Below are 72,089 nucleotides of genomic sequence, written 5' to 3' on the forward strand. Positions count from 1 at the left end.
CTTGGATTCTCCAGCATCTGCAGTTCCCATTATCTCTGATACAATGATCTGACTTGTCTTGTGTGCTTCAAAATGGACCTCCATAATGAACAGCATGTTCATTTCCAAGTATTCCTGGTTTTTTTTTTCCTCCCATCACTGGACCTTTGTATGCTCGTTCGCTTGATGCCCTGTTCAAAATCCTCACACAACATTGCTCTTAGATCTCACCTCCACTCCCTGTTATCAGATCACCTGCAATGACTTGGTTCATAGACTCACATGGCACTAAAACAGACCCTTCGGTCTAACTCATGCATGCTGACCAAGTTTTCCTAAACTGAACTAGTCCCATTAGATTGCTATCGATCAATATCCCTTTTGATATTTTTTATCCTTCTAGCCTATCCAAATGTCTTTCAAATGTTGTAATTGTACGCACGTCTACCAGATACTGGAATGAGCTTTGAGAGGAACTGAGAACATTTTGTAGTTCCAGTGTTGATCACTAATACTGGTGGCATCTCTGAATTGCCAGCTAATCAGATCAGGTGTTTGCGCTGGAACCCCAGACTGAGGCAGGGCAGTGCAGATTCCAGCAGTGAACACCTCCAGTGTTGAATGGCTGCTGGGCAACCAGCATTGATGAGGCTGAGTTCCCTGCTAACACTTCAGTAGAGAGCCCAAAGCCCCACTCCAAGACTTTGAATTTGAATTTACACTAAAATCTTTGAGCACAAGAGCAAGTGTGCTGAAATGGTGCATAGTTGATACAACTCAGTTTTGAAACAGATATGAAACCTAACAGATCCTACTATAAATTATTTTCTGATATTGTCATTTTCCATTTTAGTTCAATAGAGACAGCCATTCATCATCTTGCCGAATGTGCTACTTTTAAAGCAAAATATGTAGATGTACATAATTCTAAACGGGCTACTGCACAAATTTAAACTGCATCTACTTAGAAGGAAATGCAAGAGTACTAGTTTAAAGTTTGACCAAGTTAAATTAACAGTACAAACTAATAAAGATGACAGATGAGGAATTTAGTTACGAAAAGGATAACTAATCTGAGCAATTCTCTGGCTAGCAGCAGTAATCAAAATGAAGGCACTGATGCTATAAGCTCTTGGCTACATATGTAAGATGTAGGCCTATCAGCCCATCAAATTTACTCCAGAATTCAAAAGGGTCTTGGCTGATCTGATAATCCTCAGCCCTTTTTCTATAAATCTTGATTCCCTGATTAAGTAAAAATCGGACTCGCTCATTCTTGCTTATTAATGACCTAGCCTCAACAGTCTTTCCTTTGCAGTAAAGAAAGCTACATATTGACTACCCTCTAAGAGAAGAAATTCTTCCTTGTTTTGTCCAAATGGCTGACCCTCACTGTGAGAGTATGCTCTCCAATCCTTGACTCTCCCACAAGGGGAAGTAATCTCTTCTCAGTGACCCTGTCAAGTCCCCCAAGAATCTTCTATGTGTCAAAAAAAATTGCCCCTCATTCTTCTAAATTCCAATGGCACAATCCCACCCACTCCTGATAAGAAAACCCCTACAAACCCCCGGATCAACGAGTGAATCTTCTGATGAACTGCCTCCAATGCCAAGATCTCTTTCTTTGGATGAGAACAGAGCTGTTCAAAATACTTGTATGTGATTTCACCGGTGCTTTGTATAATTTTAGCAAGACTTCCCTATTTTTCCACTTTGTTCTCTTTGAAATAATGGACAATTATCCATTTGTCTTTCCTGTTACCAATTAAACTAAAATGTTAGATTGTTGTATTCATTCACAAGAACACTCACTCCCCTCTGTCCTACAGCTTTCTGCAATCTTTTTCTCATTTTAAGTAATATTCAACTCCTCCGTCATTCTTGCCAACGTGTACAACCTCTCATTTACATATTATGTTCCATTTCCCAGCTTCTGCTTCCTCAGGCTTTCCCAGAATCTAAGATTATCTGGAAGATCACTACTCATTCATTCACTATCTGTGTTGATACTTGCTTTAGTATCCTCAGAGGCAACCCATCAGCTTCGGGACACTTATTGGACTTTAGCCCCATTAGCTCTCCGAGTACTTTTTTTCCAGTGATAATTCTTTTATTTATTTCCTCCCAGCTATTTTTTTCTTTGAATATTTAGTTATTTTTGAATCTTTGGATCTTTCACTATAAAGACTGATGTGAAATATTTATTCAACTTCTCTGCTATTTCCTAGTTTCTCATTATTGTTTCCCCAGCCTCATTCTTTAAAGGACCTGCGTTCACTTTGACCTTTCTCTTCCTTTCCTACATACTTAAAGAAACCCTGACCCTCAGTTTTTATATTATTTGCCAGTTTAACCTCATAGTTATATTCTACCTATTAAATAATTAGATTGGTCATCTTTTATCGACTTATAATGATTAGGAATGGAATACATTTAACATCAATCTTTGCCAAATTGTATGTTTATTTTCTTCCAAATTTATGCTATTCTTAAATTCCTTGTTTTAACCACGGTTGACTTATTGCATCCTAAAATCCTCCTTACCGAGGTATATCTATATTGTGAGCCATGAAATGCTTTCTTAAACCTCTGTTATTATTCATTAACTGTCTTTTCTGCTAAACTCCTTCCCAAATTGATTCCAGCCAAATGTTGCCTTCATTCCTTTTGTAATGACCTTTTATTTAATAACAACTGTTTATATGAGTGAGGGTCAAAATACAATATATGCTGTCCTCCCATTTGAGATCATTGAGATGATTTTCTGGATCACACAAGAAACATGCAAGAAGAGTGAGAAATTTTGTGGAAGATAACATTTTGCTTTCTCAACAGCATGTCGGGCTACTGCCTTTCATAAACTTCAGTTTGTATTTTATGTGCATGCATTCATTAATGTGAAAGTGTAAAGCTACTGCCTTCAAGATAAATCCAATGAAACATGAAATTTTCATGGCACTTGGTTCGTGTTCATATGCACCAGTTTTATGCAGTTGTGTCTTATATCAGTGATCATCTTATAGTGAACTCTGTGATACAGGAGAGGGTATCAGGAGAATAACAGATTGTTTGGAGGCTCATGATAAGCAAGTGTAAGTCAGGGTTGGAAAAGGAATATGAATTTGTGTCACAGATTTAGGATTGGAAGAGGGAAGTGCCTAGGAAGCCGACATAGTTTATTTCATTTGTGTTCTTGTATATCTACTTGTCTTACAGCAATAACGGGATGACTGTAGTTTGAAATCCAAACCATTCATTGTTTGGAATGTTACCATATCTCAGAAATTACAGGTTTTCTGACACACATTGTGTTGTTGGACCCCAGATCCTTTTCAGAATTTCGGAATAGTTCACTTTGTTCTCTGCTTCAACTTGAAAGTGAAGCAAGCAAGAAAGTGTACAAGGATCAGTAAACTAGTCAAACAAATCAACATTTGATTTGACTTATTGTCACATGTATTATATTACAGTGAAAAGTATTGTTTTGTGTGCTACCCAGACAAATTATTCCTTTTACATAGTACATGCAGGTAATAGAACAGAATAGAGAATATAGTGTTACAGGTGCAGAGAAAGATCAACTAATATCTGAGAGGCCTGTTCATAAGTCTGACAACAGTGGGAAAGAAGCTGTTCCTGACTCTCTTGGTACGTGTTTTCAAACCAGAGAAGGTGTTGTAGAAAAAGTAGAAACTAGCATTTGTGGTCTTGAGCTAGAGTCTCTGCATTTATGCAGGAGACTCTTGTTTAGCCCATCAGTTACTGCTGTATTGCCAGCTAACAATAGTTTTCACAACTAACACTTTTCTGGCAATTATAGCTGTATGAGAAATTGGAAAGACCAAGAGAGACAGTATTAGGTACAATGTTAGAAAAGCACGCTACAGTTAAAATTCTGCCCATTATGCTTCCAATGATACTACAAAGGCACAGATAAAGTAATTTAATCATGCATGCATTAACAACATGGTGCGTTGAGGTTCTCCAAACCATATGTTTCTGTTTAAATTGTCAGCATTGTTCAAACAACACAGCAGGTCCTTACAAAACTGTAGTGTAGGAATTAGTTATATGGTATTATCGATCAGACTGATATTCCTACGTATTGGGGCATGCCTCATATCAACTATAAATTAGAATGATTACATTTAAGAACAATGTAGTTAGAGGGTGCAACAAATACCTAACAATAAGATATACTTTATTTTAAATAGGAAATTGAAAGTCACGTTTGGTTGGTGAAAATAATTTGAACAGTGACTTACGGTGCACATTTTGGAAAAAGGCCCCTATTGTTTCACTGATCTCCTTTATCTCACCCCCAAGTCAGTTGAAAATTCTAATGCAAACAGACTAACTTTAGAAATAACTGCCTGCAGCAATGTTGTGTTGTGGATAGCATTTTATAAACTGTCTGTATGTGTGACTTCTGCCTCTCGCCAAGTGCCATCAATGCTATGAGCCAGTCCGTGTGGCCAGCAGCTTTTGTAGTCACAGAAATGCCTGAATTTACTTGTTAGTGCTGTTGGGATTACAAACAAATTCATAAAGAAGATAGCTTGAAGACTGGAGTGAGTTGAAGCTAGACATTTTGGACTCAGAAGGATTGTGCGTACAACAGTGGGTTGGCCCAGGATATCTGGTCAGGTTTTCGAGGTTGGGAGGGAAATCATAAAGGATTGAGTACCATCTTGTACGGTAGGACACCTGCAGTGTACATAAGGCATTCCCAAAACAAGGCAGCACCTCTTGCTTCCCACATTTTTAAATTTCAGATGGTGAAATCATGATCTTTGCACACTCATGTGACTTAGTGCCGAGGCATGTTATGGCATCTGAGGCAGAATAAACCCTTAACTGTCCACTAACTTTGGAGTTAATGGAGTCAAAAGGCCTAAATGAGGGGAACCTGATTGCTGTTTTACCCACACTATTGCAAGGAACCCTGCAAGGGTGGGGGGAAAGACTGTGCACTAGCTAAGCCATTATGTTTTCCATGATGCCTTGCCTCGCTAAAAGCACAGTGACAAGGGTCGTACAATTCACTGCTATGTGGTTTAAACCAGGGCAGCAGCCAGATTACTATAATTTTCCCAAGAGTGCCATGGTAGGAAATCAGGGAGGGAAAACCAAACTACTTTGTTTTTCAGAGATGTTGGTTAAAGGTCCGATCAGAGATAATGCAATTCCCAATACTTGACTTGCAAATATTCAACGTTTGAGTTCATATTTATTTGCTAACATGATGAAGACTGAACACTTTTTAACCAGTTTGACAGAAGGCTGTTGGGAAGACACATTAATAACAGATAACATTTGAATGTTTGGTAATGGTGGTTTTCAATCCTGAATTTGTATGTATTGTCATGAATTGATGCTACACTAATATTGTCAGACACATTTATTAATATGTATGCAATTGGAAAACTGTGAAATTACTTCACTAATTATTTCCTGATGGCAAATTATTAAATGTTAAACTTGAATGCATTCAATTCATGCCATATATGCAAAACATTGAAATTCTAAAGGCAAAGCACTGCTGGTGTCAGATGATGCAAAACTTTTTTTGCTTCTAATTATTATTGACCTACACTTATAACAAATACACAGCACAAAGTTGCTCCAGTTTGAATAATGTGACCCTTGGTGTTAATTAATTGTGTAACATTATCATTTAACGGTACTAATTACTGCTAATCAGTTCCTCAGAAATAAAGAGGAGGCACATTCTAAAGCCTCAAGGGAGGAAAGATTCCCCAGCCACAAGCTAACAAAAGGCTTTGGAGTTGTTTCGAAAGGTGATTTTGAGCCCTCAGCAGTGATGGCATTTCCAAATCTCTCGGTTTGTGAGGCTTCGAACATAAAAGTTTGACATTTATAAAGACAACAAAGTCTATTTGTGGTATTTTACATTCAGAGCATTTATCTACTTAATGGTACATTTGGAAAGCAGGATTTTGTCATAATTTATTGTAACTAGATGCCTCTTTATACAGAACCAGAAAAAAAATTTCATTCTGTAAAACAGCTATCTTAATAACTTTGCAATTAAATAGTTGTGGATTTTCTGTACAGTATTGTTAACTGTGTTCTAATAATAAATATAGATAGAATATCTACAATGCAGAAGCAGGCCATTCAGCACATTGAATCACACTGGTCCTCGGAAGAGCATCCCAGCCAGAGCCAAACCCTCTACCCCTGCATCTCCCACGGCTAGTCCACCTAACCTGTACATCTTTTGGCTGGTGGGAGGAAACTAGTTGCCCAAGGATGGAAATGAACTTGGGTCCCTGATGCTTTGAGGTAACAGTGCTAACCATTGAGTCAGTGTCACCTCCATATTTATGATGGTAAATGTGTTTTTGTTTTTAATTCTGTCATTTTTATATATTAATTTTCTGTCTGTGCATCTTAGAATCATAGAATCCCTACAGTGCGGAATCAGGTCCTTTGGCCCAACAAGTCCACACTGAACCTCAAAGCATCCCACCCAGACCCATTCCCTATAACCCACCTAATCTACACATCCCTGAACACTACGGGCAATTTAGCATGGCCAATCCACCTAGCCTGCACATTTTTGGACTGTGAGAGGAAGATGGAGCACCCAGAGAAAATCCATGCAGACATGGGGAGAATGTGCAACCTCCACACAGGCAGTCACCCAAAGCTGGAGTCGAACTCAGGTCCTTGGTGCTGTGAGGCAGCAGCGCTAACCACTGTGCCGCCCCAATTTTGAGTTGCTTTCCATTACAGAATGCCACCAAGTGTGCAATTTGATTGAACATTATGAAAGGAAGCTAAGAAAATAAAACCTGTATTTGAGGGAATGTAGAGTTATGTGAGTTAGACATGCATCAGTTTTCCAGTCAGACTAATTAAGTTGACTTTCTGTCTGTCAGACTTTGTTTCAAAGCTCTAAATTGTTGATCTAAAGTCAAAAGCGCAGCCAAAATCACAGCTCAGGGCAAAATTTCCTGACAAATGAAAAAATCCTAGTCTTCACAGCAAATTTTAAAGTTGATTGCAATGGGGCATTAGAAAAAATGCACAATAAAATTAACTAAATTTGGCACATACTACATGTTAACCAAACACTGCAATTCTTCGGAGTAAATGTTTCTTTCGTGTGTTATGTTCCAACATGTGAGGATCTATAAAGTCAACTCTGCTTGCAATTTGTATCAGCTTGGCCTGCTGTGTTCATCCAGCTCCACACCTTGTTATCTCTACTTGAGTTTTTTTTGTTTTGTTCAGTCTCCAGATTTATTAGTGTAGCATAATTACATAAAATGTGGTGTTATGATGATCATTTGTTAATATGTAGAAGATATTCTCCTGCATTTTCTTGTGCTTTAAGCCAATAATGTCATCTTAAGATACTGGTCTGGAATATCTCTGGTTCTGTGGTCTTGTACAGAAACTGAGTCTGCTTGTTCCTTATTGTTATGTAAGAGTTGAAGAGCCTTATGTACTGCAACACACTTTCATTTATATTTGAACATAGTAGATTGTCAAATACACAAATGTAGTGCCTTAGACCTGGCTCTTTGTGTATTCATTCTAGACTGTCGTTATGTGATCAATTACATCATGAGGTACTTTAATGTCATAATGCCACACACACTGCGCCCTCCACCATCAAGTTTCTTCCTATTTGCTCCACGTTATTCGAGTAGCATTACCTTACTTACAGAAATCATTATTACTAATGCCATCGTCATTACCAATATAACTTTTATCATCATGAAAGCTATCTCAGCAAAGCACCACTCCCCCCCACAAAAAAAAGGTGTAAATCTCTTAGTCAAGATGATCTTATCTGGAAATCTGAACTAGTTCACTTGACTGCAGCATGAGGGTGATGGTGTTGTACTGTCTGGAATAGTCGTACCACTCTCTACACCATCTGATGCAGTCTGGGTATGTTTGTTCCACATCCTGTAATATTCATAATTAGCTTCACTTCTTCACTTGAGTAAGACCAGCGACTTCCTATCCCTAGTGAATGCTCCTTCTGGTATTTTGACAATATAAGACATTGGTTGATCAGTTTGATAACCATTGCTTCTGACATACTGACCCTTCCCCACACTTCCTGCCCTGCCTTTAAGACTGACAGAGTTTTTACCAAGTGTACAGAGTTGTACAACTTCAGCTGCTATTCATTGTAGCTTTTCCCTACAATCTGACCTTCGCTTAGTGCATTTTTTAAAAGTTCCATTATAAGACTGATACACATTTTTAACCTTCTCCCATTTAGAAATCTGCTGATGCCACCTATTATTTAATTGTTCTACTCTGTAATGGAGTAGAAAATCCTAGCCTGAATTCTTACACTTGTACATCAGTGACTTTACAGTCTTTACTTCTTTCTCTGCCTTTGTGTTCAACTGAGGATGCAATGGAGACTTTGTCACTTGGTTGACCAGCCTCCTAAATGAACACCCTGAAGTTCTTGCTCGCATGTACAATGTCTGATGCCAACTCTTCCAGGAGTTTTGTTCTTAATCACAAAGTTTCCTTTGTGTTTTTATTGCAACAATTCCTTTCACTGTTTTGATCACTGAATCTTGTGTGGTGCAATGATATCCTGTCATTTTGTCAAATCTTGTATAACAATTGACTAGGGCAACTAAATACATCTTCCCTCTAAAGTCAAACAACCTTTTCTATGTCCTTTCCAGGAATCTTGATGAAACCATTGGCTCTACAGACACTTGTGTTCTACATTTAGCACAGTAAAGTATGATCCTGCATGGTTTGTTTTCAAATGTTTGGCCGTTATGCTAATTGTTGGGCTCTGGGGTTGATTTGACTCAGATGCTTGGACAGTTAGTTTACAAAGCAGTGTAATGCTAACAGCATAAGTTCAATCCGCTGGTTGATACTACCATGAAGGACTCTCCTTCTCAACCTCTCTCCTCTTACCTGAGGTGCAACGGCCTCAACATAAATTGTCACCACTTATCTCTTTAAATAATTGACCATCCCTATGGTCTGTAAAACTATGGCAACTTGACTTGCCCTCTTGCCTTGCCATTTGTGACATTAAGGTGGAGTTGCATAGGATTTCTCTTTGCATCTATTTTGGTATGAGAATTTTACGGTTATACTCTAACAAATCATCCACAGTTGTCAAGTCTCTTCTTTTTTTCCTCATATTCAGCAGCCGATCTACTGGACAATATTACAACCACACTTGCTGACAGAATTGTCTGGCCTCTGTGTCCCCTTGTCGGATTTTAGAGTTGCACAAATGTGTCTAAGTTTGCTTTCATTGCTGGTAAAGTGTTGATTATTGCCATAGAATGAATCTTTGCTTCCTCTGCAAGAGTGCACAGGATATTATTCACATAAGTAGCTCCCTATTTCGCATCTTGGGTTCTAAACATTGCTCTTTGGAAAATCAGTGGAGCAGAGGAAGTTCCAAATGGTGAAGCAAAGCAACCAAAATGGTGTGATAAATAGTTGAAAATCTTCCTGTTTGGCCTAAAGGTTAGGTGCTATAACTTCCAGGAGATCGATCAGCTCAGTTGGCTGGACAGCTGGTTTACAATGCTCAGTAAGGCCAACAATGCAGGTTCAATTTCACACTTGCTGAAGCTACCATGTAGGAATCATCTTCTCAACCTCTCCCCTCACCTGATGTGTGGTGACCTTGAGATTAAGACTGCCACCAGCTGTCTCTCCCCAGTGAGAGAGCAACTTGATGGTTCAGTTGGACTATAGATGGAATCCAATGATGACATATATTTTTCTGAAAAAACTTGCTTGTTGCCACTTTTGCCATTCTGTCCTCAACAAGTGAAATTGGATGGATTTCACTGCTTATGCCTTTTTTTTTCAGCTGAGTGAGATCAGCACAAAACTCTAGTTCCCCATTTGTTTTTAGAATAGTTATTTCTCTTCAGCACAACTGTATCAGTCTGTCACTAACGATATGATCTTGCCTTCAATCATGCTGTCTCACAGAGATTTTACCTTACTTATCAAAGGTTGAGGATATGTTCTGACAGTATGTGTAGATGGGTGCACTAAATTTTTACAGAGTAATGTGATACTGCTCTTTTAATTTGCTTAAAGCTTTGAGTAGCTTTGAAAGCTCTTGCTAAAATTTCTTCCCATTTTCATTCTGACATATGTGCTCTGTCTAAGACAGTTGGATGAATAGATGCATTTCCGCTTAAGACATAAGACCATACAACATAGGTACAGAAAAATAGGCCATTCAGCCCATCCTGTCTGCTCTACCATTCAATCATGCTGATAGCTTTCTCAACTCCATTCTCATGCTTTCTTCCCATAACCCTTGATCCCCTTGACTGTCAAAAACCTATCTACCTCCATTTTAAATGTACTCAATGACCTGGCCTCCACAGCCTTCTGTGGCCGTGAATTCTATCGATTCACCACTGTCTGCCTGAAGAAGTTTCTCCTTATCTCTGTTCTAAAAGGTCTTGCCTTTACTCTGAGGCAATGCCCTCAGGCCCTAGTCTCTTCAACCAATGGAAATATCTTCCCAGCATCCACCCTGCCCAGGCCATTCAGTATTCTGTAAATTACAATTAGATCCCAGCTTCATCCTTATATACTCCATAAAGTATACACTCAAAGTCCTCAAATCTTCCTCATATACTAAGGTTTTCATTCCTGGGACCATTCTTGTGAATCTCCTCTGGACCCACTACAGGGCCTGTACATCTTTCCTGAGATATGGGGCCCAACACTCTGTACAATATCAATGAGGCATTCTGATTGCTCTGTATATATTTCAATGATACTCATCTTTTTGTGACTAATTTTCAATGTGGTTTACCCATGTACCTAAAGATCTACACCTCTTGGGCCTCAAAATTTTTATGTTAGAGGCCTGAGTTTCACAGTCTTCGACCATGAGAAGTTGTCTACCAGCATTGAAACAACTGCTCCAGTGTTGAGTTTAAATTCTGCTTTTAAATTCCCACACCTGAAAGTTCACACACTTTTGGCTCTCTTCAATATAATTCAGGTTAATTATGTTCACCTTTTAACGCTGTATTTTTAATCTCTTAACATTTCCTTGTTACATGACTTCGCTTCCTTTAGAAATTTTTCTTTTGCGGGATCTTTTTTGATTTTTGAGATGGTGAATTCTAAGGTATCCCGAATGGCCACACTTCCAGCCCTGAACTCCCATAGCTCGTCATTCATTCTGCGTGTGATTCTTCTTTGAGACATATTAGCATATCTGATATGGTGGATAACATTGATTCCCACCTTTTGGTGAATTTATGGACTTTCAGGAGGATATGATCCCATCGTGGGGTCTAACCACATGACAGTGTCAGAAGACTATGTTTGAAAATGTACCCCACGCAAGGCTAAGGCATTAGATAAGAACCCACAGTGCTGGAGGTAGTATATTGGCATGGACAGAGAATCGCCTTGTCAGCAGGAAACAGCAAGTGGGGATTAGGGGTTCTTTTGATCACAAGTCACCAACCTGATAGAGCGGTTCCACAGAGATCGGTTTTGGGACCACGAGTATTTACAAAATATACTAATGTCTTGGAGGAAGGGAGCAAATGTACTGCAGCCACATTTACAGAAGACACAAATAGATGGAGAAACTATCACTCCCACAAAACTAACAGTTTACAGTGAGTTATTGGTAGGTTTAAGTAAGTGGACAAAAAGATGGTAAATGGGGTTTAGTGTAGGGAAAATGCAAAGTTATTCATTTTGGAAGGGAGAACAGAGATTGTAATATTTATTTAAATGGGGGGGGGAAGCAACTGCAGAAAAATGTGACACAAAAGGACTTGGGAATACTTATAAAACACAGAAAACTAGCACAAGGGTTCAGCAGGCAAGCAGAAAGGCTAATAGAATGCTGGCCCTTTTAAGAAGTTTGGGGTATAAGATTAGGGAAGTCCTACTGCAACTTTACAAGGTACTGGTGAGACGATATCTGGAGTACTGAAGGCAGTTTTAGCTACCTTTATTTAAGGAAAGGTATTATTTCATTGGAGACAGTTGAGAAAAGGTCATATGGATGATCCCTGATTTGGAGGAATTATCGTATGTGCAAAGGCTAAACAGGTTGGGCTCAACTTACTGGAATTTAGAAGAATGGGAGGTCATCTCACAGAAACATACAAAATATTAAATGAGCTTGACAGAGTAAATTTTGAGAAGATGTTTCACTTCATTGGAGAGCCTAGGACAAGAGAACATAGTCTCAGAATAACGGGGCACCAATTTAAGACACGGATGAGAAGAAATTTCTTCTCAGGGTTAACTGTCTTTGGAACTCCTTGCCATAGAGCGCGATTGCAGCAGAGAGCTTGTGTGTATTTAAGGCTGAGAATGATGCCCTCACTGATCAAGAATGATCAAGAAAATCAGCTGGTCAAAGTAATTATTTCAGAGGGAAACGGGTGCAAACATTCAACATTCCAGATTTGGACTGTATTTACCTTAGAATCTGGCACCACGCTAACATAAACAATCAGCTGATGTGACTTCGGAATAGATTCTTTTACATGGTACTGCTGACAATAGAGTCCTCTGACATCATTGATTTAGAAAAGGAAAATACATTCTACTGATAACGTGCATTGTGAGACCCAAATACTTTTTCCCTATGTAAATTTCAAACAGTTTCATTTATTTGGATCCAACATTCCCTGACGTTTATTTCCTGTACATGCCTAATTGCTCTTCTAGAAATTGATTGTCACTGCATCTTTTCTTTAAAATTAGTGAAAGGGGCTACACAATAGGCTTTCCCCAAACATATGGCAGATCAGCAAGAAGATAAATATATGTAGCACAATCTGGACAATTTCAGATTTTCTTTGTGCAACCCTCCTTCGCAACATGAGACAGCTTTATATGGTAGCCTAAGCAAGTTCAGATATGAGACAAAACAGACCTTGTGAGGCACGCTTTGGAAGAGAATCAATACTCCTTTTTGGTTCCCTAGTGCATTGCCATCTGTCAATATTTTTCCTCAATAAATATTGAGATTCTTTAGCAATTTTATAGTTCATTTCACATCAACAGAACTATACAGCATGTAATAATTTCAGGTGAAAGCAATCCATTTATGTAGTTAAGGGAATTGGTGCCTATAGCTTTTTGTTCTCCCAGAAAGTAAAATTTGCAAACAAGGCTTGCTTTATAACATTGTAAATTGAATAATATCCTGTATTAGCTGATCAAATAATTGTCAGCACTTTTCCTGACTAACATTTGTACCGATAAGAGTATAAATCAGTATTGATCACTATTAAGATGCGAGTAAGTTGCTTGTCCTGCTTTCTTCTAGAAAAAAAGTCACTAATAAATGGGCTGGGGGAGGGTGGCAGGGAATGCCTGCCTATCAGGTATTAACTAAAGGGAATCAAGCATAAAGTCTTGGCTTGTGCTCCAGAGCCAATCGGAGGAAACGCTGCACTCATGCTTCTGCTTTTGGCTAACTGATTGGACATTAAACATAGACCCTGTCTGCTTTTTTTTAAACTTGGCTGTTAAAGATCTCCCCATCACCAGTTTCAAAAAAGTGGAGCATAGTCCCCTGATGTCCTAGCTAATATTTAACCCTTAACAAACCCCAAAACAGACTGGCTGATAGTTATCACCTTGCCATTTGTGTGTCCTTGTCCTGTACAAATTGGATATTCTGTTTTATACAACAACAGACTGTGCTGGCTACGCTGAAAGAGCAAATTTCTGTCTCTGTCTTCCTGATCTTTTGCAAAAGTGGAAACTATCTTAGGTTAGTTTACCATTCTTTCCTCAACAACAAACTGATGTCTGGCTCCCAGATTCTAAGCTTCAGGCTATTAATCCTGGTCACAAGTTAGACACACCTGATTATATTAATGCCTCACAGCAGATCCAGGCCTCCAGTCATCTTGGAACTCTGCCCATTGGACCCTTGCTCCACTCTCAACATGATTGGAGTTTCAGTCTGCAATTGCCATGGATGGCAAAACAAAAATATCAGACCTAAGCATCTTCCACTCATCAGAATGCTTGTTATAGAATTTCAAGACCTTCACAAAGCGACCCCAACAGTGACAGGTCTGAATACTAATGCCCTCGCAGCTCAGGAATGCATTGATAACCATATTGCTGCCCTAAGTGTCACGGTTAGACAGGGTGTTGAAGTAGGCATTTGGCATGACTTGCCTTCGTTAGTTAGAGCATTGAGTGCAGCAGTTGGAACATCATGTTTCAGCTGCATAAGACATGGTTATGGCCACATTTGGAGTACTGTGTACAATTCTGGTCACCCTGCTCTAGGAAGGATGTTATTAAACTGAAAATGGTGCAAAAAAACATTTACGAGGATCTTACCAAGACTGGAAGGTTTGAGTTATAAGGACAGATTGGATAGGCCGAGACTTTTTCCTCTGGAGTGTAGGAGACTGGGGGCTGACCTTTCTGGAGATTTTTAAAATCAGGAGAGACATGGATAAGGCGAATAGCGAAGGTCTTTTCTCCAGGAGCAGCATGTCCAAAACTAGAGGGCATAGGTTTAAGGTGTGAAAGAAAATATTTAAAAGGGGCCTGAGGGGTAACACTTTTTCACACATAGAGAATGGTGCATATGGAACAAGCTGCTGGAGGAAGTGGTAGAGACGAGTACATTTACAATCTTTGTAAGACATTTGGACAGGTACGTGGTTAGGGAAGGTTGAGAGGAATATGGGCCAAATGCAGGCAAATGGGACGTGTTCAATTTAGGAAAGCTAGCCGGCATGGATCTGTTGGACCAAAGAGCCTGTTTCCATGCTGTATTAATCTAAATGCAATATAACATGTAGATGAAGACCAACTAAAAGAGCCAGATGGAAGTATGCTTTTTACTGGTCGGCCTTTCCAGAAAAAAAACAATGTCTTCGATGGGGTGGGCTTCACCATCAGAAATAAACTTGTCTGGCACTTCAGTGACACACCCTGTGGGATAATTGAGTACCTCATGAATGCCTGGATCATTCAAATGAGCAATGAACATGCCACTGTCAATCAACACCTCAGTCCTATGATTGAGGCAACAGCCAAAGTCAAGGAGGAACATTATGTTTAACTTGAGCAAACCCTAGTCCACGCCCTAGGCTGATCCTCCTTGAAGATTTCAAAATCAGCATCAGCAAGGATATGAATTTCTGGAAGGATGTCATAGCCAAGGAGGACCAGGGAAAGAAAATTCCAACAGATTCTATCTCATGGTGAAATGTCTGGAAGAAGACCTTCTCATTGCTCATGCCTGTTTTCACCAGTGAGATAGCCAGGAGACCTCATGGTGACACATACGGTCCAAACAGTTGTACTTGTTGTTCCTATCACCTGGCATTGTGAAAGGTACTGACAACTCAGAATCCCTACAGTGTGAAAACAGGCCCTTTGGCCCAACAAGTCCACGCCGTCCCTCGGAGCATCCCACCCAGACCCATCCCCCATGACCCATCTAATCTACACATCCCTGAACACTATGGAAAATTTAGCATGGTTGATCCACCTAGCCTGCACATTTTTAGACTGTGGGAGGAAACCAGAGCACCCAGAGGGGACCCACGCAGACACTGGGAGAATGTGCAAACACCACTCAGACAACCGCCCAAGGGTGGAATCGAACCCAGGTCCCTGGCGCTGTGAGCCAGCAGTGCTAACCACTGAGCCACCGTGCCACCAACTATTGGACTAATCACACCTGATCTATTCTCCCACCTTTAGCAACCTGATCCTGAAACACTGGAGACACCTGAAACAGTGCTGCAAGAAAATTAATATCAAAGGATTTAAATTCCTCACCGAGGCAGCTCTTCCCAGTTGCTGCTAATTTCTCAATCTTCAACCATCAGGTGTATGGTTGGCTCTGAAGACCAACAGAACAAGCAACTGCAAAGTCAATGTTGCTCTCCGTACCTGGAAACATTGTGATTGGCTTAATGAAAGTTCAGACTTTAATAAAGTGTAAGCACAAAGCTTTGAGGCTGGAGAATGTGGGACAATATAAAAGCTGCAACTTAAGGAACTTCTTTTCATTCATTCACAGAATGTGGATGTAACAGGTTAGACCAGTGCACATTGCCCATCACTAATTACCTAGAGGGCAGTTAAAAATCAATTACATTACTGTGGATCTGGAGGTAGATGTAGGCCAGACCAGGTAAGGACAGCAGTTTCCTTCCATAAAAAACATGAATGAACCAGGTGACAATCAATAATTGCTTCATGGTCATCATTAAACAGACGTTTATTGAACTCAAATTTCACCATCTGCTATGGCAGAATTCAATCTCAGATCACCAGAACAATCCCTGGATCTCTGAATTAACCAACTAGCTACTATACCACCAGGCCATCACCTCTCCAAGTGGTGGATGGCAAGATCACAGGATAGTCAACAACCCATGGACACCAGCAACATTTATAGCATACTCAGAACAGTCAAGATTGTCTATGGCCCAAGCACACAAGGATCATCTGCTGAGAACCAAACATGGAGGTGGAATCATCCAACTCAAGAACTTGTCAGCCAAGGGTCTTTCTTTATTTTCAAACATTCTTAACACCGTTCGTCTAATTCTAATTTGGCTCAGCCTTAGCAGTACCTTGGTCTGGAACAAAGTTTAAAAAATAACAAAGCCATATGATAGACAGTACCTCTCCCAAAATTCTGAAAAGTGGCAGAAAAACAGCAACCCTGTAAAATTACATTTCCCTCCCAAAGAGAAAAGGAGTTGTATGCCAGCAGATCAAAGAACAAAAACAAAGAAAATTACAACACAGGAACAGGCCCTTCGGTCCTCCAAGCCTGTGCCGATCAAGATCCCCTGACTAACCTGTCATCTATTTTCCAAGGGTCTGTGTCCATTTGCTCCCTGCCCATCCATGTACCTGTCCAAATATATCTTAAAAGATGCTAACGTGTCTGCATCTACCAGCGCCGCTGGCAATGCGTTCCAGGCACCCACCACTCTCTGTGTAAAGAACTTTCCACGCATATTTCCCTTAAACCTTCCTCCTCTCACTTTGAACTCATGACCCCTAGTAATTGAGTCCCCCACTCTGGGGGAAAAAGCTTCTCGCTATCCACCCTGTCTATACCCCTCATGATTTTGTAGACCTCAATCAAGTCCCCCGTCAATCTCCGTCTTTCTAATGAAAATAATCCTAATCTACTCAACCTCTCTTCATAGCTAGCACCCTCCATACCAGGCAACATCCTGGTGAACTTCCTCTGCAACTCTCCAAAGCATCCACATCCTTTTGGTAATGTAGCGACCAGAACTCTACACAGTACTCCAAATGTGGCCGAACCAAAGTCCTATACAACTGCAACATGACCCGCCAACTCTTGTACTCAATGCCCCATCCAATGAAGGAAAGCATGCCATTTGACTTCTTGACCACCATATTGACCTGCGTTGTCACCTTCAGGGAACAATGGACCTGAACACCCAGACTTCTCTGTTCACCAATTTTCCCTAGGACTTTTCCATTTACTGTATAGTTCGCCCTTGAATTTGATCTTCCAAAATGCATCACCTTGCATTTGCCCAGATTGAACTCCATCTGCCATTTATCTGCCCAACTCTCCAGTCTATCTATATTCTGCTGTAATCTCTGACAGTCCCCTTCACTATCTGCTACTCCGCCAATCTTAGTTTCATCTGCAAACTTGCTGATCAGACCACCTACACCTTCCTCCAAATCATTTATGTATATCACAAACAACAGTGGTCCCAGCACAGATCCCTGTGGAACACCACTGGTCACAGGTCTCCAATTTGAGAAACTCCCTTCTACTACTACTCTCTGTCTCCTGTTGCCTAGCCAGTTTTTTATCCATCTAGCTAGTACACCCTGGACCCCATGTGACTTCACTTTCTCCATCAGTCTGCCATGGGGAACTTTATGAAACACCTTACTGAAGTCCATGTATATGACATCTACAGCCTTTCCCTCATCAAGCAACTTTGTCACGTCCTCAAAGAATTCTATTAAGTTGGTGAGACATGACCTTCCCTGCACAAAGCCATGTTGCCTATCACTGATAAGCCCATTTTCATCCAAATGGGAATAGATGGTATCCCTTAGTAACTTCTCCAGTAGCTTCCCTACCATTGACGTCAGGCTCACTGGTCGATAATTACCTGGATTATCCTTGCTACTCTTCTTCAACAAGGGGACAACATTAGCAAGTCTCCAGTCCTCTGGGGCCTCACCCGTGTCTAAGGATGCTGCAAAGATATCTGTTAAGGCCCCGGCTATTTCCTCTCTCGCTTCCCTCAACAACCTGGGATAGATCCCATCTGGACTTGGGGACTTGTCCACCTTAATGTCTTTTAGGATACTCAACACTTCCTCCTTCCTTATGTCAACTTGACCGAGAGTAAGCAAACATCTATCCCTAACCTCAACATCTGTCATGTCCCTCTCCTTGGTGAATACTGATGCAAAGTACTCATTATGAATGTCACCCGTTTTCTCTGACTCAGCGCATAACTTTCCTCCTTTGTCCTTAAGTGGGCCAATCCTGTCTCTAGTTACCCTCTTGTTCTTTATATGTGAATAAAAGGCTTTGGGATTTTCCTTAACCATGTTTGCCAGCAATATCTCATGTCCTCTCTTAGCCCTCTTAATGCCTCGTTTCAGATTCGTTCTACATTCCCGATATTCTTCCAAAGCTTCATCTGTCTTCAGCAGCCTAGACCTCACGTATGCTTACTTTTTCCTCTTGGCTAGTCTCACAATTTCACCTGTCATCCATGGTTCCTTAATCTTGCCATTTCTATTCCTCATTTTCACAGGAACATGCTTCTCCTGCACGTTAATCAAACTCTCCTTAAAAGCCTCCCACATATCAAATGTGGATTTACCTTCAAACAGTTTCTCCCAATCTACATTCCCCAGATCCTGCCAAATCTTGGTATAGTCGCCCTTCCCCCAGTTTAGAGCTCTTCCTTTAGGACTACTCCCATCCTTGTCCATGGGTGTTGTAAAACTTACGGAATTGTGGTCGCTATTTCCAAAGTAGTCGCCTACTGTAATATCAAACACCTGGCCGGGTTCATTCCCCAACACCAGGTACAGTATGGCCTCTTCCCCAAGTTGGACTACATACATACTGCTCTGAAAAACCCTCCTGGACACACCTTACAAATTCTGCTCCATCTTGACCCCTAACACTGAGCGAATCCCAGTCGATGTTGGAAAAATTAAAATTTCCCATCACGACCACCACCCTGTTTCTCCTACACCTTTCCATTATCTGTTTACATATTTGTACCTCTGTCTCACGCTCGCTGTTGAGAGGCCTGTAGTTCAGCCCCAGCCTTGTTACTGCACCCTTCCTATTTCTGAGTTCTACCCATATTGCCTCACTGCTCGAGTCCTCCATGGGGCCCTCCTTCAGTACGGCTGTGATATCGTCTTTGACCATTACCGCAACTCCTCCACCCCTTTTACCCTCCCTCTCTATCCCGCCTGAAGCATCGATATCCTGAGACTAGTTACCAATCATGTCCTTCCCTCAACCAAGTCTCAGTAATAGCAATAACGTCATACCTCCAGGTATTGATCCAAGCCCTAAGCTCATCTGCCGTATCTACTACACTTCTCACATTAAAAAAAATGCACCTCAGACCACCTGTCCCTTTGTGTTCATCATCTGCTCCCTGACTACTATTCCCTTTAGTCACACTGACTCCATTATCTAGTTCCCTACAGACTTTTGTTACTACTTCTTTTCTGTCCAGTATTTGGTCCCCATCCCCCTGCCACATTAGTTTAAACCCTCCCCCACAGCATTAGCAAAAGCACCCCCAAGGACATTGGTTCCAGTCTGGCTCAGGTGTAGACCATCCAATTTGTAATAGTCCCACCTTCCCCAGAACCGGTGATAATGTGATTATGATTATTTCAAGAAGGGAGACATATTCAATTGTGATTGAGAGAGTGGTCTTCCTGCTGTCTTCCACAGAAAAGTATACTGCAAGCTTGTTCCTCAGTTACTTCATCTACATGTGGCCAAAGAGTCTTCCCGAGATCTGTCTTCCTGTGTATTTTTACACTGAATACCGAATAACGGAAACTAATCCACTTCAGAACAGATTATATTAATCAGTTGTGTCAGTTCATAGCAACTATAGATTGACATACTAAGCAAGCTGGGAAAGGTAACCAATTCTGTAGGCATGATGGAATATGTAGCCAGTTACATGGGAATCTAGCTAAGGATGGAAGTTTGTAAAACTGAATGACTTTCACAGCTTGAATCAAAAGTATCAGCATGATGGCGAAATAAGTCAGAAGCATCATTAGGCTCGTAGAACATGAATCTGACATCTGCAGAATGTCTATCGATAGTGATATGTGATATAAGTGCTAAGGTAGTCAATGACATAAATTGCTATGCTGACTGTTTTGGTGAGAGATCTTGGCGCGCTTTTACCATGTGCTGCTCCCGGTGTATGCTTGTAAAATTAAAGTCTTTTTTTATTGCCAAACCCAAAATTCAAGCAGGGTTAGGGTAGCAGGTTTTTATTTACCACATCAGTACAAATACAAAATAGCTTCAACTTCGCAAATAAATCATATTTGACTGGAAAGCTGAAATATGCCAGAAATGGTGCCATAAATTAACAATGGTGTGAAGGTGTAAAGAATCCCAAGCAGTCCTGTAGACCAACTAAAAGCCTATTAACCATTATTTGTGTTTAATGTTCAGGAAGGGCTGTGTTCTTTGCCTAGTTGTCGAATTATTTTAATTACCAGTCGCTTGAACAGGGCTCCAGTACAGCTCCCTACTGTCCCTGCTTAACAATGACGCCAATCAGAGGAAGCAGCTAATTTTAGTTCACTGTTTCTATTAGTTTTAAGCAAACAGCAATCTCAAATCAAAACTGAAGAATAACAACATATTCATCATAGGTATGACTTGTGACTGAATTCTGGAGTAAATCAGTATGAACACCAGACCATTTCTTTCACGTATAGGATTTGAAAAGAAAAACACAGTCTCCCTGTTTTTCCCCTTCATTCTCTCACAATAACTTGGAATTACATGAACAGTGTCCACCATGAACAGTCAGTGGAATAGTATCAAGCATTGATTTAGGCTTCAAGAATAAGTCAATTACATCATTATGTATTTTTCATGCGGCAACGTATAACTTAAGAGGCATTCAAAAGGGCAATGGATAACCATTTGGATAACGATGGTGCGCAGGGATGTGGGGAAAAGGCAGGGGATTAGCACTGTAATAAAACCAGCACAGGCACAGTGGGCTGAATGGTCATCTCCTCCTCCAGGAAAATCTGTGATGTCTACTGAACTTGACACATTTCCAAAATCTAACTTTAAATCTCACATCTAATAAAGATTGATTTTGTAATGTAAAGTGGTTAGAGTTTCTTTACATCTTCATAATAATTAGTAGGCAAGCATCTTTAATTAAAGGCATTTTATAAAGTCAATTTCAAAATTCTAATTGTTAAACTGACCTTAATTAAAATTCAGCTTCCTGTGTAATTAAGATCTGTTTCAGATGCTTAAATACACTAATTATACTTAAATTAATGCAAATATGGTATTTCATAGTCATTAATATTCAATCATTTCTGTGTGGCTGTTTGTTAATTCAATTGCATTATGTTTTGCATCTCAATATAAATATTGTTTTAACTCAGTGAAAGATGTTAATGCTATTGATGGAAACATTTATCAACTTTAGCATTCCATGCTAATAACATGTTGTACCAAGTCAGTACTAGTGCCTTACTGTTTTCTGTACTGAGAAGAATGTTGGTACACTCATTCAAAACTGCATTCTTACCAATCCATTAACGATCCTTTTCACTGAATTTGTCCAGGTATTTATATTAATGACAAAATTAGACATGTACTGGCGACATAATCTTAACAATCATTAAGATTGCATCAAATTCATCCCATTTCCATTTAATTCAATAAGACAATAAACTGCTTACAGGAATGTGGCTGAGCCGAGTCAAATTAATTCTTATTTTCATCAGCTGGATTAACATATAGGATTTTATTTTTAGGAAAGGCAGTTTCAACTGAAAAAGGAAGACGTTTTGCTGAAACAAAGAAACACTGATTCAGATTAAAATAGCTTCAAATCCCATACAATTGGGATGGAGATGCAGAGTCTACGAATACCTCAACCTAGACTATAACCCTTGAGCAATGTGCAAAATTCTATTTTTATTGCTGACAAGGCATTGACATAAACACCTGAACATCCATCAATCAAAAACAGGATATTTAAATTTAAACGTCCCGGTCATAGTTGTTGGGCAGATTGTGTTAATAAGAACTACCTTTTGGAGTATACAATAGACTTTTGAACTTCAAATGGCACGTCGACAACCAGGTTTTGTGTATACTTGGGCTTGAGCTGATAACACTGGTTATGTTAAGGAAGAGCTGTTCCTTCTACCATTCTCTATCTCCCCATCACCATTTAAGCCTGCACCAGGTTTACTAAGTTTGATTGAATCTACATTCCTGTGGGCAAACTGAGAACTTTGCAGGAAGACTTCAATCTCCATTACAGCATTTAAAGAAGAAGCACTGCATAGCAACTGAAACTTTAAAAACCAACTCAGCTGAGAACTAATCTTTGGACCTCCAGCTAATTAATTATTACTTATTTACTTTTTCTTCTTGAATCCTAATTTGGCCAAAATCAACCTCCTTTGTTCTGTACCTTGTGTTTTCTTTTGTGTACTTGATCTGTATGCATGTTTGTGCATTATTTCAACATTTTAGAATAAATTTTTATGTGTGTGCTTAACTTTGGCTAGTTCAGCTCTTTCACTCTCAGCTTATAAATGAATAAGACACATTGAATTGATTAAGTTTCTTTTAAAATTTGAACTTCTGCTACAAACAAACAAGGGGTGTAAAACCAAAGGAGGCATCTCACCCATCCTCATGTGGTCATTAAAGTATCATTATGATATGTAAATTGATTTAAAATTGCATTTACATTTCAGGCACTTGATTTGACAGTTTCTCACTGTAAAGATATTGAGTGTTCAGCTTGTCCGTACAAGATGATTGAAGAAAACTCAAGATAGTATTGGCTTTAAATAAGTAAGCAAGCATTGAAAGATGAGCTGCTAGAATCAGTGCTGCAATCAAAATTGCTAAAATGTTTTGCTTGAGCTCTGGAGATAAAAGGACTGGATGATATGATAAGGGTGAGGCAGGACTTTGGTATCAGAGGCTACAATGTATCCAGGCACAGGCAAAATTACCTGAGATCATCTGATCCCATCCTTTGTATAGGATTCCTTGGTGCTTCAAACAGAGGTACAAACTCCCAAAAAAAGCAAGGGCTGAATTATGCAATTTGTTGGAATTTAGATCCAATGTAATCAAAAAAAAAATAGCCAGGGTCAGTGGTTGCTCAGGTAATTATAACTTTTTTTACGCTTTTATCTCCTTCCAAGTTAACTCGGGAACATAATCATCAGTAAAACAGCAGGTTGGTAATGGATCAAGCAGATCACTGATATATTGTTCAACAGAATAGTTGCCTTCATCACTTTTCTCTGGAAAATTACAACAGAACGATTGAACATGACAGTTACTCTAGGTCTTCTAAATTCCTCACAATGTTATTCAATGTACCTGTGACTATCTGAGCTTCTGCAGTGAAGGTGTAAGATGGAGGGTTGTAGGATGATTTTGCATCTGGATTGAGTGAGTAAGGTGCTTTTCCTGTGTCACAGCAATTTCATCCCTGAGACATGCTGCTCGACATGCCCTCAGCAGGCCACGTGATTGGAGTTGGAGCAGATCTCTACACAGCTGTGAAGACTGTTAACCCCTGTGTAATGGTTTTTGCAATATATTAGAAGTACATTAAAAAGCCAGCTGGTCCATTGACATTGTCTCATTTAACCATGCTGTAACTAGGCAACATGGCTTCTAATGCTTCCCACCCACCAACAACGGTAAAATGGCACAGAAGAAATCACAATAAATTTACTGTACTGCAATAACTGTAGTTGCTACTAATTTCAGAAACCCAAGTCTTATGTTGGCCTTCTGACCTCTTGAGGGATTGTGGAAGACTGTAGAGATATGCTTATAATGGCCTCTCTCCACAGTTAATATTAGATCGTGAAGATTCATTACTCACATCCATGTCAATGTAAATAAATCATGCTTAGATGTAATGTTATTTTGAATTATTTACTAGACCATGAATGCACTTTATTTCTGGAATAATAATTCCCTAAAATTTTTGTACATTGCATGGTCTGGAGCTTACACAAACATTATTCCATAGTACTCCTTTCAAAAATCCCGATATGACATACACTCTATGATACTCTTTGTATCTTAGGGCCCAGCAAAAACACTGTATCAAAACTCCAGAACATCGAAAGCACAGGCAGCTACAGAGTGGAATAAAGATATAAGCTTGTTCTCTAGCCATCTGCTTGAGAGGTGTCTCCAGTTTTAACGCCCCAACAATTTGCAAATGTTTAACACGTACTATTTGGCACATTACCTCTTCAAATCAACAAGAATTTCAACATTTCAGAACTAGCTTATTATGTAATCTGCTAGTTCCTGTTTTGTACTGCCTTATCTTCTTACAAACAGGAAAGTAATTTTGAAACCATTGAAATGAAACCACTGTAATAAATAAGTTACAATCCAGCATCTGCACAAGTAATTAATACTAATTATAGAGCTAGATTTAGGGTAAATTGCATTCTGGGGACATTTGTACAGTTAATGACACTGTACTCACACAGCCACACACTTCTCCTTTGTCTCCTTAATTGTTTGTATTGTACGCAACCTTTCTACCACCTTTTCCCACAATGGCTGAAGTTCTGTCCTTTGCATTTGATGTTTTGGTGCTTCAATCACAGGAATCTTCCTCTCATTGGATTTCAGATAATGCCAGCAATGTGCGGGTCTCTGGTGAAAACGAATTGCATTGTGTTGAACTAAGCAGTAAAGAACTTAAAATCATATTTCAGTTAAGATGAGTAATGTAGGTTGGGCTTCAGACTACCTGAACACCTTACTTTAGAAAACAAAACATTTTAGAGGCCACTCTGCCTATTCCAGTTTAGAAGTTATACGTATTGGGCTCTAGAAATGAGATAAAAGAAACAACTCCTTATTCAGAAATTGACTCACAAAGTAGGCCCTCTCTTTCTTTGAGACACCGCTTTAAGCGTTTAAACACTAGTTTACTGAACTATTAGACTCTTGATTAAATAACACTTTGATTTTTAAAATGTTCCTCCTTGCTGCCAAATCCCTCCATGTCTTTGTCTCAATCTAAAACTATCAAACAAATGCCTTGTATTGTCTTAACAAGAATTCCTGACTTTAGACTCCATTCCCTTTAGCATAAAGGCCAATTTCAGTCCCTTGAACATTTCCAATTTTCATCACTGCACCGTCCATAGCTATCAGTTTCCAAACAGCTGGATTTCCCTTTCAAAACTTCTCGTCTTCCCCTTTTTACCTTCAAATGCTCCTTAAAACCTCCTATGTGTCGCAGCCACTGGTGGATTGCCAATTGGAGTACAGTTCTGCCACTTGTCCTCCGTTCTACTCATTTTAAAACAAAACTTGAATCAAGTTAGACAGTCCTTGGTTGGGTACTGTAACAAAAACAAAATCGAATAGTCAACATAAATTTACAGAATTGGAAGAGAAACTAACCATGATCAAATCAGGATATTGTTATCTGTGCTGGTGATACTTTCCATCAGTCCCTAAAAACCTCTACTGTGGACACCACATGCTCCCTTTCAATTGACATCCAAGTGCAGTTGTAACCACAAGAGAGGGGCAGACAATCAGGTTCTACGATCTTCTCCATGATAAGTTACTATTGACCAGATCCTGGAGCAAGCCCATGAGGTCCTGTAATGTTCCTGTCCCCTCCATGTAGGGTGCCCATAGAGTTGGAACATGCCACTTGAAGAGCATGGATAGAATTTTCCTAAGATGGCTCACATAGATTAGATGAGATTAGATGAGATTAGATTCCCTACAGTATGGAAACAGGCCCTTTGGCCCAACAAGTCCACACCGCTCCTTGAGGCATCCCACTCAGACCCATCCCCCTATAATCCACACACCCCTGAACACTACAGACAATTTAGCATGGCTGATCCACCTAACCTGCACATCTTTGGACTGTGGGAGGAAACCAGAGCACCCGGAGGAAACTCACGCAGACGGGGAGAATGTGCAAACTCCGCACAGACAGTCGCCTGAGTCTGGAATTGAACTCGGGTCCCTGGTGCTGTGAGGTTGCAGTGCTAACCACTGAGCCACCATGCCGCCCTAAATATAGTGGGGTGCTGGTATCTGGGGTTGATGTCGTATCCGGAAGATCAGGGCTCAGTTCATCCAGAAGCTCATGTGCTCCTGAGCAGCCTCAACTTCTCATGCATTTTCAGAGCGAAGTACCAACGTCAGGAAGCTTAAGGTATATCAGTTCACATACTGGGCAATAGCTGACACCTTTCTCTGCCTTTAGTTTGCTTTGCACAATCCAAAATGATCCAGAGTCTAGTCAGCCCCATACCTGGAGCCCTCTCCTTTGTCAGGCACTAGAAATCTCTCTGATGAAGGTATCTGTTCCTGAAACAGTGGCTCGCCTACGACATTCATCACTCCTTCAGGGAGAGAGCTCCAGCTCAAGGCGATCATGTCCAGATAAAAGATAATCAATTCGGAGCAGAAAGTCCAGGGATTCATCCACGTTAAACAGGAGCTCCAAGTGATAAATGAGACCAGGAACCTGATGAAAGAAATATGAAGGAGGTTAGATATAAACTTGTTGCTGCATGGTCTGAAGGCGGAAAGCTGTTATCGAGGTATGAAGGCACACCAATGTGTGACCCTGCCCCTCTCAGGCAGGAGATTCAGTATCTTAGCAGCAACTTTTGCGTTACTCATTCCCAATCAATCTGGATTGGTGCACTCCCCACTTTCACTTTCCCCTGTTGGTGAAGGTGGCAGACAAGGAGCTCCAATGGTCTGAAGGGTGTGCTATTTGATAAGATGATACTTTGAGCAAGAGCCACCAACAGATCTACTGGTGGGAACATCTGACTACAAAGAAGCTCCTTCTCCAATTCCAGCTGTACCATGGATGGAAGGGGGAGAGTGATATTGGTCTTCAGGGTGTGGAAGCCAGATAAAAAATAAAGGAGTCACGCCAAACGGAAATCTTTTCTTCTTTTATCCCTCACCCTCTTTCCCTCCCTCAAGGTTTTACACCAGTCCAGAAAAGTTTAAAGTGGCACCTATCTTAGATTTCCAATACAAAAAAACCTTTTTGTTACTATAGTTGTTTGTTGTAGTTTCTTTTGACTTGTTAACAGGTTTAACTTCGGCATACAAAACTAACAAAAAAAGAAAGTCCTCTCATTGTTGCGGACGTAGCAATTCTTGTATTCCTGCTAAAATGTTGGAAATCTCTGCACTTCAAAAATCCAGTCCAAATGATTGTAGTTTCCTCTCCTCTCTTTCCAGATCACTTTTGGTATTTTCCAATCAGTGTGCTCTCTAATATTATGACACACTTCTGGAGCTGGTAGGGCTACGAACCCAGGACTCCTAGCTTAGAAGGAGGGATATCTCCACTATGCCTCATGAGCTGCCCCCAGCTCATGTTAGTGTCTAGTGACTGTTCCACTCTCAGCTTCTCAAACAATAACAGCTGTAGCTATGGAACAGCATCAGATTTGACGGAGATAATCCATTTTCAACTTTTATGATTTATTCTTTCAGAATCATTATGTCACACAACATCTCTTCCCAATCTCATTGCCTGACAAAATGATTTGGAGGAGCATATAGGTGGCCTGATCAGTAAGTTTGCAGCAGCCGTAAAGATTGGGGAAGGTGTAGATAGTGAGGAGGATTGCTAGAAGATTCAGCAGGATGTAGATAGACTGGATTCTTAGGAGGGGAAATTGAAGATGGAGTTTAATGGGGTCAACTGCAAGGCAATTCTTTTTGAAAGATCTAGAGCAAGAGGAAAGCATACAGTAAATAGCAAACAATTAATAGCATCAATGTACAGAGGGGTCTCGGTGTATAAGTCTACAGTTCCCTCAAAGTGGCAACACAAGTAGATGAGGTGCTCAAGAAGGCATTTAGCATGATTATCTTCATCAGTCATAGCACAGAGTATAAAAATTAGAAAGTGCTGTTGTAGCTGTATACAATGTATATAGTTCTGGTCAACATTCGATGAGAAGGATGTGGAGGCTTTGGAGAGAGTACAGATAGTTTATCAGGATGCTTTCTGAAGAAGGCTGTAGGCCCAAAACATCAACCTTCCTGCTCCTCTGATGCTGCTTGGCCTGCTGTGTTCGGCCAGCTCTACACTTAGTTACCAGGATGCTGCCTGGATTGGAAGGTATTGATTATGAGGGGAGATTGACAAATTTGGTTTGTTTTCACTTCAGCTTCAAAGGATTGGCTGCAGCTGGGGAAGACCGAATAGGAGTTTACAAAATTATGAGAGACATAGAATGAATGGATAATTGGAGTCTTTTTCCTAGGGTAAAAATGTCAATTACGAGGGGACATTGGTTTCAGGTAAGAGGCGATGACTTTAAAGGAGATGTGAGAGGCAAGGTTTTTACACAAAGGGTAATAAGTACCTGGAACAAAAACATAGTTGCTGGAAAAGCTCTGGCAACATCTGTGAAGAAAAATTAGGGTTTACGTTTCGAGTCCAATGACCCTTCCTCAGCACTGGGTCACCAGGCCCGAAACATTAACTGTAATTTTTTTTTCTTCACAGATGCTGCCAGACCTGCTGAGATTTTCTAACAACTTTGTTTTTGTTCCTGATTTACAGCATCCATGGTTCTTGCAATTTTTATGTCATAAGTACCTAGAATGCGCAGTGAGAAATGTGCTCAGGTAGATACTATAACAATATTTAAGAGGCTCACTTGGCAGATACATGGATAGGCAGAGAAGAGAGAGATACTGACTCCCTAGAGGCAAAATGAATTAATGAATGAATGATTTATTGTCACATATATCTAGGAAGACAAAGTTCTGTTGCCACAATCCAGTACCATTTTGAGGTGCAAAAGAATATAAGAATAATACTTATGAAGAGTTCAGCTTCATCAGCTGGGGTCCAAAACACAGGTCTCTGCAAGGTCCCTGCTCCAGGCCTACTGCAACCAGGACTCCCCACTCTACCATCACTGTAGCCAACACCTTGCTGCCCATTCTAGGAGTCCACGCAACAGGCCTACGAAGCCAGAAATCTCCGCTACGGCCACTGTTCCGGCCTTCCTGTGACAAAAGGAGGAAGAAATGAAGAAAAAGAAAAAAAAGAAGGAGAGAGACAGGAAAACAAAGAATGCAGCCAGCATGGAGCAGACCGGCCTACCATGTACTTGCCTCCATCTTTAAAGGTATTTAGTTTAGAAAGGTATCACGTGTCAGCGCAGTCTTGGCAAGTGAACAGCCTATTCCTGTGCTGTACCGTTCTTTGTTCTTCAACAACAATACATTATATATACGACTACTTTTAGATCTACCAGTACCTTATTTTCTCTACAGTTCCCTAACTTCACAAATATGAATTTCTGCAGCTTGTATGATTATTTTCAGAATGTGTTCCTTTCTGACTTGCAAGACTGGCTGAACTTTAATTTGATAACTCTTGACCTTGGTTTTTATTTTCTGCAAAAAGCTTTTCGACTATAACATCTTTTTACCCCTTGGATGTGCTTCGTGGAAGATGTGACTGCTGCTGAAGCTGAAAGTTAGTCTGTACCTCCTGTAATGTCCTCAACTCCCTTTGTGGGTCACCTCTTCCCCTGCTAACTCAGGTTGTGGCCTCATAACACCTGCCTGACCTTTAATCTCATGCATATCCAAGTTGTCAGCCCAGTTGAAACAAATAGTTTCTTCAATGTGGTACTCTGGACCAGGTAGTTGTTTTTTTTAATTTGAAGAGGTATTCTCTTTTCCGCAGTGTCTTGAATAATCACAACAGTCAAATTCTTCTTGTGGCTCATTTTATAAATCTATGCGCATTGGCCTGGTTTCCACAGAATTGTGTGCAGCTCAATTCCATTTTGTTTGAGCAAATTTTTACTTTCACTCTGCTGAATCATCTTAGTTGAACTGCCTACTTCAGCTCATTGATTACTTTGGAAATCTTTACTTGGCCTCTGAATAACTTTCTAGTGAAGTAAATGTTTTTCTCATCCTCACTCAATGCTTACTCATCATCATCTTTGTTGGTGGCACTGACAATTCTGCTTTGAGTGACAGCAGTTTACTATATTCTTTGGTGATGGTAGCAATGGATAGCATTCTCACCAATCCCGTAAAATCCATAGAAACAGTAGTTACAGCCTACAAGGATGGATCTACAGGAAACAACTCCTAAGATTGAAGATATTTCATATTTAATAACGTAACGCAAAACAGAATACCAGAGCTAATTATATTCACCCAGTTCACAATCAGTACCTCACCTTCGAACATGCATGTATGGCTTCGCCTCAACTTACTTACAGCAACAGAAGTTGAACTAGTTCCAAGAGCTTGTTCAGAAGCCAGACAAGAGGCAACCAATGAAAGATTTCATCCTTTTCTCATTTTAACTTTTGTCTGTTTGGCAGTATAGAACAATTCTCATATCCCAACCTAGGCAAGCTCAATATATCTGTCCTTCTGTTTGAGCTCTGCCATGCACTTAACGAGACCAATTAAATCTTCCTTTGATTGCTCCTTGATTGGTTAATCAGCAATGCTCTATTTCTGAACCATCCATTCTCTTGGAAATAGTTGAAGTCTTTATATTTTTCCACTTCCAGAATAGTTTGAATATCTTTGTCCTAAGTTAAATCTTCCATTGACCATAAGAAATCTGACAAAACCTCATCAACATTTCCAACAAAAATTCAATGTCTATTGTCACAGTTATCCAATATTCTGAAAGGTCATTAATAAAACAACCTGCAGACTCACCTGGAAACTGAACTACTCTGTGGAATCTTGCCGCTTTAAAAATTATTTTCGCTCTTATATTGAATTATTTAACAAAAACCTTTAACAATCGGTCAAAAATGTCTGTGCTTCATTTGATGTTTTGGAAATTTATAATGTCATCTAAATCTTTTTGGATAACGCAATAACACATTTTGCCTGTTATTACCGGAATTTCAGAATTATTGTTTAAGCATGTTACAGGTGCCATAAGAATGCATGATGTGCTTGCCCTGTCTGACAAAGATTACAAAGAAGTAGCTCTTGGCTTGAACTGACCAACATATAATAATAATTAACTCCAATAATCTGGAATAGAATAACAATAATTATTCTGTTCCAAATTATTGGAATATATGAGTTGATTGTCTTGGTGCTTTAGGTATTGTGCACAAAATGCCCTCAATTAAACTAAGTGTCATACTGTGAAGCACAAGACAAACTTAAGCCATAAGAAATAAAAACAGAAGGAGGCCCTTCAGATATTCAAACCCATTCTACCATGAATCATGGTTAAAATGACTTTCTTCAGGTCCATTTTCATGCTGTTTCCCCATAACGCTTGATTCCCCTACTGAAAAAGAATTTATTCGTCCTAGTATTAAAGGAATCAGCCCTCAGAGGTCTATGGGGCAAGGAGTTCCAAAGAAATTCAACTACTGAGAGAAGAAATTGCTCTTCAGCTCATTCTTAAATTGATACCCCTTTATTCAGAGACTGTGCCCTTTTGTCCTAGACTCTCCTAGAAGAGGAAGCAGCTTCTCAGCATTTATCCTGTCAAGCTCCTTAAGAATCCTGTATGATTCAATGAGATCACCTCTCATTCTTCTAACTTCTAGTGAGAAGAGTCTTGATCTGTTTAGCCTTTGTTCTTAAAACAACCCCTCCAAACCAGGGATCATCCTTTTGAACATTCTCTGAACTATCTCCAATGAAATTAGATTTTTCCCTTAAATAAGGGGACCAAAATTGCTCACAGTACTCCAGATGTGGTCTCACCAGCACCTTGTGCAGTTGTGGTAAGATGTCCCAACTCCTATACTCCAACCCCCTTGAAATAAGGACCAATATTCCTTAGTCTTCCTGATTAGCTGCTACACCTGTGTGTTAGCTTTCTGTGCTTCATGCACACATACCCCCAAGTCCCTTTGTGTTGCTGCTTTCTGCAGTTTCTCTCCATTTAAATAATACTAAGTTATTTACTTAAGACTGGTAAAAGAACAGCGCATCTTTAACTTTTATTAATTTTTTAAAAATTCAATTTAAGAAATGCACATCTGTGGAAATAATATCAATGTAATTTTAACCCGCTTGTTTCTCATTATCACAAATCTTTCTGACCAGATTGTTTGCTCTGATGCTTTCAGATGGATGAGTGGAGTGAGTGCAAGCAAGCAAAATATTAATACCATTTGTTAACTTCTAAATACAGTGATCAACATCAGAAGATCATGTTGTACTCGCTCACAAATCCTTCTCAGAAATAGTGCTGTCATTTAAACCTCTCACTTTATAAAGAATAATCACATGATGTAAATCACACGGAATGTTTGGATTGAGTTGAATGGCTAGATTTATTGATTACTTTTGATTACATTAAATAATGACTTTTCAGTCAGCCATTGGGGAAATCCCTAGACAGATTAACACCAGTTTCTTCAGTGCTGTTCAGAATCCATTAGGTAGAGAATTCCATGTTGTGGCTGCTGTTAGTGTGGCAATCACTTTGTGTTATCAGAGTTTGAAGCTAAGTCTAATTTATGTGTAACAACGTATTAGCTTCAAAATAAAATAACTTACTTGTAACAGCTTGAAGTAGTGTTTTACTGTTCTCAATTATGTTTTGAACTCCATGGTACTTCATCAAATCCATTTTGTGTGCAAGTTTGAAGCTTTTTGTCCATTGTCTTTTTACCTGCTGGAGTCCAGCTGATACGTGTATGTAATCTTCTGTCAAATATATGTTGTTTTGTCCTGTGGGTGCAATACCTTGGTATCACCATAAGACAGAAGAACAGAGTTAAGCCATTCAGCCCATTTAGGCTGCTCTACCATTCAATCGTGACTGATAGGTTTCTCAACCCTATTCTCCTGCCTTGTCCCTGTAACCCTAGAGCCCTTACGAATCAAGAACCTGTCTATCCCTAAGGTTTTGGAATAAATTTGTAGCTCACGTTATGGGTGTTGAGGTTGGTGAAATTGATTTGTTGAGCTGGTTTGTTGTTCCGCAGACATTTCATTACCATGCTTGGTAACATCCTCAGTGCAGCCTGCAATGAAGTATCGGTGTGTTTTCCCACCTGGTTTTTAAACTCTGGGGTGCGTTGAGATGGATTGCCTCACTTCCAGGGTTCCTCCATAGTGGAATGTATATAGGGTCAAGTTCAATGTGTTCATTGATAGCCTGCTTCATGAAGTGCCATGCTTCCAGGATTTCAGGTGCTTGTCTCTGCCTAGCCTGTCCCAGGATCTTGGTGTTGTCCCAGACAACCCTTCGATAACTGACCCAAACTAAAGACCCACTCCCCGTCATGGACATGACCAATGTCATCTACAAGATCCCCTGCAGAGACTGTGAGAAACACTACACAGGGCAAAGAAGAAGGAAACCTACAACAAGCGTACATGAACACCAACTGGCTACAAAAAGACACGACCAATACGCACTCATCTCAATCCACATGGGCAAGGACAGCCACAACTTTGACGGGGACAACACCAAGATCCTGGGACAGGCTAGGCAGAGACTGGCACAAGAATCCCTAGAAGCATGGCACTCCACGAAGCATGCTATTAATAAACACATTGAACTCGACCCTGTGTATATCCCACTACGAAGGAAGCCCGAAAGTGAAACGGTCCATCACAATGGACCCCAGAGTTTAAAAACCAGGTGGGAAAACACACTGGCGCTTCATCGGAGGCTGCACTGAGGATGTTACCAAGCATGCTAACGAAATGTCTGCGAAACAAGAAACCAGCTCGGCGAGCCAACCAACCTCAAGAACCAATCTATCTCTCTCATAAATTTACTCAATGACTTGGCCTCCACAGCCTTCTGTGGCAATGAGTTCCACAGAATCTCTTCCTTCTGGTTGAAGAAATTCCTCATCACCAGTTCAAAAGAGTCATACCTTCTCTCTAGAGCCCGAGAGCACAGCCTCAATCTCTCTCTTCTTCTGGAAATATCTTGTCCACGTCCACTGTGCTTGGGCCTCTCAGTATTCTGTAAGTTTCAATCAGATAAGCCCTTCATCCTTCTGAACTTCATCAGGTACAAAACGTTGACATTACATAAATTGTGACAGCACTTATATTTAACTGCTAACGACAGCTGAGAATTTAATCAGAAATGGAAACTTCATATCAACAGTATGTTTTACAAATCCCAGGTTACCTGCAAGATACTGAACAGATAGCAAAGGCCCCCCGTTAGTCTGGAAACAAACAGGTCTGTGATGAATTGCTGGCATTGGTGTCTCTTACTAACCACCTGACCAGCTGAATGTTATCAGCCAAAGCAATATGGAAAATGAATTATCTTATACACTTGTACCTGAATTAAAGTTCTTGTCTTTCACTATAATGATCATGCGTAGTGCAGAATTTCAGTAGGCAGGAACAGTGTCTGTAGGAGGCTAGAAGTTGAAGTTTTTCATCTTATATTCAGCAGAATAGGGAATGCCAGAAACAGACTGGTGAAAAGAGAAACCATTTGAGTAGAGGGTATTGAATGGTTAAACCATCATTGACATGAAAATGCAGCAAGAACAATTAAGCATCCATCTTAATTCTTACTTACCAGCTGGTTAGATTCTGATCAGTCAGGACACTGCCATTTTGCAGATGCATGACTGAGAGATCCCACACAGATCACCCATCTCTCCCCGGGAGAAGCCAGTCGCATAGCAGTTTAAAGCAACTGCCCCTTCACAGCCAGAAGAGGGTGGTTTCCCATTCCTGTAGCCCTTAGGTTCCACTCCAGCACCCAGCATAGTTCTATCATTAGTGGCCTGGGATATATAAAGCCTTGACACTGCAACTCACTCTCACCCAGGAAATTGAGTTGGGGTCAAAAAGCTCTGCTCCTTCTCAGGGTCCCATGCATACTGAGGGTCCCTGATGTTGAGACCTCTTCTTGAGCAGAGTACTGCTCAGCCTCTGTGGTTGTCTGCAGTTGTGCCTGGGCTTCTATTTGGCTGTAGACCTCCTGCCTCTATCTTCTTCCTAGGAATGCAGCCACAGTGACCAACATCTCAGCAGCAACATAAATTTCAATGGAAATAACCGATGTTGAGAACATAAGAATTGCAAGATGTTCTTGTGTCATGATGACATACTCTGCAGATGAGGCCTGCATACACTCTTCTTTACACTGAGGCATGTTTCATCCAGAAAATTAGGACCATGTCTTCTACATTTATTCAGCTTCAGCCTCAGGGTCTGCAATAACTTGAAGGCGCTGTGTTTCTGAGGATCCAGCACACTACATCAAAAAATGATTGTCCAATCCACAATGAAACCCTTCACAACCCAAATTCACATCAATTCAACTTTTCATTGTATTCAGTACCGACCATCATTAAGTTTATATGACAAACATTTTATTTGTGAAAATATACTTCATTCATAAAAACAATTTATATACATACACAGTTTTTAAAGCAGTTCAGACCTAACAGTCTTTGCGTACACAGGAAAAAAAAATGGGCTGTGACTTTCTCGGTAGTTACAACAAACCCAAAGACGTTTATTAATTAGGCAAGGTATTGTTCATGTGTATCTGATTTTTTAAAAAAAGACATTTTGTAGCAAAAATATACTTTTTTGTAAGAAAGATATTTTTGTGCATACATAGTTATTAAAGCAGTTTAGATCTGAGCAGTCTTCGCATATATAGAAGAAAGTAAACATTAGAGTTTGACTTTCTTGATAGTTACAACAAATCCAAATACATTTCTTAATTAGCAAAGTTCTGTTTATATGCATCTAAGACATCAGGAGGGTCGGATAACTGAACAGACTCCAATATAATTTGGCAGAAAGATCTTAGATGATGCTCTTTGGCCACTGCACCTTGGCAGCAGCTGCCCCAAGTTTTAGCGTGTCCATCAGCACATAGCCCTGGACCTTGGAATGTGCTAGTCTGCAACACTTAGTTGAGGTCAACTCTTTGCACTGGAAGTTGAAGAAACAATGGTGTGTGCCTACCACAGCACCTTGAAGTTGCACAATTAATAGCTCACCTTCAGCCAGAATTTCCTCTTTTTTTAACGCCATTGTTGCTAAATTCAGCTTCATTGTGATGCCCGTTTTCAATTTGTAAGGCCCAATGGTATGTGGATACAGACCAAGCAATAGAGTAGGTGTGGTATCAGACAGAAAATGATAGCATTTGCCTTGATGAAATAATAAATTTCATTGGTCTTCATCCTACATTGTGAAGTATTTCTCCAGACATCTGAGACAACAGTTATCTGGGTGGTGATCTTGGACTAGACTGCTGGGTTGTGGTGTTGTGACCTTCTCCACTGGTTCTGGGGAATGAGGATTGCCCTCCTCTCCACTACCCCATTCACCAGAACATCTAGATCCCTGCCTTGCCCTGGGCAAATAACACTCAACACAGTATAAAAACATGAGAGTAAATTCTGAAGAAAAATCATACTGGATTCGAAACATTAATTTGATTTCTCTCTCTATAGTTGCTGCCAGACCTGCTGAGTTTCTCCAGCACTTTATATATTTTTTTACTTCAGATGTTCAGCATCTGCAGTACTTTGCTTTTCTGGGAGTTTCAACCCTCTGTGATATTCCCCTGCAATGTGTTATGAAGTTGATGGTGGTTTTTGGTCAATTTGTTTAAAATATTTAAGCCAAATAGTAAATTCAGACCAACTTTTGTGAACAGCTCGAGACAGCCTTATTGTTCAAATTGCCTTTTATGTATCATGTTAAAAGTTACCCACAAATAACAGCTGCTTCAACAAGTCTAAAATAACAGTTTGTTTTAATTTGGGAGCACACAAATATATTTAAATCAAGATCTTATATGGGTCAGTTATGGCAATTTCACTGTTTCTGTTATTAGATTTTTTATATATATATCTGAATGAGTACATGACGATTATTTGGATTCGTTATTTCACTATCAACAGCCTAATAACTATTTTCCTTCTAACTTCAAAACTGAGCAAATATTCTTCCTGAAAATGGTTGTGATAACATGTAAAATGCTACTCTGAGTAATTTTGCAATGGGCACATTAGTGTACAGTAGCTGGCATCGAGGGTAAGCTATGGCTTGTTTACCGAATCAAGATTGCAAAAGCAGAACTGTTGAGTCATTTGTTATAAGTGTGAATTATTGACTCATGTGGGTAGGTGGTGTAGTATAAGTAATAGAACAAGTTAGACTAATGAGATACACCATATAGTATCACAGGAAGTGGTGCATTAAATATGACCTGGTGGGGTGGGCGTTTGAAGCATTTTCCTCCTGACATCATGGAAATGTAAAATCAAGTGTATTATGCCATCTCATGATTTTCATCTTACCTATGGAATGAAGCCTGATTCTCCCACTCACTGCAATCAGAAGTACTCATTAGTGCCAGAACATCCTGGATTCCATATAAAAAAAAACAGTGTACACTTAAACAATTGCTGCTAGTCTGGAACTACTCTGGTGAGCTCATGGCATTTGTCCCAGATATAGGAAATAAGGGTAAACTGGTGCCCTGCTTCAGGGACAGGGACCTGGGTGTCTTGGAAGATGGCATGGTACAGATGTGGTGGGACATCCTCAACACCCAATACTAGCAGAGGAGTCTATGGGAACAGACACTGTCAACCTGTTCTGGAGTTGGCACCCAAGTCAGTGGGGTCTCAACTGCTCGAGACATGCCCAGCAATGCCACAAGGTCAATGGACTTCTCTGTTTCACCAGGATAAGTGTCATCATCTTTTCTCTGCTACCTGACAATCACTCTAACACTACTACTGCACTCCCTTCTCGACGAAGCAATGCTCACGACTCTCACTGTGCGTGCAACAACCACCCAAAGTTGTTCTCATCCACCTAAACCTCCCAAATTATTAACTCTGCATGGCCACTGCGGCTTCTGCGCCCTTGATCCTGCCAGCTCACCATCTTTCCCCAACTGCACAAGCACTAAAAGCTTTTATCCATTCAATTCCTTCCTTTGCCTCATACCAACAGAAAACAACCTACCATAGAGTAGAAGGAGCCAAGATGGGCAGTAGGGTGCCACATGCAGCTCCCGTCCCACTACAGTTAGAGAATCCAGACCATGACTACCCCAAGAAGTTGACAGACCATGCATAAGCCTCTGCACTGATATCTTAAGACACCCTTGACTTACTATCTGTATCTTCTGGCCCAAAGGTGTTTCCCTTCATTTGACTGTTGATGACTTCCTTTTGACTTTGAGACATGGCCATTTGATTGAAACACATGCAGTGCATTTGGTACACGTATGGTGCATGTGTCTATGATATAGTACAGTGGTATACAACAACATGTCCAATGCCTGAACCAATATCTGCTTTCAACCATTACAAGTTGCCTGTCACTGGAGTAACCACTCTGATCTTCCTGTTGCGAAGCCTTGGTGTCTAATTGCTATCCAGCAGATTGGGAACGTGAATATGCCTAATAATGGTGATCATGATCTATCCATGAATGTGTCACTGTTCAACGCTTGGTAAATGGGCACTGAAAGAATTGCAGATGCTGTAAATCAGAAACAAAAACAGAAATTGCTAGAAAAGCTCAGCAGGTCTGACTGCATCTCTGGAGAGAAATTAGAGAGTTAAAGTTTTGGGTCCAGTGACCCTTCCTCAGAATAGGTAAATGGGACTGTTTGTTCTTGATGTTGAGAAGTTACTCACTGGACATCTCACCTGAATTTCTCACCGTGGTCCACATTCTACAGGGCCTAGAAAGATTCTGCCAATAAACGCAGTAAGTTCACAAAAATTGTTTTGCTGTCTCTCATTACAGCTCTCGGATCAGTGGCAGAACTGCTATGTGTTGCCCGTCTCTGGGAGACAACATTATAAATACAGACAAAGATGCAGCAGAGACACTCAGAGGCCTATAAAACCAAATTAATTTATTAAGTACTTAAATGTATAACACACACTTTAAAACACTAGAAGTATCTCAGTCAGAAATAATGGGAACTGCAGATGCTGGAGAATCCAAGATAACAAAGTGTGAAGCTGGATGAACACAACAGGCCAAGTAGCATCTCAGGAGCACAAAGATGCTACTTGGCCTGCTGTGTTCATCCAGCTTCACACTTTGTTATCTTGGATTCTCCAGCATCTGCAGTTCTCATTATTTCAGAAGCATCTCAGCCACTGCCTTTCACTATCCTGGGTCCTATAACTAACCCCAAACATTATTATGTGGGAGATTTGGCAGCTGGCCAGACTGGAACTGTTCTTGATGTCTTCATCATGTTACCTCTTGCAGGTGGTTACCTCTTGCAATGTTATACTCTGGGTTTCTCTAGAATAAATCTGGCATCTCCTGTGTGATTTTATATTCAGGTCTCAGTGCCAAGTCTATGCCTTATTTGAAATTACCCATGCACATGATAAAATCCTGACTATTTTGTCCTTATTTTGGTAGAGACAGCAGTTGCTGATTTCCTGCAATCCAAGCTCTCAACAGACCTGATGACTCAGCTTAGTTCCACTCACATAACGGCCCATTATATTTTCAGCCTTATCCAACATACGTATCTGCCGAAAACATTAGATTGCTTTCAAAATCTATTGTATATTTTGCATGTTAGGTCCAAAAAGCTAATGCAGACAGCTTGACAAGTCATTTATTCTGTCATCTCAAATCTACATTTGATGTACAGTTAGATCTGCAAGAACCTTTAAACTTATGTGCTTTTGAAGTGAATTTTCCATTGGTATCTTCTGTAAAACTGTCCAGCATCAATACATCAAAGATTATGTATGACAGGCAGAGCTAAGAGATTTTTTCAGTAGATGTTAACATGGCTTGAAAGACATTGTTCAAAATCTACTTAGATATGCAAGAGGATTGTAGCAGTATCCAATCTTTAGTTGACAGTAACCAACAACTTGCTTCTTTTTAAACATTTCAGGTGGGTAAGTGGCTGCATCATCCTAATGAGATCTCATTCTAAAATCAGCCAGGCCCATGTCTCTTTCAGGGCCTGTCAGCTGGGACATCCTCCAGTGTTTTATGCAAGAGGTAGGATCTAACCTGTGTTTAAAAACTCCTCTTGTCTAATCAACATATGGCCAATAGTCCCTAGTTAATAAAATAATTCAAATCTGATTTGTTATCATGAATCTCTTTCTAAATAATTAGTTATTAAATGTGGAAATATACTCCACTGAATATATAATAGTTTCCAAAAATCAATGGCATAAATTACAAAAAAAATTAACAAGATGACAACTGTAAGCATTAACACTTTCACTGATGTTCTGGCTACAATAACTTTGATAATGAGGTCAGATAAAAGTTCTATGATCTCTATTTGGCAAAGTCATTGATTATTTAAAACAAAACAGTTCAAACCTCAAACTGGTCCTTACTGTCCCATGCATGTGTACGTCAGTCTTTGAAAAAGATGACACTGCAAATGCCCACTGCAAAACTTCAAGGATAAAAGAACTTGACACAATCTGTTTTAAAATGTTTGTAAGTCAATAAAATTAGCAAAACAAAGCGAGGATGGTATTCCATCTGCTGTAACTTAGCTAAAACTTTGAAGTGAGTTCAATTCAACAAGTAGTTTCACAGGGCTAACAGAACAGACTGGGCTGAATCTTTTTTGCTTAAGTGTCAGTTGCATCAATCTTGATTGAGGATTTATTGCCACAAGGCCAAATGAGATCACTTGCCCTTCATAATAAACTTGCCTCATTAGCTACAAACCCTCCCCTTTGGCTGCTCTCTCAACTGATTCTAGTTCCATTTTATTCTGCACGAGTAGCCAAAGAACTTGCTACTACCAGGATATCCCAGAGTTGATCAGTATCCCTGGTGTCGACATTATGCTCAAAAGGAAGTGTGCATGCAGACAAACACTGTGTGAGTGGATTTATTCTGCACAGTTTCTGTCACTTACACCAGACGCAGCAGACTGGTGAAAAATGCACTTGACTTTGCAGACAAAGGCTGGTGGTTGGGCTGGCGAGACTTGGAAATCTTCTTCCCCCAGGATTAGCAGAAGTGGCAACAACACTCGATCGTGCCAGTCTAGTCAAAGGTTCTCAACTAAGTCAGTGCAGTTCCAGCCATTTGGAAGAATGCACAGCAAGGCAGGAAGAAGATCAATGACCTTCTCCACTCTGTCAGTTTAAGGGCTATCATGTCTCTCTCTCTCTCTCTCTCCCAGCCCCCCCACTGCCACCAAAGTTTATACTCTTCCTCTAACACTGTTACATACAGCATTTTTCCTCACCTGCTCTCACCATTCCTGCCAACCTGAGACTAACTGTATGTGCACCCCATGCTGACTACTTAATTGCTCAGGTCATCTCCACAGCTGCGCCAAAAATAACAGCTGTGTAACTCACTTTTATCTCCCACAATAGGATAGACAGAATCAAGACAGGAGGTTGGCTGCCTAAGATTTGATTTATCACCCGTTATGTAGACAGCATCCTAACTCTACTCACCCTGTGTAGCTGACTGAGCATGTTCAAGGACCTGGCTTTCTGTGCTAGGACTGTCTGCCTGTAGATTATCTCACATGACATGAATGTGGGCTGCTGAAAACCATGACAAGCTATCTGGATTTGTATTTGCACTAAATGAGAAGGCAAAACAAAATATAGGCCTGATATCTCTTTCTGAAAGGCATAATGCAAAAAGAAAAGGCAATGTGAGGTAGGAATGCTCTGTGCATCCAGAAGGCTCAGTAATTGAGTGTTTTGATAGCAAGTGAGTAGGCTGGTTGGTTGCATCCATTAACTTAGTGTGTGCCCCTGAGTGCAAAGTGCCCTTGCAGCAGCATTGCATTGATAATTGTTGGTATGGCATTGAAATGCAGGAACAGACTGGCACAAGCCAGATACCAATTTCTATGGACATGGATGAGTGGTATAGGAAACAAATACAACACAAAAAATAAACCTTGAATCACTTCTGAAAAAAGACCTAAAGTTTTCCAGTTATGGTATATGGGCTAATTTTATCAATAAGGGAATAGTGAACAGTCCAAAAATACTGTGCAGTAAAATCTGAAAATATGAAGAAAGGTGAATGTTGAAGAATGGAGTGTCAGTGTCAGCATCAAATCATGACAGAGGAAACAGCTGCCACAATGGAAATTTTTTTTTGGTCCTTACTGGCAGAACAACATCATGTGAAATTTTCTCAGAGATAATGGGAACTGCACATCCTGGAGAATCTGAAATAGCAAGGTGTAGAGCTGCATGAACACAGCAGGCCAAGCAGCATCTTAAGAGCAGGAAAGCTAATGTTTTGGACCTAGAAACTTCATCAGAAAAGGGGGATGGGGAGAGGGTTCTGAAATAAATAGGGAGGGAGGGGGAGGTGCATCCAAGATGGATAGAGGAGAAGATAGGTGGAGAGGAGACAGACAAGTTAAAGGGGTGGGGATGGAGCCTGCAGAGGTGAGTATAGATAGGGATGTTGGGAGGGGATAGGTCAGTCCAGGGAGGATGGACAGGTCAAGGGGGTGGGATAAGGTTAGTAGGTAAGAAATGGAGGTGGGCTTGAAGTGGGAGAGGGGATAGGTGAGAGGGCAAACAGGTTAGAAAAGGCTCCATCCCTGCCCCTTTAACTTGTCTGTCCCCTCTCCACCTATCTTCTCCTCTATCTATCTTCGATCCACCTCCCCCTCTCTCCTTATTTATTTCAGAATCCTCTCCCCATCCCCCTTTTCTGATGAAGGGTCTAGGCCCGAAGCGTCAGCTTTCCTGCTCCTAAGATGCTGCTTGGCCTGCTGTGCTCATCCACCTCCACACTTTGTTATCATGTGAAATTCTGTTTTTTTTTGTATGCTTGTGTCCTCTACCAGACACGTGATAAATTTTCTAAACAGTATTGACATTTCAATGCTAATTAATGCCAAGAAACAACAGTTTTTTTCTCTCAGTTTATGCTCAGCAGGATTGAATAGAAGCTGTGGCATTTATTGTATAGAGAACCGAATGAACAAATATACGGCAAAGCCTTGCTGGGCTATATCTCAGCCTAGGTCCCAGAGGCACACAATGATTCTTTTATCCATGTGTTCATCTTATTGTTAACAACTGGAAGCAAATTTTCATAAAATGTACACTGCATATGTGACATTGCTCTTACTGTATCAAAGCAAAAAGCAGGGTTTTTAAAATAAATGATCAAAATATTGTACATTTATTACAATGCTTTTCTCGGTGCCTAGTCATTTCAATTCCATGAAAACCTTTGGGATCCTTATCTTATAAACATTTATGGGGCTGTAGCTGGCAAAATTGCAAAAGATTAATCTTCCTCATGATAAATCTTTAACCTCCTTTAATTTTCCACCATTTCTGACAGTACATGATTCCAAATCTCATAGGATTTTATGTAGAAGTAGATTGTATCCAATATTACCTCCTGGGATTCTGCTAGCAAACTTATTATAGTCTCATAGGAAGAGTTGGTTGGAAATAAAGATTGATAACACATGGTTGTAGAATTTAGTTGGACGCTAAAAAAACCTTGTCAGGTACAGCTATGTATAGTTGACAGAATTTAATGTTTCCATTTTACTGGATGCTACTTTACAAATGGTAGAACATGCTTTTATATTACGGGTAAAATGTGCTCAACATATTCTATATTTGAAAAGTTTGAATGAAGTTATAAAATGTAAACAGCTAACTTCTGTTCACTGCAAATATACAACGGACTGAATTTTACAGGGCATTGTGGTACTTGAATGCCCGCTGCCCCTTCACGTTCACTCCTCACTCTCAAATTGGCTACAATTCAGTTGTGAATCCATAAGCCATACTGTCAGCTGCTTCTTGGGAATTTAACACCGGAAGCACCACTAATTCATTTCAATTAAGGCTAGATTTATGCCCCATCTTGGTACAAATTTCCTCTTTATGGAGATGCTGATCAATGGGATGGTATGCAAATCTGTGGTCCCAGCAGCAGCATGGCAGAGTGATGGCTACTACAGGGGCCGATGGCCATACCAATGAAGAGAAACCTTGAGTTGACTTAAATTAAGCCTGGGTTGTCATACAGGCAGACCTGCAAGCCCTGACATTGGGGGTGGGGACTTGGTCATATTTGATTGGAAGTTCACATGCTGCCTGAAGACTTATGAAATTGACGATTGTCCGATTTTCAATGTTTTCAATTCCTTTCACATTGAATACCAACAGAAGCATAACATTGCTGCCCAATCTTACTATTCTGCTATGCTTCTTAAAGCACATTCACTACTGATTCCATTTATTTACTAAATACTGCTGCACAGTCAGTTAGAAATGAAGATAGTGAATGTTGAAGATGCTGAACAGAGTATCCATCAAGTGTGCTGCTTGGTCCTGGATGGTTTTGAAATTTTTACATTTTGTTAGCACTGCACTAATTCAAGCAAATGAGGAGTAATCCATCACACTCCAGCGATAGGACATAGTAAGAAATCATTGGATGACAGGAATAGGAGGGGCTGTTTTTGCTCTGCAGTAGAAAGCATCTCAAGCCTGTAGATAACTAATTTATTTCCCAATTCCAGTTGCAGTAGGCTGTGATTTTTAACTGATATATCAAATAACTTAATAGCAGAACTAGTTATGGTGTGTCGCAGGAAACTAAGTGAAATTATTTCAAAGGGAAGATTGAGCATCAGCGTTATGATCAGCACAAGGACCAATTCAGCAAAACCTTTGGATAGAAACCACTGCACTCCCTTCCTAGTATTTCCCTCTGCCCATAACACTGATGCTTCTCTTCCAGTCTGTCTATGTGTGCATATGGAAACAGGGCGAGTTTATAATGTGGTTAGCGTTTTAAGTAGTAGTGTTGATATGTCCATGGTTTATAATTGTTTGCCTGTGGTTTGAGTCTATTTACTTGAAATAAGTAGTCCTTCTTGTTAAGTAAAGAAATCCATTCAATGTAGGTTCAATAATCAGATAATTTGGACAATGTTGCATACTTTTATAAGACCATTCACTTTTGTGATGATTCCAGGAACAGCAGGGCTTTATTTCCAGTAAGCTTCCCCAGTGAGGTTTAACACCACAGTATTTTTATTGATGATTCAGTTCAGTTTCTTGTCAATGGATGTTGGTTGTGAGGAATTCAGAGATGGTAATGCAATTCCAACTGGAACTCCATCAACAAACACATTGATTTGGAGCCAATCTACCATCCCCTGAGAAAAGAACAGGAAATGACATCACCAATGCAGGAAATGACATCACCAACCCAAGGAAACCTAACCAGATAAATAGAAAGCGGGACATAACACCAGAGCTTTGTCGGAGGCTCACTGATGATGTTACCTAGAATGGTGACGAAACGTTTGAAAACTAACCTTCCAGCTCAGCGAGCAAATTCACATCCAGATCAAGGGGCAATGTTTAAGTTCTCTCATGTTGGGGATGGACATTGCTTGCCTCTTATTAGTAAAAATGTTACTTGCCAGTTGTCAGCCAAAGCCTGGATGTTAACTGAGAATTGCTGCCTGTGGATATGGATTGCTTCAGTATCTAGGAATTCAAGAATTGTGCAAACATCTCCACTTCTGATCTTATGATAGAGGAACAATCATTGCTGAAGCAGCCAAGGATGGTTGAACCTAGGATCAGAGTGAAAGAAGGTGAAATTGAAAAACAATTGCGGTTTTTAGGTGAAGGAATTAAACATTCCAACGTCGATCTTGAGATTGCAATGAGGTTGTTGCACAGGTCGTTCAGTTGTTCAGTTTAGCAGATCCCCACATTTTAAAAGAATTCAGTATACAATTGGTTTTCTCTCAAGGCTGATCACTTTAAGCAGAACTTGGCACACAGTTACCAAGGAGACAGAACAATGTTACATCCTGTAAGAAAATCTGTTCTTTTTTAAATGGGTCTTGAATGTTATTCTTTTCTGGAGCAAAACCAAATACTTGTAAGCATGCCTTTTCATAGAAGCAGGGTTTTTAATGGGTGAATGCAAGCTGTTGAGCCACAATAGAAACAGTCCATTCCTAATAGAGTTTCAATGATTCATTTTCTAAGTTCCCCTTTGTCCTTTGAGACATTTGGGTGTGGTGTAAAATCTCACATAATCAAATTCAGATTTCAGTCTTTGTTCCGGCTATACGTAATCGAGATGTCTCAGCCTCGGAGATATTTGAAGGTCTCATTGTGAGCTATATATTCCAGACAATGAATTTTAATATTCAGTAATTACCCTCTGCTGGCCTTTCCAGGGTGTGGTAGACAGCTTCATCTATATGATTAAGACATTCCTTTAATTCCTGTTGACTGGGTCCCTGTAAGGTCAAGTGACTTTGGCAGCCATTTTAAACAATCCCAGCTCACTTTTAACTGTTACTTCTTAAATCAAAGTCTTAAAGAAAAGATGTAAAAATGAAGAGTCCATGTTTATATCATCGTGTCAAAATAAAAATCAGAAGAAATATGAAACAGCTGCCACCTTGACTATACAATTCATGTAAAGTAAAAATTATCCAAGTGTGCATTATGAATGTTAGTGAGATAGATATCATTTGCTCAGAGGTTCTAATCTGCCCTGGGCCATTGCTTGTATTGGAGGTTGCTTTTCCAGCCTACAATGACAGAAAAGGAAAATATAAATGGATGCTGCCATTAAGAGATACATCGATACACCACTTGCACTGAACCATATTCTGTAAGCGATAACAGGAACTGCCGATGCTGGAGTCTGAGATAACAAGGTGTAAAGCTGGATGAACACAGCAGGCCAAGCAGCATCAGAGGAGCAGGAAAGCTGACATTTCAGGACTGGACCCTTCTTCAGAAAGGGGGGAGGGGAAGGGGGTTCTGAAATAAATAGAGAGAGGGGGAGGCAGATAGAAAGTGGATAGCGGAGCAGATAGTTGGAGAGAAGACGGACAGGTCAAGGAGGCGGGGATGAAGCCAGTACAGGTGAGTGTAGGTAGAAAGTGGGGGTGGGTGTTGGTCATTGAGGTGGGAGGAGCTGATGGGTGGGACAAAGGAAGGACACATCAAGGAGGTAGGGACGAGAGGGACTTGTCTTGTGATGAGGTTGTAGTGTGGAGATTTTGAAGGCTGTAAAGTCCATACTGAGACAATAGGGCTGCAGGGTTCCCAAGTGGAATAGGAGATGCTTCTCCTCCAGCCTTTGGGTGGCATCGTTGTGGCACTGGAGGAGGTCCAGGATGGACCAGTCATCCAAGGATTGAGAGGGAGAGTTGAAGTAGTTCGCGACTGGAAGGTGTTGTTGTTTGTCACAAACTAAGTGTAGGTGTGCCACAAAGCAGTCGCCAAGCCTCCTCTTGATTTCCCCGATGTACAAGAGGCCACATTGGGAACATACAGTACATTGGGAACAGTGTTCACAATAGACCACATTAGCGGAAGTGCTGGAGAACACCTGCTTAATATGGAAAGTTTTCTTGGGGCCTGGGATGGGGGTGAGGGACAGTTGAAGCACCTCCTGCGGTTGCAGTGAAAAGTTCCAGGGAAGGTGGGGCTAGTGTGAAGTGTGGAACGGACAAGGATTTCGCGGAGAGAGCAGTCCCTGCAGAAAGCAGATAAGGGTGGGGAGGGAAACATTCTTTTCAGTGGGGTCAGATTGCAGGTAGCGGAAGTGGCGGAGTATGATGTGTTGAATCTGGAGGTTGAGGGGGTGATACATGAGGACAAGGTGAATTCTGTCGTTGTTGTTATTGTGGGAAAGGGATGTGAGGGCTGAGGTGCAGGAAATGCAAGAGATGCGGTCGAGGGCGTTTTCGCCCACTGTGGAGGGGAAAAGGTGGTCCTTGAAAAATGAGGACAACTGGGATGTTCGGGAATGGAACGCCTCATCCTGGGAGCGTGTTCTGTAAGATGCTTGTGTAATACTGTGCACAGGTTACAAGAGTAGTCTCCACATTAATACAAAAACTTGTTGGGAAGACCTAACCTTGAGCCTTTTCCCCATGAGATCCTGCTTTACTCTGTCCAAAACCCTCCTATCACCACCAAAGCTGGTGGTAATTATTGCATTTGATCAAGTGTTAATCATTTCAAACCTTGCAGATCCATATCAACATAATGCATAATTTTGGGTGGTATGGTGGCTCAGTGGTTAGTGCTCCTACTCACAGTTCAATTCCACCCTCAGGTGACTATCTGCGTGGAGTCGGCACATTTTTCCTGCGTCTGTGTGGTTTCCTCCGGGTGCTTCAGCTTCTTCCCACAGTCTGAATACGTGAGTGGGTTAGATGGAGTGCTAAGTCCCCCATAGTTTCCAGGGATGTGTAGGCTAGATGGATTAGCCATGGGAAATATGGGATTAGAGGGGTAGTTCTGGGTAGGATGCTCTTTGGAGGTTTGGTGTGGACTCAGTGGACCAAAGGCCTACTTCTACACTATAGGAATCACTCACTATCATCTTCTCAACAGCAGTTAGGAATGGAAAGTAAATGCTCACCTAGCAGGCATCCTATGAGCAAATTTATTTAAAATATACAAGATATATTTTTGTCCCTTATTGAAAAAAAATTAATTATACTTCGATCATGGTTACTTATGTCTTTTGAGCATTGATATTTTTAGCAACAAGAATTGTTACAAGCATGGACAAAATATTTGTTATCAAGGAAAAGACGGATAGCTTTGGCCAAGTGTAAGTAATCCAGGCATTTACTCAACTGCAGGAAATGGGGTAAGCCAAGATTTGTTGATTTGGCCAAGTATAGAAAGCCTTGGGGTTTTCCTTGATCCTACCCGTCAAGGTTTTATCATACCTCCTTCTAGATCTCCTAAGACCATTCTTCAGTTCCTTTCTACCTACTTTGGAGACCTCTAGAGCCCTGTCCGATCCTTGCTTAGTCAATCTTAAGCACGCTTCCTTCTTCCTCTTGACTAGATGTTCAACATGTCTTGTTATCCGAGCTTCCTTCACCTTACTATCCCTTCCTTCCCTCAGTGGGACAAACCTATCCAGTACCTGTAGCAACTGCTCCCTAAGCAGCCTCAACATTCCTACCGGGCAGTTCCCTGAGAACATCTGATCCCAATTGGTGCTCCGTAGTTCTTATCAATGTAATTCCCCCTCCCCCAGTTAATTACCCTCCCATACTGTCTGTTCCTATCCCTCTCCATGACTGTAGCAAAAGTCAGGGAGTTGTGATCACATCACTAAAATGCTGTCCCACCAAGGGAACTGACACCTGACCTGATTCGTTGCCAAGTACCAAATCCAGTATGGCCTCCCCTCTCATTGGCCTATCAACATATTGAGTCAGAAAGCCTTCCTGGACACACCTGACAAAGTCTGCTCTGACCAAACTATTTGTACTTAGGAGGCTCCAGTGTATATTAGGGAAGTTGAAGCTGTCCATGTCAACAACCCTATTACTTCTGCACTTTTCCAAAATCTGTCTCCCAATCTCTTCCTCAGTGTCTCTGTTGCTGTTGAGGGGTCTATAGAAAATGCCCAACAAAGTGACTGCTCCTTTCCTGTTTCTGACTTCCATCCATACTGACTCAGTGGAGAAACCCTACTCTACGACCTCCATTTCTACAGCTGCGATGCCATTCATGATTAGCAATGCCACTTCCCAACCTCTTTTACCTCCCTCCCTGTTTCTTCTGAAAGAACTATACCCCAGAACATCCAACAACCATTTCTGCCCCCATGTTATCCAAGTCCCCATAATGGCCACACCATCGTAATTCCAAGTACTGATCCATTCCAAGTACTGACCTTTATTCCTGACACTTCTTGCATTAAAGTAGACACACCTCAACCCATCACACTGACTGCGACTTTGCCCAATCAACTGCTTACTTTTCCTCATAGACTCTCTGATTGGTCCGTCTGTCTGTAGATGGCTACCCCATCCTCTGATCTGTATCTCCGGTTCCCTTCCTCCTGCCAAGCTAGTTTAAACCCTCCCGAAGAGGTCTAGCAAGTCTCCTGCCCAGGTGGTGCACATCCAGTTCAAGTGCAACCCGTTCTTCCTGTACAGGCCCCACCTTCCCCAGAGGGTATCCTAATGATCCACAAACCTGAAGCCCTCCCTCCTATACCAGCTCTATAGCCATGTGTTCAGCTGCGCTCTTTCTCTGTTTCTAGCCTCACTAACCCATGGCACTGGTAGTAATCCTGAGATTACTACTCTACTCATCCTGGCTTTCAGCTTCCATCCTAACTCCCTATGATCACTTTTCAGGTCCTCATCCCACTTCCTAGCTCTGTCATTGGTACCAATGTGTATCATGACTTTTGGCTGCTCTCCCTCCTCTGTAGAATCGGGAAGACTTAATCCAAGACATCTCTGACCCTGGCACCTGGGAGGCAATCCAGAAGTCTTGCTCGGTACCACAGAATCTCCTGTCTGTTCCCCTAACCAGTGAATCTCCTATTACTATTGCTCTTCTATTCTCTCTCCTGCCCTTCTGAGGCACAGAGGTAGGCTCAGTGCCAAAGAACCAGCCGCTATGGCTTTCCCCTCATAGGTCATAATCCCCCCAGTAGTACCCAAAATGGTATACTTATTATTGGGGAGAATTTCCACAGGGGATCCCTACAATGTCTGCCTATTTCCTTTCCCCCTCCTTACAGCCACCCAGTGACCTTTGCCCTGTGCTTGGGTGTGACCACCTCCTTATAACACCTCTCTATCACAGCCTTAGCATCCTGAATGATCCTGTGGTCATCTAGCTCCAGCTCCCAGTTCCCTAACGTGCTCTGTGAGGAGCCGGAGTTGGGTGCACTTCTCGCAGGTGAAGTCAGCAGGGACACCAGTAGTGACCCTTACCTTCCACATCCTACAAGATGTCAAGGGTGTCAAGTTCCTGGGAGCAATGATCAGCAACAATCTGTCCTGGTCCACCCACATTGATGCAACAGTCAAGAAAGCACAACAATGTCTCTGCATCCTCAGGCAGCTAAATTCAGCATATTCACAAGGGCTCTTATCAATTTTTATAGGTAGACTATAGAAAGTATCCTATCCGAATGCATCACAATATGGTATGGTAACTGCTCTTCCCAAGACCGCAAGAAACTATAGAGAGTTGTGCGCACAGCCCAGTCCCAATCAAACCAGCCTTCCATCCATTGACTGCATCTATACCTCCCTCTGCATTGGGAAAGCAACCAACATAATCAAAGGTACCTCCCAGCCAGGTTATACACGCTTCTACCCTCTTATGTCAGGTAGAAGATATAAAAGGTTTTAAACACATACAACAGCTTCTTCTCTACTGTTATCAGGCTTTTGAACGGAGTTCTCCAATGTTAATGTTGATCTTCCTCTTCCCCTATCTTTCTCTGCACCTTCTCTACAGCTGTAAGATAGTACTCTGAGATCTGTTCTGCTGCTCTGATGCACTTTGTGTGGTAAGATCTGCCTTTAAGGCTCGCAAAATAATATTTTTCACTGTTTCTTGGTACATTTGACAACAATAAATAAAACAATCAATGAATCAATTATACACTTCTGTCACCATGTAATCTGCATAAATGAGCTCTTGAGTGGCTATTAATCATCTTGTGAAGCAGAACTCTTCTTATTTAATACATGAATTTGCAAAAACGAAATAACAGCCTTAAGTTAGATTTGCAATTACACAAATGCTTGCTTCTAATTGGTTTTGTTCCCGTCCTTCTGCACTTTTATTTTTCATATTTAATAGCTCTCCTAAAAATGTGGACTATAATTTCTGACACCTATCCTGCTCATATTTTCAAATAATAGTTGATAGCATCAGCATTGGCTTAATCTTCATAAGTGATAAGTAGATGCAAAAAACTTCTACACAGTATACATGACTGCTTGGTCATGACTGCCAGAAACCTTTACTTCTGCTTTATTGAAATCTGTAAGCAAGATATGGAGATGGCAGACTTTGCTGATAATGGGATATCAGGAAAATTAAACATTCATAATCAGAAGGTCTGACTAATTTGCTGTAAGCTGTTATTAATATATAAAAGGAGTTCTAAAGGCTCTACAGAAATACCTACTGTTCATATTGTTTGTACAGTGACCAGTTTCTTAGTTAGTAATAATTCAAAGCTTTTTCAAATTGCCTACTTATACTGTGGTGCCTAAAGATACAAGCTTACTTGATGGAGCCTTGTCAATAGAGTGTCAACACCATAAATAGCAGAAAGATGCTATGGCGATTAGTTTGAACTGGAGCCATTGCCATGTCTTTAGGCAACACTTCTTTCTAAAGTAAAGGCGAACAATATTAAAAACTCATTTTGTGCTGAATGTTGCATTACTTTCACAGATTCAGCCAAATGGTGCCAATATTTTTTAAAAATAGTACAACTCAATTCAACCCCTCGATCTATAAGTTCTTGATATATCTGATGTAAGATTGTTAATGCAGCTTAAAAACATTAAAGTTGATCTTATCCCCATTGCCTGTCTCAAACCAAATAGATAAAACCACAGGGGAGCTTCCCTGTTAAATTCCCACTCGAGATGGCAGGACAGATTGTTGCTGTTCATTGCTCCCAGGAACTTGACACCCTTGACATCTTGTAGGATGTGGAAGGTAAGGGTCACTACTGGTGTCCCTGCTGAAGTCACTACAGACTGTCTAAGCCCTTTGTCTATGAAATTCATCTTTCAAAATCCATTTCAGAAGCTGACAACACGATTGGCTTTATCTGCAATTTTACCTTTCATGTTCAGTTAGAATACAGCTGTAGCTTTCTGTTCAATGCCGGTCTGGCAAAGGAGAGTTGGAAGCAGGAGGTCACTCAATGTCAGATTTTTTTTTAAATTACCTTTTTATTGGCCTTAAGAAGCAGAAACAGCCTGTTTTAGCTGGGAGACCACTGCATGATGTTAAGGTTGGCAAGAGAGTATTGTGCAATTAACATGGGCCACCTGGAAGAGTTTCTTCACTTGTTTTCTGCACAGTAGAATACCCGGAAGAGTACTGAAAGTACTGCGAAATGGTGTGACAACATGTAATGTTAGATTCAGAATAGTATTAATATTGGAGACATTGCCCCATTTATTGAACTTCCACTATCAGGCTTTGGCTTACAGAACTCCAGCCATGGAGTTCTGACCTAGAGCTCCAAGTGCTATCACTGCCAGTCTCTGGCGAGCCAAAAAGCAGTGACATTCTTTAACTTGCACATGTATAATGTAGGCTAAACAAGCAGATTCGTCAATTAGTTTCTATATACATGAAGTAGATTGGCTAATGAATTTGCTGAATTTATTGAAGTGCATGTGCCTTCTTAGAATCATTTTGATTGGATTTGAAAGACCCCATTAGGTACTTTCAACCTAACAGGAGAAAGACTGACCAAGAAGGGTTTAGATATCTCCCCTGTCATTCCAATAGCCAGTAGCTACTTCCCAACAAAGCAAGCGGAAAGTTGCCAGGTGCCATGTTAATGAGGATTGGTGCTTAAAAACGCCATGGTATCTTTATGTTGCAGATGGTGGACAATTAATCAATTTTGAATGTTTCCAACTAGGAATGAATTGGAGTTAAAATGAACTCCAAAAGAAAAGTTAAGCCTGGATCTTCATGGATTTATAATCACAGGCAATGCTTCAGCCCTTTTGTTGGCATTGCCAACGTTCATGGGCCTGGCACGAGGGTGTAGGTAGTGAGCCAGCATCCTACATGTCCAAACATGCTTTTTCCAGTTTGGGGGTAGGTTTCTCTTAGTCTTGACCCCCCAATCCACATTATAATATTCAGGAATCCAGGCCAAGTTCTTCCTCATTTATGGTTCACAACAACTCAGAGGAAACATGAACCACAGGCTGGATTTGGGAACCATTTCAATGTTAATTTTAGAAGTTATACTCACTTCTGCCTCTCACACCCTTAATGTCCCATAAAGGTTATGGGAGTTGGCTCGTTTCCACAGGTGCAAATAACTTGATTAGCACCTTTAGGAGATTACACTAGCACCACTAAATTTATTTGCACACGATTAAAAGGTTTTCAGTGCATACTTTGAAACGTTAATGACATGGTTGATTGACACTTTTCTAGATTTGTCGGAACAGTAGTTTTTTTTTCACCCCCCCCCGCAAAAAAGGATTCATGAAGCAATGTTTTGTTTTGTAACTGAGAAGTTTCACAAGTCTAATTGTTCTAATAATGTTCATTGGTTCTATACATAGTATACACCAACATTGGGTTTTGCAGAGCCATAAATTAGTCAATTTGGGGGTGGATGAAGCATTGAGCTGACATGGGGACTACAGGGGCTATGGGGTGGTTGAGGAGCATTGAGTTAACATGGTGGCATGAAATGTGGATGGGGGCTGTGGTCATGACGAGGCGCGAGAGGTGAGAGCTTGAGGGTCGAAAATGTAATCAAACAATTGGGACAAAGTTGTACATGACTGAGGCAGAACTTTTAGCAAGTTTGTTCACTCAGCTACTGTTGTGGCAGCACCTAATCTGCTTTTGGGGAAGAGGGCTCAACTATAGCCCATTTCTAACTGCCCAGTTTGAAACCAATATGTAAGGGGTCACTTTATACCAGGCGAGTCTGCTAGGTTCAGAAAAGTTTTGACTTAAACAGTCTGCCCTGGTCGCAAAAATCCTGCTCTAAGTCATCAACTCTGCCGAAAGCAATATTTTTGAAATATTTTGCTGCCAAAGTTTGAGGAAGTTAATGGGAAAGCTTAAAAATGATTTGAAATGTCTGATAATTGTATCTACTTTTCAAATCTTTTCCCATTGATTTAAAAAGAACTGTTGCAAGAGAAACAGAAAAGCCTCTTGCTGATTCTTTAATGATCAAATGAATAACTCATAGTTAAAAATTAATGAATCTTTCATGTACGATTTAATTAAAGTTTCAGCCTTGATAAATGAAAGGCATTTAAGTTTGACTAAAGCCTTTTAAGTTTGCTAACAGAAAGATGACTTTATGAGAGGCAAAGGTTGGTTTGCAGTGTAATAGAAAGTTTAGGTAAAAGGGAAACAGGGCTCAAATGTAGTTTGGGAATCAGAATATCTAAGAGAAGTAAAATGAGACTGCCTATAAAGGACTTGAAGTAATCATGCAGCTGAGTTGTTAAAGTATATAAAAATGTAACAGTTAATAAAGTGCAAGATGTCTGACGAATCAAGAACAAAGAAAATACTGAGTGAGCCATTGAAGCAAAGCCTGATACCAAAGTCATTTCATCACACATAGAAGAAGATAAAAGCACCATGGAAAGGAAATGGATTAGTCCAACAAAAAGCTAGCTGAACTAAAAAAAAATCACTAAAACTGCCGAAAACTGAAGTGGCAGCCTATCAGCCTATTACCAGAAACGCTATAAAAGCATTGTGTAGTTTGATGCCAAACATTTAAACTGATTATATCAAAGCGAACTTATCTTGTCTGAGACTAATATACCATAAATATATTTTCAATAAGCATATTTTTCATCATTACTTTCTGTATTCTTGAACTTTTGTTTCTATTACGGTGAACAGTAGAATGTTTCTACACAAATGCTTTTCAGAGACATCTGTTTTAACCACTGCTATTTGAATTAGTGATATATGACAATTTGAAATATGCAAAGTACCAAGTCCATTTCTGGATTCTATAGTTCTGGAAATAAATTATGAAGCAATGGTGCTCCATGGGTGTGAATGAAGAGTAAGAGAATATCACTGCCTTAGTAAACAATCTGTAGATCTTTCTTAAAATGACATTGAAATTGATGAATTAAATGCCCATAATCGGACAACACGAGGCCTGCTGTAAATGGAAACCTGGAACTCGAGAGTAGAACATTGGAGTTTGAATTGTTAATTTTTTTTTCTCCTTGTACAAATACTACCATGCCTATTGAACTTCTCTAAACCTTTCTCTTTAGGGAAAAATTAACTTCGTGTTAAATCGTGTTCAAAGTACCATAAAGCTTTCAGAGCAGAGGGCAATTTAATTTCTGTGAAAATGTATGGAACTGTGCTATTTTGTGGTAATCATATTTTTCCAGGCAGTGCTTTCAAATGGAACAAAATCATGGTGTTCAAAGATGAAACATTTGAATTTGAAATTTCTTAGTCAACAATGTGAGTTAACAGGGTTTTCCCACTTCAGATAAGTCACAAACACATTCGGTGTTTGGTTTGTGTGTTATAATTTTGGGCACCACACTTCAGGAAGGATGTTGAAGTATTGGAGAAGTCATAAAGGAGGTTTACCAGGATAATACCAAGGATGACAGGCTTTTGTTGTGTGGAAAAATGAAAGAAGTTGCGATTGCTCTTCATTCAACAGGAGAGATCCCGTAGTGACATCCAAAATTATAAGGAGTTTTGACTGTTTCTTCCTCTTTGTTTTATCTTTATTGGCAACTGTACTGTTAACCAGAAGTTAATGACTTAAAATAATTAGCAAAAGAACTAGGGGGAAGTCAGGAAACATTTTTTGTTATACATAGGAAGTTGTTAAGATCTCAAAAGCAATATCCAAAGGGCTGGGAGAATCTTATTTTGTTGGAACTTTTAGAAAGCAGTTGGTTGTACATTTGAACCAAATTCGTTCAATGGCAAATGGGGAAGCAGGGGAGTATGGGAATAACTTTGATAGGTCTTTCAAAGCGCTGACACAAATGAGATGGATCAAAGAACTTTGTCCTGGGAGATTTTATGAGTTCTATGACCAGGCATCCTTAAACTGTCTCATTAAATATTGGGAGCCCTTAAACAAGGTAAAAATATACACTGAAAGGAAACAAAAATTTCTAAAGAAGCCTACCCTTTCAAAAATAAAGTCAGAGTAATTGTAATGACCAGGGTCACAACTCTTCTTACAACAAAACTACCTTGGTCCCCCTTGAAGAAGTAATTTCCTTGATGATTCCTGAACATTTCTGACCTTTAATCCCATTAATTATGAACAGATTATGTCACAGCAAAATCCTGTCAAAAGACTAGGATTTCATACCGATTTCATTTCCATCTCATTAATGTGACGTTGAAAATTACAACTGTGCTGTCAGTTGGTCTGACAGTAAAATTAACAGGGAATCATCCCTAACTATTTCTGCGGTCCTCAAACAAATGGTGGTCAGAAAAAAGTCAATGAGGTTGACTTTCCCTGCGATATTCTGGTCTGTCCTTGATTGTCCACATAATTATGATGGACAATCAGGAGAATATTTGTTGAAATTCAACAAATTCTTTATGTTGTAGTCAGATCAAGTTATTATCAATTCGTATTCATGTCACTTTCTTCTTATCCCATTGATTTTATTCAGTTGAGAAAATACCCTATTTTATAGATGACTTATTGAAGATCAAAAACCATTGCTGTTACAATCCTTTGGGTTAATTTAAAAATCAGAGACTTTCATTAAAATTAGGCTTGTGTGTTTTTTTTATGAATTTGATTCAAAAGGAAAGAGTCCTTTAGCTAGTTAAAATGGGTAAAAAGAATGATTAACATCTTTACACAAGCAACAGATGCTGATAGAGGTTTTCACTGGAGAGAGTTTTAAATATAGGACACAAAATATTTATCTTATCGAAAGTATTAATTCGTGAAACTGCTGAATATTCTGCATAAGAAATTGGAAAAAGAAGTTAAAAAACAACATACTGGATAGCCCTATTGCTTTTTAATCAGGAATAATTTTTGACAGTATCTTCTTAACCATGATTCATTATTCACTCTGGACTTCTAATTAGAATTCACTTTGATGCTTTTATTCTATATAAGCTAAACGTGTTATAAACAGTTTACTGAAAATACAGGTAATGTAAGACATACCATGAATTCAATAATTTTGCTAATTCAATCATCAGAACATCCATCTTTACTTATACCTGTCATATCAATAAAAGGCATTAACATTGTGGAAGCAGTTACAATGAAAGAACTTCTGAGGAAGCACCTGATGAAGATGAGGCACAGGCAGAAGATAAATGTCAGAGCTCAAGCATTCAATAACTTAGACTTTTTGTGTAACTGTTCTCATCAGACTGCCAGCGCAAAACAAAAACAGCTTTTGAGTTACTGGACTAACTTTCCAGTCTTGTACAGAACAACAACTGTCATGAAAGAAGCATTTGTCATTGATAACTAATTTTGAAACTGACTGATGATTATCTATGCATACCCAGGTTTTAGACTACATATTCTATCACTTGTATTTTGTTCAAGGGCAGTTCTATAAATAAAATTAAGTTTTAACATTTTGCAGTTCTCAATTTTTTTATAGTCAGAGATATACACAGAGATAAAAAAATGATAGTGCATCCTCATCACTCAGCGCATAACATGTATTAATACATAAAATATTATATATATCGTACATCCTGGATCAGTAAGGTCAATACTCTGTTATAGCATCGAGGTTTACACAGGCCTAGAGGTGGCAATGCACTGTAAGATCAGATAGAGCTACAGAAATTCAGAAGGTCCAGCAGCATCACTGGAGGGAGAAGGAGAGGTAACATTTTGAGTCTAATATGACTTTTTCAGAAATGTCTATAACTACTCATGATGTGTCTGACACTATGTTCCGTGAATATATTTCATGCAAAACTATTATAAATAATTTAATGATCATTGAGAGTATGTTCTGATCAAATTTATATGTTTATATATAAAAATTTACTCGCAAAATGTATTAATAGATCAAAAGTGCTTCATAAGATATCTCAGTGTGCCTTTTCTTTGAAATATATTCAATATAATCAAAATAATGTCTTTCTTGAATCATCCTCATTGTACAGGCATGTGCAGGAATATATTTTTGATTAATAAATGTGTACACATGAGGAGTTGCTTAATTCTAATTTTCAAAGCAAGAGCATTCCATGAAATAACAGATTGAAAAGAAATGGACATCAACAACAGTTATTATGCTTCCATAACACAATGAAAATATTAAATAAACTACAGGATTAATGTGGTTTACTCGAAAAAGAAACTTTACTTCGTAATTTTTGTCTTAAAAATTTGCAAAATTTGTCTTAGAAATTTTGAAATACTTGTAAACATACACTTATTTTTGTCTTATTCACTTGTGGGATGAGGATATCACTGGCCAGCGAGCATTATTACCAATCCCAAGTTGCCCTTGAGAAGGTGGTAGGGAGCTGCCTTTTTGAATCACTGCAGTCCATGTGTTGTAGGTGGACCAATAGTGTATTATGGAGGGAATTCCTGGATTTTGAACCAGCGACAGTGAAGGACTAGCAATATATTTTCAAGTCAGGATGATGAGTGGTTTATATAGGAACTTGAAGGTGGTAATATATCTGCCGCTCTTGTCTTTCTAGATAGGTGTTGTCATGGGTTTGGAAGGCACTGTTTAAGGATTTTTGATAAATTTCTGCAGTGCATCTTTTAGATAGTACATACTGCTGCCACTGAGCATTGTTGGTGGAGGAAGTGGATGCTTTTGGCTGTGGTGCCAATCAGGTCCGCTGCTTTGGCTTGGATGGTCAGGGATAGTGGGAACTGCAGATGCTAGAGAATCTGAGATAACAAAGTGTGGAGATGGATGAACACAGCAGGCCAAGCAGCATTTTAGGAGCACAAAAGCTGATGTTTCAGGCCTAGACCCTTCCTCAGAAAAGGGGGATGGGGAGAGGATTTTGAAATAAATAGGGAGAGAGGGAGAGGCGGACCAAGGGTGGATAGAGGAGAAGATAGATGGAGAGGAGAGCATAAGTGAGAAGGTAGAGAGGACATAGGTCAGTCCAGGGAGGACAGACAGGTCAAGGGGATGGGATGAGGTTAGTAGATAGTAAATGGAGGTGCAACTTGAGGTGGGAGGAGGGGATAGGTGAGAAGTAGAACAGGTTAGGGAGGTGGGGACGAGCTGGGCTGGTTTTGGGATGTAGTGGGGCGAGAGGAAATTTTGAAGCTCATGAAATCCACGTTGATACCATTGGGCTGCAGGGTTCCCAAGCGGAATATGAGTTGCTGTTCCTGCAACCTTCCGGTGGCGTCATTATGGCACTGCAGGAGGCCCAGGATGGACATGTCATCTAGGGAATGGGAGAGGGAGTTAAAATGGTTCGTGGCTGGGAGGTGCAGTTGTTTATTGCGAACCAAGTGTAGATGTTCAGCAATGCGGTCCCCAGGCCTCCGCTTGGTTTCCCCAATATAGAGGAAGCCACAGCGGATGCAGTATACCACATTGGTGTATGTGCAGGTGAACATCTGCTTGTTGTGGATGGGTGTTGTTGGAGCTGCACTCATCCAGGCAAGTGAGGAGTATTCCATCACATTTCTGACTTGTGCTTTGAAGATGGTGGACAGGGTTCAGGAGTCAGGGATTTATTTCCCGCAGTATTCCTATCCTCTGACTGATGTAGCCACTGTGTTTATTCAACAAGTCGAATTGAGATTCTGGCCAATGATAACCCCACAATGTTGTAGTGGAGGATTCAGTGATGGTAACATCATTAAATATAAAGGGGCAGTGATTAGATTATCTCTCATTGGAAATGGTCATTGCCTGGTATTCGTGTAGTGTGAATGTTAGTCTACTAATACCCAAAATATGTGAACTTAGTTTCAATTTGCAATCAAGTTGTTCTTCATGGGATTTTTTTTGGATCTTTCTAAAGATATTTTACAGAATATTTTGTGGCAGAGAGCAAAATATTAGGATGTTAATTTAGAGGACCAAAAAAAAAGTGTGCTTGTGAAATTTAATTAGATTTAATAATATAAATTCACATAACTAAATCAAAATCTGAGATAATGCATTGCTCCTAGTTCCTGATGCTTTAGTACATTAAACGTGATTTATAAGCTCAAAGTCATGCCATATCCAGCCACTCTGCCTAAATTACTGTCAACACCAGCATTCCAGCCGAAATCAACTGACTCAATGAGCCCTGTGGATTGATTTTCGGATATTTCTGGAGATGCAAATATTTATGTACTGCAAATATTCTCAATAAAATAGAAATAAATGTTCTGAACTACTATAAGTAGTAATCAGACTATCATTAAGGGAAGACAAATGAAAGCAGTGACCTGAAAAGCAGATACACAAGGCTGGCTCCCAGAATGGGAAACTTCAGTGATGAGGATGGATTGAAAAAATTGGCACTGTTCTATCTGGAAAGTAAAAGGCTGACAGGGGATTTGATAAGGATTTCCAAACTCTTAAGTAGGCTGGACAAAGTAGATAGTGTGAAGCTGTTTCCACTAGTAAAGGAAAAAGAGGGTATAAATTTAAAGTGATCCTCAAACAAAGTAAGGGTAATGAAAGAAAATCTTTTTTCACACAGTGATTAGTTAGGGTTTGGAAATGTACTGCTTAAAGGTGTGGTGGAGGCAGATCTGGATGATCTGGAGAATCTGGATTGAATATTTTGGCAGGAATGGTGTGCAGGGATATGTGGAAAAGGCTGGCAATTGACATTAAGTAATACAACCATTGTAGGCGCACAATGAGCCAAATGGCTTCTTGCATCATAGCAATTTAATAGTTCTTTGATTTTATGATTGTTTATAAGCATTAACTTTTATATAACTGTATTGGTGAATTGGTGCTCTGAAATCCCTTTGTTCTTTTCTCCTGCATAGACTAACACCTTCCAAGTAATAAGTAACCTCCCAACTCTTCTGACCAAACGGTCCATCTCACTTGGATAATTGTTGAACTCTGAGGAATCAAGAGGTGAGTTACTCATACAGCCTTAGAGTCATAGAGATGTACAGCTCAGAAACAGATCCTTTGGTCCAATCGTCCACGTTGTAGTTGTACCAGCCTCCCCACTTCCTCTGGCACCTCATTCTATACAGGCACTACCCTTTGCATGAAAATGTTGCCTCTTAGGTCCTTTTAAATCTTTCTCCTCTCAATTTAAACTTATGCCCATTAATTTTTGACTCCCCTACCCTGGGGAAAAGACTATGATTCTTCACTCTATCCATGGCCCTCACAATTTTATAAATTTCCACTCCAGGGAAAATGGCCCCAGCCTATTCAGCCTCTCCCTACAGCTCAAAACCCTCAACCCTGACAAAATCCTTATAAATCTTGTCTAAACCCTTTCAAGTTTAACAACATCTTTCCTATAGCATGGGGGTTCTAAATTGCATATAATACTCCAAACGTGGCCTCACCAATGTCCTGCACAGCTTCAACATGACCTGCTAACTCATATAGTCAATGAACAGACCATTAAAGGCAAGCGTACTAAATACCTTCTTCACTATCTTTTGATTATCTTTGATTATTACTTGATCCAAATATGGTTCTAGATCTGAAAATGCACAAGAGACAAAATTAATTATTTACCTTGTAACAAAGCAAAAATGTAATGAGGGAATGTAGCCCCTCAGTGTTCAGAACATGATTGCATTTTAAACTTAATTTAAGGGAGAGATGAGTGTGCCTAAGATTACTGTTAACTTAAGAAAAGGCATATTTAAGGGTAAGCAAACAGCTGGCTGAACTGAACTGGGTATTTAGGTTATAACAGAGCTCAGTAGAGATGTATTGGCAAACATTTAAGGGTGTATTTTCATTACAATTAGCAAAGCTACTTGCCAATGAGAAAGAAAAATGTTCGGGGGAAGCTCTCACCATTCATTGTTAACATGAAATAATTTGATCGGTTGGACACTGAAAGGATGTTTTACTTTGTGGGGGAGACCAGAACTAGGAATAACAGTGTAGAAATAATGAGTCTCCCAGGAGAATATCTTTTATCTCAGAATGCTGTGAGACTGTGAAATTCTCTTCTCCACAGAGTGGTGGAGCAGGCTCATTGAATATTTTTAAGGCTGAAATAGATAGACTATTGGCTAATGAGAGAGTCAAAGAAAAGTGAGGTTGAGGCCACAAACAGATCAGTCTTGATTTTATCAAAGCATAGAGCAGGTTTGAGTGTTGAATGTCCAATACCTGCCCTTCACTCAGAAACATGTATGTATGTTCTCATGTGTGATTGTATGCATGTTTGTGTGCTTTGTCTGAAAATAATTTCATATTATCTTTGGAAATTATGCCTAGTGATTTCAGTAAACTGAAAGTCCTTAACCAGGGAAATAAATGTTGTAAAATAGTTGTTTATTAGGTGACTTTTGACTTGTTGAATATTATTGTGAATACTTTGTCTCCAATTGGCATACATTAATTTTGGGCAAGATCTTGTGTGGGATTCTCAAACTTTACAATGGAGCAAAAGTACTACAATTCAGAAGCTACAACTGAAACCATGCCAAGTAATTCCAGTAATGTTTTTTTCTTACCTGATATTGCTTTTGTCTCTTGTGCTGATCTAGACTTACATAAGGTGTTTAAAATGTCAGAGCTAAGTTTACTGATGTTAGACCTGTGTTAATGTGCTTTTCCCATATTTTCTTCTGCTGTTTATAACAGGTCCATCACAGCCTCCATTCATGCCCAAGTATTTCAGTGTGAGACAGTGCAAATTGCCCTTTAGTGTCTGGGAATGCGCAGTTTAAGTGAGTCAGCCATGGCAAAAACCCCATGCGGAGTTACAGGGATAGGGTTGGTGGGATGTTCTTCGGAAGGTTCATCTAAATCGATGGGCCAAATAGCCTCTTTCTGCAATGTAGGGAGTCTACGATTCTGCAGATTACCTCTCAAAGGTATTCAGGATTGGCCTCAACGTTAAAGGTAGTCACAATGGATAAGAGGTAGCATGAAGGTATCAAAGGGTTCTGGATATCAATAGGATTTAACTATGCAGTGCATTTCTTCTGTGTGAATCTATTTGTTGAGTAATAATTCTTAGTCCTGCCTCAGTGAAGTGGTACACTACATGTAACTTCCACAGGCTACTGCAACAGTTGCTGCATTGCTGACCTGTTCAGAGATAAGCAATCTGCAGCAATGAAGTTACAGCATAATGAATCAATGCAAATTGGAAATAGATAACAATTATCTTTGTATTATTAAACTGAATAAAACTACTACCAGCATTTATGACTATAAATGCATCCAGCGCCCTCAAGCTAGGAATCAATATGTGACATCTGATAAAGTCATATATAATGTGAGTTCTGCAGCCCTGCTCACCAGTAATGTGTAACTGTAACAGCTAAAAAAATCTCCAAGCAACTGCAGTGAACAGTGATAGATGACGATCTAGTTTCATGTCACTCATCGGTGCGTTACTTTCAAAAGTAAAAAGCAAAGGATATCAAGTTACTGTTGCAGTGTGTATATTTCTTAGTTTTTTAGATTACTGAACAAATCAAAATTTAATTGCGGTCCCAGAAAAGCTAATTTACTGAAGGAATGCATTAGCCAATGATTGGAATTACCTCCTGTTCTTTTAATTAATGTAAGATCATTATAGTTCAGCAGTATAGACATCTGGTGTCAAAGCTAATATTTTATTTAAAAGGTGGGCCTGTGGGTGCCACTAAAGCGCTTCAGTGCCAGATCAACCCTTGCTGACTTGCTTATTTTCTTGCTAACCCGCAGGGGCAGAACATACATAAAGGAGAAGTGTTAAACTGTGAAGTAAAAAACAGAAAATGCAAACATAATCCTGAAAGTATTTGCTGAAGGGACATAATTAAACTTAGCTCAAAATCCCCAGTTGATCTGACATTATCTTCCCCTCCACGATAAAATCAAAATAAGTCCATGTACACTGAAATTTTTTTAAAAATGCATTTCGAGGCTTTGAAGCTATTCATTATTTTGTGAAGTTAAAAATGTTTAATAGGAGACTCAATTAATGCCAACCTCTGATAGGACAAAATATCTCAAAGAAATAGCTTTTTCTTACCAGTAGACTTCCATCAATTTTTCTTTCATCTTGTCTTAAAATGATTTCTTTTCCGAAAAGCTGCAATTTTTTTGAAGTTCCTATAATACAGAGGGATTATTTAATTTATAAATATGTTAGAAAATTGTTACATTATATATTTAAATATGTGAATACTAGAGGGAGTCAAGTTGATCATATTGACCAATATGAACGTTGTTTTCTGTTTTCAAGAATTATGCTACCATCAAATCCATTTGTTTCTTAATCCAAAGTGTGTAATATTTTACAGGCTTTCAAATGTATTATGTAAACTTTGATCTTCTAAAAAACTGCATTTCTTAATTTATGGTGTTTAGAAGGTTTAATATCAATCCAAAAATTTCTGTTTAACCGTAAAGCAACCAAAATCTTCATCTTAAGTTAAAAAAACAAAAGAACTGCAGATGCTGTAAGTCAGAAACAAAAATAGAAATTGCTGGAAAAGCTCAGCATATCTAGCAGCATCTGTGGAGAGAAATCAGAGTTAACACTTCCAGTCAAGTGATCTAAGCGACAGATCTGAGGAAGGGTCACTTGACCCTAAATGTTAACTCTGCTTTCTCTCCACAGATGCTGTCAGATCTGCTGAGCTTTTCCATCAATTTCTGTTTTTGGTATCTTCATGCTACCTCATATCTATTGCAGCTATCGTTAATGTTGAGGCCAATCCTGAATACCTTTGAGAGGTAATACGCAGAATCGTAGACTCCCTACATTGCAGAAAGAGGCTATTAGTCCCATCAATTTACATGAACTTTCCAAAGAACATCCCACCAACCCTTTCCCTGTAACTCCACTTGGGGTTTTTGCCATGGCTGACTCACCTAATCTGCACATTCCCATGCTCTAAAGGGCAATTTTTGTTTTTTTATTTATTTCTTAACATGGCCAATCCACCTAACCTACATGTCTTTGGACTAGGAGAGGAAACCGGAGTTCCCAACAGAAACTCTCACAGACATGGAGAACATACAAACTCCACACAGGCAGGCACCCAAGGCTGGAATCACACTCAGTTCCCTGGCACTGTAAGGCCACTATACTAACCACTGCGCCACCTTGCTAGCCACAGTGCCACCCACTCCTTGAGAAGTACAAAATGTCTTTCAATTTGGACTCCTCAAGGAACAGAGGGTAGCAGTGCCAGGATTATCAACAATTCTGGCTGTTGACAATGAGTTAATACACCAACTCAATTTCAGGGCAGATGGAGTGTGGAAGCTTTAGCAGAATGGAGAGAAAATGGTGAAGTAAACATCCAGGAGAGAAACTGGAAAGAGGAGGGAAGTAAGGCTGGGAAAATGGAACTGATACTGACTGATAAAATTGGATTAAAGACAGACTGAAAACTTCCCCAAATGCTTTTACTGTAGGAAGAAAATATGTTAGTCTCAGAATTCCCCAGAAACTCAAACTGCAGCCAGGTGTCCTAGTATTAATGATAATCAGTTTGTGCTCAGGTCTGGCTGTGGACCAGCATCACTGTCAGGAGTTTGCAACAAAAGGGACAGTGACCACAGGCTGCTTTACACAACAAGAGAGAAATCAGCATTCTCTGAGGCACTGAGTGCTCACAGACTTAGTGAATGGAGGAAATAAACTTTTTCAATTGGGAACATTTTCAGAATCTTCCATGAGAAACTCTAACATTCCATACTGCATATTTTGTTCACTTGTAAACTCTCCTAATGTGAACTAAAACACATTAGTTCATGTCTGTCCCAAATTGTTAAAATGAATCAACATAGCTACATAAATATTTATAAGTTAACCGTTAGATCTTTTCAGACACACCTGTAAAACCTTGCAAACTCTTAATTCAAAATTCAAAAAAATTAAATTAATAATAAGTTATATTAAAATATATTTAAATCTCACATCTTAAATTGCACACTATGCTGAGTCCTGAGAGAAATCATGGAAGTCACAATGAAGAATGTAAAGGGAACTTCAGGCAAAGTGATGAAAGGAATGTGATTTATGTATTTTAGTATAATATTTACAGAGTGTGGATTTCAAACCAGTGGAATAAAGTAGTCTATTTTTTCAAAGGGTTTTAAAAGTAACCAGGTCAGTCATTCCAGGGTCAAGATTTTAAACCAATAGGTACTTCCTGGAGTACCAATTTATGTTTATATATACTGTTCTTATAATGTTAGATTCAAATGTTGACTCTCCTAGGAAAAGGAAATTGTTTCAAACAGTTAAGGAAATAAGTGAGCTCAGTGAAGGAGAATAATTTGTGAAACCTGAGGATCTAAAGTCTGATTAAAGACCTGCATTGGTTTTTTCAAAGCTAAGCAAGCCTATGATTCCAGTTGAGACTTTTTACGGAAAATGGTCTTCCATCTAGCAAAATATTGAGACAAAGTTGTTAAGGAAAACCTACGATAATAAAATGTGAGGCTGGACGAACACAGCAGGCCAAGCAGCATCTCAGGAGCACAAAAGCTGACGTTTCGGGCCTAGACCCTTCATCAGAGAGGGGGATGGGGGGAGGGAACTGGAATAAATAGGGAGAGAGGGGGAGGCGGACCGAAGATGGAGAGTAAAGAAGATAGGTGGAGAGAGTGTAGGTGTTTTGGTCAGGGCAGGAAAATTCCTCCAGTTTTTGAGTAACTCTAAATTGATAGTATTGGGAATTAGAATTTTGTTTTACCATCATTTTGTCCAAGCTTATATTTTGATATAATGATTTGGTTTTGTCCTATTTTTTAATTTATTTTTTTGTAATAAAGTCCTATTCTGTTCTTTAAACCCAATCTGTACCCTTGTCTAATTATGTTTCAGTGAAAGACTACAATGTCAAATTTGAAAAGATTTATCAAGGCAGATTTCATTCTGAGATGTGATTTATTCACTTACTAACAACAGCTGGGATCATAACAACAGTAACATTTCAAAGTGATAAATGTCATTCAAAAAAACTAAACTGCGATCTCCAGTGGGTTGTTTTGCAGACTGTGGACAGGTAATGATTTTTAAGAAAGGATATTCTGTACGAAAAATGTAGTTGCTTTTACCTTTCCATATTACACAAGAAAAGGTGTCAAAACAAGATAGTTTCTGGTTTCTGTGTGCTGCAGAGTTAGCATGCCAGCTTGGTTAAGTTCTATTGTGTTAAAAAATGTTGTGTAAGGCCACAGCCGATTTACCTTCCGGTAGAACACCCAGTATGCAGTTAAAAAGAATAAAGTCTCCCTGATTGCTGAAAACAAATCAACAATGAAATCAGCAGGCCAAGGAGCATAAGAGGATCAGGAAAGCTTTCCTGCTCCTCTGCTGCTACTTGGCCTGCTGTGTTCATCCAGCTCTACACTTTGTTATCTCAGATTCTCCAGCATCAGCAGTTCCTACTATTTCATAAATGAAATCACTGTTGAAGAGAACTGGACAATCTCCTTTCAGCTAACTATCGAACCAAGAATCTCCAAACAGACATCCAACTGGCAAATGCAGCACTCCTTGAGTGATCCACCTTAATGGCCGTAATGATTCACAATCAGTTCAACGTGGATAACAAAATGTGAGGCTGGATGAACACAGCAGGCCAAGCAGCATCTCAGGAGCACAAAAGCTGATGTTTCGGGCCTAGACCCTTCATCAGAGAGGGGGATGGGGTGAGGGTTCTGGAATAAATAGGGAGAGGGGGGAGGTGGACTGAAGATGGAGAGAAAAGAAGATAGGTGGAGAGAGTATAGGTGGGGAGGTAGGGAGGGGATAGGTCAGTCCAGGGAAGACGGACAGGTCAAGGAGGTGGGATGAGGTTAGTAGGTAGGAGATGGGGTTGCGGCTTGGGGTGGGAGGAAGGGATGGGTGAGAGGAAGAACAGGCTAGGGAGGCAGAGACATGTTGATCTGGTGTTGGGATGCAGTGGGTGGAGGGTAAGAGCTGGGCTGGTTGTGTGGTGCAGTGGGGGGAGGAGACGAACTGGGCTGGCTTAGGGATGCAGTGGGGGAAGGGGAGATTTTGAAGCTGGTGAAATCCACATTGATACCATTAGGCTGCAGGGTTCCCAAGCGGAATATGAGTTGCTGTTCCTGCAACCTTCGGGTGGCATCATTGTGGCACTGCAGGAGGCCCATGATGGACATGTCATCTAGAGAATAGGAGGGGGAGTGGAAATGGTTTGCGACTGGGAGGTGCAGTTGTTTGTTGCGAACCGAGCGGAGGTGTTCTGCAAAGTGGTCCCCAAGTCTCCGCTTGGTTTCCCCAATGTAGAGGAAGCCACACCGGGTACAGTGGATGCAGTATGCCACATTGGCAGATGTGCAGGTGAACCTCTGCTTAATGTGGAAAGTCATCTTGGGGCCTGGGATAGGGGTGAGGGAGGAGGTGTGGGGGCAAGTGTAGCATTTCCTGCGGTTGCAGGGGAAGGTGCCGGGTGTGGTGGGGTTGGAGGGCAGTGTGGAGCGAACAAGGGAGTTACGGAGAGAGTGGTCTCTCCGGAAAGCAGACAGGGGTGGGGATGGAAAAATGTCTTGGGCGGTGGGGTCGGATTGTAGATGGCGGAAGTGTCGGAGGATGATGCGTTGTATCTGGAGGTTGGTGGGGTGGTGTGTGAGAACAAGGAGGATCCTCTTTGGGCGGTTGTGGCGGGGGCGGGGTGTGAGGGATGTGTTGCGGGAAATACGGGAGACGCGGTCAAGGGCGTTCTCAATCACTGTGGGGGGAAAGTTGCGGTCCTTGAAGAACTTGGACATCTGGGATGTGCGGGAGTGGAATGTCTTATCGTGGGAGCAGATGCGGCGGAGGCGGAGGAATTGGGAATAGGGGATGGAATTTTTGCAGGAGGGTGGGTGGGAGTAGGTGTATTCTAGGTAGCTGTGGGAGTCGGTGGGCTTGAAATGGACATCAGTTACAAGCTGGTTGCCTGAAATGGAGACTGAGAGATCCAGGAAGGTGAGGGATGTGTTGGAGATGGCCCAGGTGAACTGAAGGTTGGGGTGGAAGGTGTTGGTGAAGTGGATGAACTGTTCGAGCTCCTCTGGGGAGCAAGAGGCGGCGCCGATACAGTCATCAAAGTACCGGAGGAAGAGGTGGGGTTTGGGGCTTGTGTAGGTGCGGAAAAGGGACTGTTCCACGTAACCTACAAAGAGGCAAGCATAGCTGGGGCCCATGCTGGTGCCCATGGCCACCCCCTTAGTCTGTAGGAAGTGGGAGGAGTCAAAAGAGAAGTTGTTGAGGGTGAGGACGAGTTCGGCTAGGCGGATAAGGGTGTCGGTGGAGGGGGGCTGGTCGGGCCTGCGGGACAGGATGAAGCGGAGGGCCTTGAGGCCATCTGCATGCGGAATGCAGGTGTATAGGGACTGGACGTCCATGGTGAAGATGAGGCGTTGGGGGCCAGGATATTGGAAGTCCTGGAGGAGGTGGACGGCGTGGGTGGTGTCACGGACATAGGTAGGGAGTTCCTGGACCAAAAGGGAGAAAATGGAGTCCAGCTAGGTGGAGATGAGTTCTGCCCTGGTCGACCCATCATCTCAGCCTGCTAAAATTGTAATCTCAACGTGGATAAATCTGGTTTGTACATTCCTTGCAGAGATAATAAGAACTGCCGATGCTGGAGAATCTGAGACAACAAGGTTTAGAGCTGGATGAACACAGCAGGCCAAGCAGCATCAGAGGAGCAGGAAAGCCTATATTTTGGGCCTAGACCTCTCATCAGACCCGAAACGTCAGCTTTCCTGCTCCTCTGATGCTGCTTGGCCTGCTGTGTTCATCCAGCTTCACACCTTGTTATCTCTTACATTCCTTCATCATTTTTACTTCTGGACTCACCTCTCATTTCTAATCTGTGTGCATATGTGACCTATTTTATTACCTTGTCTCACAGTTTAGTAGCTAATTTTTTTAAAGAAGGCTTAGTTAAATTAGTTCTTTTTGCAACATGATCATGTTTAGACTGGGACACAGTACCCATCGGTCAATGGGTCCATTTTAAATCACCCTTGTTATGAACAACCAAGTGAGAAGCTAAACAAAGAAAAGGAGCAAGTTCATCCATCTTCACTTGACAGTATAAGCATTTGTGGATTATCTTTTTCTGGGAATATAATGAATTCGGGATCCTCAGCTGTGGTCTGGTCATACACAGTAGCCAGTGAAAAAAGAACCCGGGACAACCACTATTCACTGACAACTCAAGATTTACATGTTTGACTGCTGCTGCAGAATATAAATCAACAATTAAACAATTGAAATCAGGTTTAAAATAGGCATCAAAATCTGAAGATTCAAAGATCTTTAAACTGCAATTGCCTTTACTTTTCTGTCTCTATCAGAAATTTCCCTTTTTATGTGTGTTTATTTTATAAATATTTACTTATGTGTTCATGGTCACATAATCATTAAAATATCTCAGAGTTGCACATAATAAAATTTATCCTTCATTCACTCAAGAAAACCATGTCATTTCGCTCTTTCGTTTTGATCATAGATCATAGGTCATAGACCTATAGACCGGTGAGCCTTACCTCAGTTGTTGGTAAACTGTTGGAAAAGGTTATAAGAGATAGGATTTATAATCATCTAGAAAAGAATAATTTGATTAGGGATAGTCAGCATGGTTTTGTGAAGGGAAGGCTGTGCCTCACAAACCTTATTGAGTTATTTGAGAAGGTGACCAAACAGGTAGATGAGAGTAAACCGGTTGATGTGGCGTATATGGATTTCAGCAAGGCGTTCGATAAGTTTCCCCACAGTAGGCTATTGCACAAAATGTGGAGGAATGGGATTGTGGGAGATATAGCAGTTTGGATCAGAAATTGGCTTGCTGAAAGAAGACAGAGGGTGGTAGTTGATGGGAAATTTCATCCTGGAGACCAGTTACTAGTGGTGTACCGCAAGGGTCGGTGTTGGGTCCACTGCTGTTTGTCATTTTTATAAATGACCTGGATGATGGAGTAGAAGGATGGGTTAGTAAATTTGCAGACGACACTAAGTTCGGTGGAGTTGTGAATAGTGACGAAGAATGCTGTTGGTTGCAAAGAGACATAGATAAGCTGCAGAGCTCGGCTGAGAGGCGGCAAACGGAGTTTAATGCGGACAAGTGTGAGGTGATGCACTTTGGTAGGAGTAACCAGAAG

The sequence above is a fragment of the Stegostoma tigrinum genome, chromosome 25, assembly GCF_030684315.1.
Source record: "Stegostoma tigrinum isolate sSteTig4 chromosome 25, sSteTig4.hap1, whole genome shotgun sequence".
Taxonomy (NCBI): Eukaryota; Metazoa; Chordata; class Chondrichthyes; order Orectolobiformes; family Stegostomatidae; genus Stegostoma; species Stegostoma tigrinum.